The sequence below is a fragment of the Andrographis paniculata genome, unplaced genomic scaffold (genome assembly GCF_009805555.1).
Source record: "Andrographis paniculata isolate CXL003 unplaced genomic scaffold, ASM980555v1 Contig54END, whole genome shotgun sequence".
NCBI lineage: Eukaryota > Viridiplantae > Streptophyta > Magnoliopsida > Lamiales > Acanthaceae > Andrographis > Andrographis paniculata.
The window spans coordinates 2,235,301-2,307,389 of record NW_026137589.1 but is presented as its reverse complement, the minus strand read 5'-3'; the positions used below and the strand labels follow the sequence as shown (position 1 = coordinate 2,307,389).

The 72,089-nt window shown below is 30.0% G+C and overlaps 3 protein-coding genes across 4 annotated transcripts in view; 2 read left to right on the top strand and 1 right to left on the bottom strand.

Moving 5' to 3' along the window:
- Positions 1 to 43,326: 43,326 nt before the first annotated feature.
- Positions 43,327 to 49,179, top strand: LOC127255967 (protein TOPLESS-like). Of its 2 annotated transcripts, none has more exons than XM_051281774.1 (22): positions 43,327 to 43,345; positions 43,966 to 44,086; positions 44,179 to 44,358; positions 44,438 to 44,551; positions 44,625 to 44,783; positions 44,901 to 45,064; positions 45,172 to 45,239; positions 45,342 to 45,498; positions 45,586 to 45,674; positions 45,783 to 45,834; positions 45,923 to 45,999; positions 46,090 to 46,281; positions 46,350 to 46,477; positions 46,558 to 46,792; positions 46,866 to 46,997; positions 47,081 to 47,143; positions 47,236 to 47,379; positions 47,466 to 47,576; positions 47,666 to 47,839; positions 47,922 to 48,053; positions 48,395 to 48,670; positions 48,748 to 49,179. In XM_051281774.1, exons 2-22 carry the CDS (start codon positions 43,998 to 44,000, stop codon positions 49,027 to 49,029), a joined length of 3,018 nt encoding a protein of 1,005 aa, XP_051137731.1. In that variant the 5' UTR covers positions 43,327 to 43,345; positions 43,966 to 43,997; the 3' UTR covers positions 49,030 to 49,179. The 2 variants fall into 2 exon arrangements, with proteins under 2 accessions (XP_051137731.1, XP_051137730.1); XM_051281773.1 differs by lacking the exon at positions 43,327 to 43,345 and adding an exon at positions 43,605 to 43,722 and having other exon boundaries at positions 43,968 to 44,086.
- A 1,164-nt stretch (positions 49,180 to 50,343) lies between these two features.
- On the bottom strand, positions 50,344 to 54,270 carry LOC127255724 (protein PHOX1-like). The gene is made up of 3 exons (XM_051281417.1): positions 53,413 to 54,270; positions 51,140 to 53,107; positions 50,344 to 51,035 (listed from the first exon to the last, which is right to left on the bottom strand). Exons 2-3 carry the CDS (start codon positions 53,055 to 53,057, stop codon positions 50,881 to 50,883), a joined length of 2,073 nt encoding a protein of 690 aa, XP_051137374.1. The 5' UTR covers positions 53,058 to 53,107; positions 53,413 to 54,270; the 3' UTR covers positions 50,344 to 50,880.
- Positions 54,271 to 71,531: 17,261 nt separating this feature from the next.
- The window catches only part of LOC127255584 (uncharacterized), a 947-nt gene continuing 389 nt past the window's right edge, over positions 71,532 to 72,089 (top strand). Inside the window, exon 1 of the mRNA XM_051281187.1 lies at positions 71,532 to 72,089. This exon is cut by the window's right edge and continues 389 nt beyond it. Coding sequence (XP_051137144.1) covers positions 71,650 to 72,089 — 440 coding nt within the window. The 5' untranslated portion in view covers positions 71,532 to 71,649.

Genomic DNA, 72,089 nt, shown 5'->3' with positions numbered 1-72,089 from the left:
ATAATACAAATAATTATATATTATGTGTATGATAACTAATTAATTTAATTAAAACTAAAAAATTATAAATTGTAAAATATCAAATACTATTAATGTATATAAATATTTTCTGAAAAAAGAAAAGAAATTAAAAGATAAATTATGTGGTATATATATATATGGAGGAAAATATAAAATGGGGACAAAGTATATATGTGCGACAGAAAGAGTATTAATTACAACTTGCTTACTAAAATCTATTTTTATTTTTATTTAGTAAGTGAGATAATTGAGATTGCAATTAATATTCAAATTAGGTAAAATTATAATTTTACCTCCAATTAAAGAAAAAGATAACTAATTTAGGCAAAATTAGAAAATTATTTAAATGAGATATGCAATTATTATTATTATTTTTATTTTTATAACGTGAAACCCGCCACCGCTAACCGAAAGTAAGCACTCGTTAAACCTCTGACTGAATCTAATACCCTGCAATTTTGAACCTCGAACCCCACGGTCACGAATCCACCCCACACGCCGGGTCATTCCTTAGGAGACTATTATTAATTTTATTTTTATTATTATTATTAACTTTATTATTATAAAAGATAGGTAGCAGTCTAACATAATTAGCTAGGGATGTGTTTGGATATTTCAAATTTATTTATAAGCTATTTAATTTATTATTTTTTTATATTCAATATTTATTTTTTTATTTTTAATAATATATTCAACAATTATTAATAAGTAGTTGTTTTTATAATAAACATAACAATGGAAAATTTATATAGTACTAATTTTATTTTGGTTAAAAATTTTACAATATTGTTTAACATTATATATTTTTAGTTCCACAAATTAAATAAGCTAATAACTTTAAATTAATTATATTGTTATTCGAAAAACTTATGCATAAGTGCATAAATGATAAATTTACCACATCATTAAATTCATACCACAAATTTACACTTTCATTGACATATTAATTGTTTCAATTATTAAACAAAAAATTACACTTATAATCAACAAATAACTATATTACTAAATAACAAATTTACATTTTACGCCACAAATGAATTACATACATTATTCAAAGAACCAAAATATATTTTAACCGAAAATCGATTATATTATATTAAACAATGACTTTCACTAAAAGTATTAAATTCAAAAGTTAATTTTTATTATATATAAAAAATACTATGTTATAAAAAAATAACACTATTATCAAAAAAAAAAAACACTAGGATGTGCTTGGTTTATGCTTTTATTTATTATTTATATAATAATTTGATATGGCATTTTATAATATAAAATATTAAACTTTTCTGTAAACAATGTGGGAAATATATACTAATAAAATATAAAAAAATTGCTAAATAGCCATAAATGAAAAACAAACAAAACTTGGGGTGCAATATGAAGGTTGCATTCTAAAGTCGGGAAGAATGTGATACCCCGGAGTTGCCGTTGCTTGGCCAACTCCCGTGTGTGGATGAGCTCGTATTGGGTCATCCAAAGTTGATTATAGCTTAAATAAATTGAATAGACTACTCATGTCAACAACAACGTATACATTCCTTTTCGGAAGTCCTACAAAAAAGAACTAGAGTTAAACGTGCTTGTTCTAAAAAACTCGTGTTGACCCGTGGAAGGAGTTTGCTTATAACTACTTGAGTTGCTATAGCTTGTAGAGTAGATTTTGTAGTATTGTTATCATCAATCACGGTAGCACGCTAAGGATTAGAGTTTCTGATACAATGAACGAATGAAGCTTAAGCTTCAAGAACATATATAAGAGTAGCGAAAGAGGTATAGCATAGCAAAATATATTTTTCTAAGGCATTTTTTTTTCAAGAAATGATCATGTACACATATAAATATTGATTAATCAAACTACTTCAACGCATATATAAAATTGAATACACACTGGTGGTTCCTTCAATTTACAGTTGAATTCCTAACAATGCAACCAAATCAGTCTAGAAGCTTCCTTTTTGCATAAACATAGAATACATCTTCTGCTTGGTTCTTGGGCTGCCACTAATTAGCTTGTTTAGTTCAGCTATTTTTGCATCTACTTCTTCTTGATATACTTGGGTTGTTTGTTTCTTTGTTGATACTGATGACTTTATCGTTAAGGCAAGGTCCCGTGCGTAGGAACTCATTCAAGAGTTTTGGGAAGTTCATTCGAAAATGCATCTAAGGAATGTAGAGAACATGTTATGCATCCGCGGACAGCGATGCCATCTGCATGATTAATAAATTTTATTTGAAAAGTACAAAACACTCTCCCTGTTAATACACAAATCAATGAATGAAAAATTGCAATTGCTATGAATCAAATTCAACAAGCAGGTGTACCTGAAATTTTTCAAACGCAACGCACTGAGCCGATGCTTGGTGAAGCTCATTGCTGGCTGCCTCGAAAACTCAGAGATCTTTTCGAAGACTGTCGAAAGTCACATTGTTATCACGCTTATATGACATATTTGGACAAAAGAGTGAATAAATTACGAAGGCATTTCAAGGTAGCTTTATGATAGATCAACGGATCTTACCTGTCCAGGGCTTCGAGGTACTTGTACTTCCTGATCTCAAAGTAGATCTTTTTCAATAGGCCATTGTCATCGAATGAGGTGGAGCCCAAGAGATATTTACAGAAAGCAAAATCGGAAAGTGTATAAAGTGGAGTCATGGGTTGTTGTTCGCGGGTTTAGATTTTATTTATTTTTTTCTATTAATATATTATATTTTGAGTTCGGCTTCTTTAGGTATTGAGTGAGCTTATTTTTTATTTTTTAAGTAAGTAGGCTTTAGGTAATATTTCATTCGGCCAACTTCAAAGTATTTTTTTAATTATTTTTCGTATGTTCCATTAAAAAATATCTATTTTCAATTTTAGAAAAAATAATCATACATTAATATCAAAATGACTTAAATTTTACTTTAATTATAAATGTATCATTACATATAAAAAAAAAATTATACATACAAAAATATCAAAACCTCATACACACTTTCATTGACCAATTTAATATTATTATTTTTTAATATACTACAAAACCCCAAATGGCCCTTTTGAATTTGGAGTTGTATTTAAGGAGTAATTAAAGTTGGAGACTATCATTCTAGAATTTTGGAAATAAAGTAGTCATCCGGCTTTGGGCAAACTATTAATATTGTTTGATTTTTCTTATTCTTTGTTTCGTTTCTATAAGATATCCTTCACCTCATCCCACTTCCCTTGCAAAATCAGATCTTCGAAATTTTCCAACTTGAAGAAATAGCGAGTTTCGTGTTCGAGTCTGTTAATGGAAGTCAGAAAATTATAATCTCCATCAAAAAACCTCTCAAACAACTTAATCAAGCATAGGAAAAGGAAATCAAGCGTACATGTGGGCAGAGTGATTGTCAGATTCTCTTCTCTACAAAATTGGATGATTAAGAACACAAGGTCTTTGGTTAAAGCCAGTCCAGTCATTTCTCCCTCTTCAAAACCATCTAAACACCAAAACAGGTAGTATGAGAACATGATACAACACAACAGAAAGTCGATTCTAAATAAATAAATAAAAGAAAGAGAGCCACGATCAAAAACGAATATCAAGTAGCTGAAACGCCTGCATTCCCTACCCTACCTTACCCTTGGGGGGGGGGGGGGGGGGGTGCGGGGGGAGGAGTTCTTCCTCTCCATCGACTGCGTGAGTTAATTATCTGAAAATTGGTTGTGGCTGTGTTGGGCTGACGCGGGAATGTTTAAAGAGGCCAAAAAGATAATATCAGAGGGGTAGATGGCTGTATGATAAGCAACAAGTGATAAGTTCGTTTGTTTATTATCCGACTTCTTTTATCATTTTAGTTCCGTAACTGAAAGCTATTCTAAAATAGTTCATACATATAGTCATCGATACCAACGTGGCACTTGGGTCGCATTCTGGCGTACACATATAATTCAGGTCAACGTCACATGAATAATTTTTTTTATTTTAAAATAAAAAATATAAAAAATCAAATCAAATATAAAATATAAAAATGAAAAATAAAATAAATAAAATAAAAATAAAAATTATCTACATGTTGGGCGGATCAACGCCACGGGGTCTTTAATAGTTTATATATTATATTTTTTAATTTTAATATAAAAAATAAAAATTATCCATGTGTCGGCCTCATGTGCTGACCTGCGGCCACGTGGATAATTTTTTATATTTTATTTTTAATTTAATTTTTTATATTTGTAAAAATTATTTTTTAATTTTGTTTATATATTATATTTTAAAATAAAATAAAAATAAAAAATTATCCACATGGTTGGACACGGGTCCGCCATGTGGCGCTTACGTGGCATGTGTCCTCCGGCCTGCCACATAGGTGCCACATAGGCATCGAGAGCTAACTGTGCGAAACTTTTTCATTTACGAGGCTATTTTAATACAACCTCCGGTTAAACTATTTTAAGACAACCTCCGGTTAGAGACTAAAATGATGAATGAATTCAGTTACGGGCCTAAAAATACAAAGTAACAGTGTAATTAGTTTGGTAAACAAGTTGGAAAATTAATCATTTGTAAATTAATTATAAATTTAATTATTGAGTAACTGTCTTTATTATATATTTGTAAATGGTTGTTAGTGTCTTTAATATTTGTTATTTGGTAACCTTATTAATTAAATAATTTAAATAATGATTTGTGATTTTTTAAATAATAGTTTAATATGATATTTTGTAAAAAAAATATAATTTTATTAAAATATTGCATAAGAAAAATATTTAAAAATTTGTAAAAAAAAAAAACTCTTAGTTCGGCTTGTTTTCATTGCATTATTGTTATTGTTGTTGTTGTCGCCGTTAACCATTTTTGTTGTTGTTTAAGCTATGTTGATATAATGGAGAATTTCTATACTAGAGATGCCGTCTCCAAACTTTGTTACTAAAACATTTTATTTTTTTTTGTAGTACATGGGAAAATTACTATACTAGCTCTTATTTTATTACAAAATTTAGCTCATCTATTACTGAGCCCAATTTTTTTTTTTTTATACTAAAAGTCTTTATCCAACCAATTTATAATGTATTTTTATCGAATGAGCTAGCTTTAAATGAGTTCAAACAAATCAAATGCAATAAAATATATATAGGATGAGGAGATGGTTTCTTTTTGTTATTTGTGTGGTGAGAGTTGTACGACAGTGATTAATTAGTTGAATTTTTTTCTTAAAGAATTTTATGTTTTCTTTGAATGATTTCTAGATTGCAAAGTTAATAGTTGGAATCATCCTACATTTCTTTAGAAAGTCTCACAAAAAAGTAACATTAAACGGGACTGTGAATCAAATAATATGATTGTATTTTGTTTTAATTTTAAAATTCTTATTAGAACTCTTGAAAAATCTAGCATTTAATAAAGATAGTATATTCTTTTGCATCTTTTAGATTTTCATTTTCCTGTAATAATCTCATTTTGTATGCTAAGAAACTAATTTTATTTTTATAAACTTAAATACCGACAACTTAATAATAATAATAATAATAATAATAATAATAATAATAATAATAATAATAATAATAATAATACATTTTTGTAAATTATTAAATCCCAATTTTTAATATAATATGTATGTATCACTACTTTTAATTTAAAATTTTATTTAATTTCAATATTTACGTAATACTCCTGAGATATTAGAAATTTTTGGCAATTCGAGGTCTAATCCCAACGAGTTCTTCAATAAATAAAATAAGTTGGTCCACTGCTTAGCCCGGCCCACTAGATCGGCCCAAACCCTTTAACCCATTTTCAAGCCCATACTTTATCCCTAAGTCCAATCCATTTGATTACTTTTATTTTAATTTCGATTCGATTTATATTTGTTATGGGTTTTATTCAAATTTCACTTCCACTATTAATTGATTTATATTTTGTATATAAGGTATTGTTAGAATAAATCACAACGGTCTGGGCTATAAATTCACCACAGTGGTATCAGAGCCCGACAACCGATTTCAAAATTGAAAGAAAATTTTTGTTCGAGTTTTGGAAGGACTCTGAATCGTGGTAAAAGGCTAAGCCTCCATCTTTATTATTGGTATATTATTTTCTTGGTGAAATTGTGGATAAATAATATGCTAAATTTCTTGGTGTTTGTTGCCTATGCATTTATTGGTGATTATATAAAATAATCTTGGAATTGATTGTTATTTTATTGGTGAAATTTATTGGGATTATTTTTGTTCTTTAATTATATTCTTATTGTATTTTTTGGATTATGTTGATAGTTTTGTGAAATTTTTTGTTCTAGCCATTTGTTGTAGTAATGCATGATTATTTTTTGTGTGTTAGTTATGCATGTTTTAATTTTCCTAGTGAGATAGAAAATTGCATGATAAGTGCTAGTAGATTATGCCTAAAAAGAATGAATAATTGGAAGATAATCAAGAAAAAAAACTAGATTTGTTGCATTATGTGATTTCTTGGTGAAAATACATGATTCTTGATTTGGTTGTTATATGGTTGATTTAGTTATTCTTCGATAAGATCTTTTGTGATTATTAAGATGCCAAAATGTAAAAATCAATCATGCTTTTGGGAAAAATTAGTTAACTAATTGTAGAAGCATAGAAACTCATTGATGCTTGTTGTGTTTTTCTATGCGATTAGTTACTTGCATTCCTTGATTGATCTTTGTAGTGAAATTTGATTGTTTAATTGGCATTATATGGATTATCTTTATGTTGTGTTTTCTAAGTGCTCTATGTGTTTTAAATTCACATGAATCTTGGATAATAATGTGTATTACTTGGATTACGTGTTGACTTTTTTGTGGACTAGTTACTTTTATGTTATTAAAGCTTGTTATGTCCTGAATTGGTTGTTTGTTTTGTAATTGTGTTCCCATGTATTCTTCGAGATACTGTTTGGACGAACTAGGTGCTTAGTGTTTTGATTTCCTTCTAGTCGCTTAGTGTTCTTCTAGAGTTAGCATTCTTCCTAGTTGCTTAGTATTCTACTAGGATTCCTCCTAGGTTGTTTAGTTTTCTTCTAGATTAGTATGTTTCAGTGATTGAGTCTATGCAGATCTTAATGGTAGTGGTCGATCGATCCATGTGTTTAGGCCGTAGAACTTTTTGCTTAGCCTATAGAGATATGTGCTAGAGCCGTAAAGTTTAGTGCCTAAGGTATTCTTTTTGTCTAGTGCTGAGTGTTCTCTAGTTGACGTCAAATAAGGTGGAGCTCTTGTTATATGATTCTAAATTTTTTGTATTCGGCATAGGCTTGTTTTCCTTTCGTGAATATGCATGTGTTTTGCTGGATAGCATAGTAAATTCTATGCTCGCTTAGAATTTGTAGGTTAATTGTGTTGAATTTGTTAAACTTGCTTGTATTCTTGTTTTTGTAGCTTTTTTGTGTGTACCACTAGGTTGCTCTGATCTATCTAGGTGGATGTTAGGACAATGTATAATATATTTTGTCTGCATAATGTTTCATTGTTGATGTAGCGAGGGACAAAAGATGATGATAAAATCCGTTGGTGCAATGTAAGTCTATATCTAGTGAATATATATTTTGGAATTTGGTTAGATTACGGCCAAAGAAGGTGGAGTATGTTGAAATCTTGGCCGTTCGAGGCCTAATCCCAACGAGTCACTTTATAAATAATTATCATTTTTAACTACAAAATATTTTTGTAGTTAAAACGTGTCATTTAAACAAAAACTAATTCATCGCTAAAAATAAATTATGTAATACAAAATTAATTTTGTCGCTAAAATTTTTTAGCTAGAAAAGTCTATCTTCATAGCAAAAACTTTTTAGCTACAAAATTATTTTTCATAGTTGAAATCATTTGGCTAAAAAAATCATTTATATTTTGTTGCTAAAACTCTTTTGTTATGAATTTTAATTTTATAGCAAAAGAGTTTTAGCTACGAAATCATATTTTCGTAATTATATCTCTATTCTTAATTTTCATTGCATAAAACTTACTTTTGTTAAGAAAAATCATATTTGTCGCTAAAGACCTTTATTAACGCGGTATAGGTGACGAAATTTATTTCGTCGCAAAAATGTTTTTGCTATGAATTATTACCTTTTGCTACAAAATTCTTTTGTAGCTAAATTTCAACTTTTTTGTAGTGTGTGCAATTGAGAGGTGGATCAATGCAATCAATAGTATATGTCATTGCTCCTGAAGTTTGGTTGTATAAATTGTAATCGAATAATTTAATATGCCAAGTGTCGATGTTTTACTGAATGAGCTATGGGAGCCGAAGATCTCTTGCACGGAGGTGGAGATCTGATAAGTAGATTAAATTTTCAGATAAGTTACTGGGCTTATTATTTTATATTCTAACATATCCCTTTTATTTCTTGTTGTAAGCTTTTGATGCATGTGACCCATGCAGTTGAGAGGTAGATCAATGTGATCAATAATAAATGTGATAGCTCCTAAAATTCGTTGCATAGGTTGTAATCGAATAATTTAATATGCCATGTGTCGATGTTTTACTTGAGGAGCTAGGGGAGCCTAAGAAGTGGGGGCTGAAGATCTCTTGCGGGGAGGTCGACATATGATAAGTAGATTAACTTATCATATAAGTTAATGGGCTTATTATTTTATATTCTAAGATATCCATTTCATTTCTTGCTATAAGGTTTTGATGCATGCGACACGTGCAATTGGGAGGTGGATCAATGCGATCAATAACAATTCTCATAGCTCCTAAAGTTTGGTTGCATAGATCATAATTGATAATTTAATATGCCATGCGCCGATGTTATACTAGAGGAGCTAGGGGAGCCTAAGAAGTGGGGGCTGAAGATCTCTTGTGGGGAGGTGGAGATATAATAAGTAGATTAACTTTTCAGATAAGTTAGTGGGCTTATTATTTTATATTCTAACATATCCATTTCATTCTTGCTATAAACTTTTGATGCATGCGGCACATGCAATTGAGAGGTGGATCAATGTGATCAATAATAAATGTCATAGCTCCTAAAGTTTGGTTGCATAGATTGTAGTCGAATAATTTAAATATGCAATGTGTCCATGTTTTATTGGAGGAGCTAGGGTAGCCGAAAATCTCTTGCGGGGAAGTGGAGATATGATAAGTAGATTAACTTATCAGATAAGTTAGTGGGCTTATTATTTTATATTCTAACATATACTCTTCATTTCTTGCTACAAGCTTTTGATACATACGACATGTGCAATTGAGTGGTGGATCAATGCGATCAATAATAAATGTTATAGTAAAAGTTTGGTTGCATAGATTGTAATCAAATAATTTAATATGCCATGTGTCAATATTTTACTGGAGGAGCTAAGGGATCCGAAGATCTCTTACAGGGAAGTGAGATATGATATTTATATTAACTTATTAGATAAGTTAATGGGCTTATTATTTTAAATTCTAACACATCCGTTTCACTTCTTTCTACAAGATTTTGATGCATACGACACGTGCAATTGAAAAGTGGATCAATGCGATGAATAATAAATGTTTTAGCTCCCGAATTTTGGTTGCATAGATTGTAATCAAATAATTTAATAAGCCATGTCGATGTTTTATTGGAAGAGATAGGGGAGCCAAAAAAGTGGAGGCCAAAGATCTCTTGTGGGGAGGTGGAGATATGATAAGTAGATTAACTTCTCAGGTAATTTAGTTGGCTTAATATTTTATATTCTAACATAACCCTTTCATTTCTTGCTACAAGTTTTTTATGCATACGACACGGGCAATTGGGAGGTGGATCAATGCGATCAATAATAAATTTCAAAGCTCCTGAAGTTTGATTGCATAGATTGTAATAGAATAATTTAATATGTCATGTGTCAATGTTTTACTGGAAGAGCTACGGGAGCCAAAGAAGTGGGGGACGAAGATCTCTTGCGGGGAGGTGGAGGTATGATAAGTAGATTTACTTATCCGATAAGTTAGTTGGCTTATTATTTTATATTTTAACATATCCTTTTCATTTCTTGGTATAAGCTTCTGATGCATGCGAGACATGCAATTGAGAGGTGGATCAATGCAATCAATAATAAATGTCATAGCTCTTGCAGTTTTATTGCATAGATTATAATCGGATAATTTAATATGGCATGTGTCTATGTTTTACTAGAGGAGCTAGGGGAGCTGAAGAAGTAGGGGCCAAAGATCTCTTGCGGGGTGGTGGAGATATGATAAGTATTGTTAGAATATCAAACTGAAATTCTCTATTTCAATTATAAGAATGCGTACATATTTATAGTGATATATAAATCGTCTAAATAAGACAAAAATCCTATGAATCTCTTAAATAAGACAACTACCATAAATATAATATATTGCTTCTAAATATATTTTAACACCCCTCCTCAAACTTAAGATTTGATGGAACAAACTTGAGTTTGTTAGAAGTGACCGAAAAAGATATAGCCGAGATTTTCCGTGTACGAATTTGAATTCGCCAAGATTGACTGAAAGTGGTGTAGCCATCCACTAGATCAGAGTCAAAAACAGAACTCTCAACACCGTTAGAGTTGGAAACAAGACTCGCTCGCTCACAACGGAACTAGAGCAAAAAACGGGACTCGCTCACTCTATAGAGCTAGAGTCGGAAACAGGACTCGCTCGCTCACAACAGAGCTAGAGTCGGAAACAGGACCCCCTCGCTCTCAATAGAGTTAGAGTAAAAAATAGGACTCTCAACGGCGTTAGAGTCGAAAGTAGACTCTGTCAGTGGAGTAGTAGAGACATAGACAACATGAAAATAACAGCATGATTGTTGATAGAAGTAAATATATTAATAAAATATAAAAATATATACGAGATATAACGGGTTATGAAGGTACCCGGAGAAAATTTGACTCTGATACCATCTTAGAATATGAAATTGAAATTATCTGCTTCTAAATATATCATAAAAAGTATATTAACTTGTCGTATAAGTTAGTGGGTTTATTATTTTGTATTCTAACATATCCCTTTCATTTCTTGCTACATGATTTTAATGCATACGACACGTGCAATTGAGAGGTGGATCAATGCGATCAATAATAAATGTAATAGCTCCTGAAGTTTGGTTGCATAGATTGTAATCAAATCATTTAATATGCCATCTCTCGATGTTTTATTGGAGGAGCTAGGGGTGTTAATATTATGTGGTCTATGTGAAGTAGTGGCCTATACGAAAGGTCTCCACTACTCCACTATCCCCACTACTCCACTTCATTACTAAATGTTAATGTGACATAAGTGAAAGGTCTTCACTACTATCCCCACTACTCCACCCTTCATGTTAATTACTTCTTTGATGGAATGAAGTAATTGATACATGAATTTTAGACTTTTTGGTCCCCTAAGCATCACTATATAAAGCCTTATACACCATCTAGAAAAGATAGTGCAAGTGCTTAGAAGAACCAAGAAAGATGTTGAACATGTTGAAAATTGATGTTGAAAATCATTTTGAGATCGATATTCTTGCAATGTTATGTGATTAGTGTAGTTTTGATTAATCTTGAAATAGCCACAGCTTTTCTGATTAATTGAAATTATTTTTATATTTTTATAATCACATTTAGTAAATAACATAAATTGTAATTAATCATACGTGATATAATGAAATTTACCCACATAAATTTTGTTATATTTGTGTGATAAATTAGGATATTATATCAAATATATTTCTAATTTACCCACAGGAATTAGAAAAGGAACGTAGTTGATAGTTTTATCATATGATTAAATGAGTCTAATTGAATTAAAACTTTAACCCACATGCATGTTTTATGTCAATAGATTAATGTTTTTCCATGTCTGACATTGGTAAAACATGTTGTATGGTTTATTTGTGCTTCGATTTAATTACGTTGTGAGCATGTTTATTTATTTATTTTTATTGCAGCAATTCAATCTATTAATGTCTCTGATATGAAATATGATATTCCCGATCCTACTTGAGACAATTATAAAGTTTGGAATGAGAAAATTCTTCTGCATTTGGAGTGGATGGACATAGATTATGCCATCAGAAAAGATGAACGCCTCCTATTATTGAAAATAGTACTCCAGATGAGGTCGATCTTTATGAAAATGGGAGAGATCTAACCGTCTCTGCGTTATGTTCATAAAGACTCGAATATCTGCTGGAATAAGGGGTTCTGTTGAGCATTGTACTAATGTCCGTTCCTTGTTGAAAGCTATTGATGATCAATTTGTGACATATGATAAGGCATTGGCTAGTACATTGATAATGCAATTTTCATCTTTAAAACTTACCGGGTTAAGAGGTGTGCGTGATCACATCAAGTGCATGAGGGATATAGCGGCTCAATTGAAGCGACTGGAAGTTGATATGTCTGATTCCTTCCTTGTTCACTTTATTTTGTATACTCTTCCTCCGCAATAAGGTCCTTTTAAGATTTCTTACAATACACATAAGGATAAATGGTCAATAAATGAATTGATGACCATGTGTTTCAAGAAGAGGGACGTCTTGCTATGGAAGAGGGAGAGAAAGTGAGCATGGCGGTTGTGACTAAATGAAAGAATATGAAATATCAAGCCAAAAATAAAGGGAATGAAAAGATTACTCCACAAAAGGACACCAAGAAAGCCAACACATGTTTTTTCTATAAAAAGAAATGACACATAAAGAAAAATTGTCCTAAATACTTCAAGTGGCTTGAGGAAAAAGGTACTCAACTTTCATTTGTATGTTATGAATCCAATATGGTTGATGTTAATTATAATACATGGTGGATTGATTCTGGTTCTACAATCCATGCTACAAATTCCATGCAAGGATTGCAAAACCGACGGAAACCAGTGGGAAGTGAGTTGAGCATCTATTTTGGAAACAAAATGCCATCACATGTGGAAGCTATTGGGACGTGCAATCTAGCTTTAAGTAGTGGTTTTGTTTTAACTTTGGAAAAGACTTTTTACATTTCTAGTTTTGCTAGAAACTCAATTTTTGTTTCAAAACTTGTTTCATGTGGCTATTGTTTTACTTTCACCAACCTTGGTTTTTGTTTATCTTTCAAATCAAATGTCATTGGAAATGGATTTTTGAGTGATGGTCTTTTTCGACTTAATATGCAAAATATTGATTGTCCAACTACTTTACACCTTCAAGATAATATCGGTACTAAACGATGTATTATGGATGAAAATTCATCTATATTGTGGCACCGGAGATTGGGACATATCTCTATTGAGAGAATTAAAAGATTTGTAAATGAAGGAATACTTGGTACCTTGAATTTTACTGATTTTGAGACTTGTGCGGATTGCATCAAAGGTAAGTAAACCAACAAGTCTAAAAGGGGTGCAAAGAGGAGTACAAACCTATTGGAGGTTATACATACAAATATTTGTTGTCCAAACATGGACGCAAGTAGTCCAAAATACTTTATCACCTTCATTGACGATTTTTCACGTTATATGTATCTATATTTGCTTCATTCTAAGGATGAAGCTTTAGATGCCTTTAAATTTTTCAAGGCTGAAGTAGAGAAACAATGTGAAAAACATATTAAAATCATCCGATCAGATAAAGGTGGTGAATATTATGGTAGATATACGGAGAATGGACAAGCACTTGGTCCTTTTGCAAGGTTTCTTCAAGAGCATGGGATTGTTGCCCAATACACTATGCCTGGTTCTCCCGACCAAAATGGTGTTGCTGAAAGAAGAAACCGGACCTTAATGGATATGGTGAGGAGTATGCGGAGTAATGTAAAACTCCCTGAGTTCTTGTGGACTGAAGCTTTAAAGACGGCAGCGTATATATTGAATCGAGTTCCAACTAAGGCTGCCTCAAAGACACCTTTTGAGTTATTCAAAGGTTGGAGACCGAGTTTAAGGCATATACGCGTTTGGGGATGTCAGTCTGAAGTGAGAATTTACAATCCATAAGAAAAGAAACTAGACCCAAGGATCATTAGTGGATATTTCATTGGATATGCTGAAAGATCCAAGGGTTATAGATTCTATTGTCCATCTCACAGTACTAAAATTGTGGAATCAAAAAACGCGAAATTTCTTGAAAATGACTTGATCAGTGGGAGTGATCACCTTCGGAACATTGTTTCTGAAAAAAAATCATCATGAAGCTCAACGCTCTGATTCAAGTAATAGATTAGTTGTTGTTTATACCCCTCAAGTACAAACCAGTATTAGACGACCAACTATCGCAATTCCACAAGCTGCTGATACTGATCAAGTAGATCGCACTGTACACGAGGAGCAACAAGAAATTGTTGAACAACCAGTTGATATTGTTGATCAACCGGCTGAGCAACAAGTTTTTCAAGAGAATGATGATACAATATTAAGAAGATCTACTAGAATAAGGAGATCAGCTATCCATGGTGATTATGTTGTCTACCTACAAGAGTGTGACTACAATATTGGAGTCGAAAATGATCCTGAAATGTTTTCACAAGCTATGAGTTCATCAAAGTCGAACTTGTGGTATAATGCTATGAAAGAAGAGATGGATTCTATGGCATCCAATCAAGTTTGGAATCTTGTCAAGTTACCTGATGGTATAAAAGCCGTCGGATGTAAGTGGGTCTTTAAAACAAAGAGAGACTCGAAAGGTAACATCGAAAGATATAAAGCATGACTTGTTGCCAAGGTTTCACTCAAAAGGAAATAGTCGACTACACGGAGACTTTTTCTCTTGTATCAAAGAAAGATTCTCTTCGAATCATTATGGCATTAGTAGCGCACTTTGATTTTGAGTTACATCAAATGGATGTGAAAACGGCATTTCTTAATGGCACTATAGATGAAGAGGTTTATATGAAACAACCTGAAGGATTCTTCTCTAAAGACAGTGAGCATTTAGTATGCAAGCTAAATAAATCCATATATGGTTTAAAACAAGCCTCTCGTCAATGGTATTTAAAGTTCCATAATGTCATTACTTCATTTGGTTTTGAAGAAAATGTTATGGATCAATGTATACACATGAAGGTTAGTGAGAGTAGGATTTGTTTTCTTGTGTTATATGTAGATGATATTTTGCTTGCTACTAATAATAAAGATTTGCTATACGAGGTGAAATATTTTCTCTCTACAAATTTTGACATGAGAGATATGGGAGAGACATCTTATGTCATTGGCATTCAGATCTATAGGGAAAGATCTCGAGGCATTTGGGTTTGTCTCACGAGACCTATATCAATAAAATTTTAGAGAAATTTCGGATGAAAAATTGCTCACCAAATGTAGCTCCAATTGTCAAGGGCGACAAATTCAGTTTAGATCAATGCCCTAAGAATGATTTTGAATGGGATTATATGACTAACATTCCATATGCTTTAGTGGTTGGAAGCATCATGTATGCTCAGGTATGTACTAGACCTGATATAGCATATGTTGTTGGAGTGTTAGGAAGATATCAGAGTAATCCAGGTCCTGACCACTGGAGAGCTGCAAAGAAGGTATTAAGGTTAAGGTACCTTAAAGGGACAAAGGATTACTTGCTCATGTACAGACGAGCCGATCGTCTAGATATTATTGGTTACTCTGATTTCAGAGTTTGCTGGTTGTGTTGATTCTCGAAAATCAACATCTGGCTACATTTTCATGTTAGCTAATGGAGCCATATCCTGGAGAAATGCAAAACAGACATTGACAGCTACTTCTACTATGGAGGCATAATTTGTTTCGTGTTTCGAAGCTACTTGTCATGGTATATGGTTGAAAAGTTTCATATCTGGGCTTAAAATCATAGATTCTATTGCTAGGCCATTGAAGATATATTGTGACAATTCAGTTGCGGTTTTTATGGCTAAGAATAGCAAAATTGGTAGTCGATGTAAGCACATCGATATTAAGTACTTAGCCATAAGAGAACGTATTAAAGAAAATAAAGTGGTCATTGAACACGTTAGCATTGAACTGATTATTGTTGATTCCTTAACTAAAGGTATGCTACCAAAGAATTTTAAGGATCATGTGGTACGAATGGGACTTGGTTCTGTTATGTGATTTCATTTATTTGTACATCTTTGTATTAAATAAAACACTTATTCAATTGATATTTTTCTCATTTGGTTTTATGCGCATATTTGTCTTGAGAAAATTATCGTAAAGGTGAGGACCTAGAATAAACATGAGGTTTATTCATTAAGATGTTTGAGTGGTTTTAGGAATCAAACTACATTGTAATACATGAAAGATAATACTCGTTGAAGAGGGTCTATCGCCATGATTCATGTATTTTGTTTCTTATGCAGTAAATTATAGACCAAGTGGGAGAATGTTGATATTATATGGTCTATGTGAAGTAGTGGCCTATATGAAAGGTCTCCACTACTCCACTACTAAATGTTAATGTGAACTAAGTGAAAGGTCTCCACTACTATCCCCACTACTCCACTCTTCATGTTAATTCCTTATTTGATGGAATGAAGTAATTGAGAGTCTTCTACACCATCTAGAAAAGATAGTGCAAGTGCTTAGAAGAACCAAGAAAGATTGCATTCGAGTTTGACACCAATGGCCGGAGGTATCTTTTTTGGATTTATTTTAGATTCGATTCTTGAGTTTTATTCCGCATTGAATCAATTATTGTGCTTACAAGGGGAGCTGAAGAAGTAGGGGCTAAAGATCTCTTGCGGGGAGGTGGATATATGATAAGTAGATTAACTTATTAGCTAAGTTAGTGGGCTTATTATTTTATATTCTAAACTAACCCTTTCATTTTTTGCTATAATCTTTTGATGCATGCGACATGTGCAATTGTGAGGTGGATCAATGTGATGAATAATAAAGGTCATTGCTCTCTAAGTTTGGTTGCATAGATTGTAATTGAATTATTTGATAAGCCATTTGTCGATGTTGTACTGGAGGAGGTAGGGGAGCCGAAGCAGTGGGGGCCGAAGATCTCTTGCGGGGAGGTGGATATATGATAAGTAGATTAACTTATCAGATAAGTTAATGGGCATATTATTTTATATTCTAACATATCCATTTCATTTCTTGCTATAAGGTTTTGTTGCATGCGATATCTGCAATTGGGAGGTGAATCGATGCGATCAATAAAAATTGTCATAGCTCCTGAAGTTTGGTGTCATAGATCATAATCGATAATTTAATATGCCATGCGTCAATGTTTTACTAGAGAAGCTAGGGGAGTCGAAGATCTCTGGCGGGGAGGTGGAGATATAATAAGTAGATTAACTTTTCAGATAAGTTAGTGGGCTTATTATTTTATATTCTAACACATCCCTTTCATTTTTTTTTTTTCTACAAGCTTTTGATGCATACGACACGTGCAATTGAGAAGTGGATCAATGGGATCAATAATAAATGTCATAGCTCCTGAAGTTTGGTTGCATAGATTGTAATCGAATAATTTAATATGCCATGTGTGGATGTTTTACTGGAGAAGCTAGGGGAGCCGAAGAAGTGGGGCCGATGATCTCTTGTGGAGAGGTGGAGATATGATAAGTAGATTAACTGATCAGATAAATTAGTGGGCTTATTATTTTAATTCTAATATATCCTTTTCATTTCTTGCTACAATCTGTTGATGAATACGACACGTGCAATTGAGAGGTGCATCAATGCGATCAATAATAAATGTCATAGCTCCTGAAGTTTGGTTGCATAGAATGTAATCGAATAATTTAATATGCCATGTGTCAATATTTTACTGGAGGAACTAAGGGAGCCGAAGAAGTGGGGGCCTAAGATCTTTTACGGGGAGGTAGAGATATGATAAGTATATTAACTTACCAGATAAGTTAGTGGGCTTATTATTTTTTATTCTTCTTGTATTTTTTGTTTTAATTTTAATTTGAAATTTCTATTTAAAACAATCGAAAATTTGAGAATGGTATATTCTCGCATCTTGCATAGAACTCTACTATTTCTTATAATAATACAATGTGTACGTTAAAAATAGTTTTTATACATTTAAATGATGACAAAATTATTATTATTATTATTGTTGTTGATGTTGTTTTTGTTTTTGTTGTTAGTATTATTTTATATTTTCCCTTATTGTTTTTATACGACTATTCCTATATATATTGATAATTGAAGTTTAATGATATAGGGATTAAATGCAACTGAAACTATGATCAGAATTGATATTAGTCGTTGTTAAACTACGATACTATTGATAGTATAAGAATATGCATATGCGGAACGAGACCATCTCTAATTCATTACTCCATTTTTGGAACAACTATGGTAAAAATGATGTTGATCTTACTCCAATATGGTAAGGAATTGGAGTGAAATATCCCTTTCCATTCCAGCTACAAGCTATTGATGCATATGACACCTGCAATCAAGAGATGGATAAAAATCGCCATAGTTCTTGAAGTTTGGATGCATAGGTTGTAATCGAATAACTTGTTTTAAATTGTTCAGAGTTTTTAATTTGCTTCAATTGATAGATGAGTGAGCCATTTGATTGTTCATATTTCTCCTTTACTATGTCTGTAAATTCTTGGTAACGGCGACAAATATGAAGGCTTCATGTAAATCAGGAATATAATGATGGAAATAATTTTCGCAGGAAGGAGGGTTAATTTCTACCTCGACCCAATGTTCATACTCCAAAATATCATTAACTGGCCTCTTTGTTTCCTAGTTACAAAACCACTATTCATTTAGGCCACAAGAGAATTGAAAAACCTGGTGACTCTATGTAAAGAAGTTCATGCCATTAAAGGGTACATCTAATAAGGTTAAGTGTCGTTGATTAGTAATATTGAACGTAAGAACTCTAGGTACGTGTGAAAGATAGTTGATTGTTTGTAGACTGAGCCACTACACATTTCGCGGCATCAATAACTGCCTTGTGTAGTAGAATTTGAAGTGTTGTTATCATCAATGACAGTAACAAGTAAAGAAAGAGAGGTTCTAATAAGATGAACGAATGAAGCTTATATAAGCTATAAGAGGATATCAAGAGCTAAAGAGGTAGAGCATAGTAAAGCAAATTAAATTTTCTAAGGCAATGTTACTTTTTGTTTTTGTTTTTGTTTTTAGTATTTTCAAGAAATGATCATGTAGACATATAAATATTGATTAGTTTAACTACTTATATATATATATATACAATTGAATACACGTTAGAGGTTCCATTTAATTTGCAATAGAATTCCTAACAACCGAATCAATCTAGAGGCTTCCTTTTTGCATAAGCATAGAATGCATCTTCTGGGTGGTTCCCGGGCTGCCATTTGGTTCGTTTAGTTCAGCTACTTTTGCATCTACTTCTTCTTGATCTACTTGGGTTCTTTTTATCTATACCGATGACTTTATCGTTATTGCAGAAAGTAAGTCCCGTGTGTAGAGATGCCATCTGCATGATTAATATAATAGATGTTATTCGAAAAGTACAATATACGATCTGATCTAATTAATCGAGAGAATTGAACTCAAAAGATACCAGCAAATGTACAGCTTAGCTCTTCATTGTTACCTCATTAACAGGCTTTGAAGTCTTTTACTTCATGCCGTTGGGGTGATCATAAATATAGGCTAAAGAGGCAGTAAATGATTTCACTATGATTCCCCTTGTTGGCTGCCTCGAAAATTTTGAGATCTTTTTGAAGAATGTTGTAGCCATGCCTGCAACACATATTTGGACAAAAGAGTGAATAAATTACTAAGGCATTGAAAGGTAGCATTATCTACATGAAAATCAATCGATGGATCTTACCTGGCAAGGGCTTCCAGGTACTGGCCCTTCCTGATCTCAAAATAGATCTTTTTCGAATAGTCGTTGTCATCGAATGAGGTGAAGCCCGAGAGATATCCTTCTGCCTCGTCCCACTTCACTCGCAGAATCAGATCTTCGAAATAGTCTATGTCGAAGAAATAACTAGTTTCTTGTTCGAGCCTGTTAATGGAAGGAAAAAGAATGTATAAGCTCCATCGAAAACAATATAATCAAACAAGGGAAAGGGGAATCAAGCGTACATGTGAGCAGTCATTGTCAGATTCTCTTCTCTACAAAATTGGATGATTAAGAACACAAGATCAGCCAGTCCAGCCATTTCTCTCTCTGCAGAAACCATCCAAACAACAAAAACAAGCAGTATTAGACCATCATGCAGCAGTACAGAAAAGTCGATTCAATAAAAAAATTAAATAAATAAATAAAAATTAGGGTTTCCAACCAAATCTTTGGAGGAGAGCCACGATCGAAAACCGAATATCAAGAGGCTGATTGGCCTGCATTCCCTACCCTACGTTATCCTGGGGGCTGGGGGCGTCTTCTTCCTCTCTATCGACTGCGTGGTGGCTGAGTTGGGCAGAAGGGGGTGTCGACCTTTAAAGAGGCCAACAAGAAAATATCAGAGGGGTAGGTGGAAGGGGGTAGGTGGAGATATTATAAGGGGACTAACTTATCAGATAAGCTAACGAACATATATTTTGCTGATAAGGCACCATCCAAGTGCGTATCACTTGAAATGAAGGACATGTTTTTTGAGGTTTTGTTTGTTTTGATTTTAAGGCTATCTAGCAATTTTGTTCTATTTTATTATTATAGTATATAATTATTATGTTTAAAGAAAAAAATACTCTCAATTCATTTCATTTCAATAGTTTTGTTTTACTATTTCTTTTTTTCCTATTTCAAAATAATATTTTCGTTTTTCATAAATAATAATTTCACCATAAATTTATCGTTATTTTATTATTATTATACAAATTTCACTAGTTTTTACACCAGCACACCTACGAGAGCAAATTATTTTTTTTTTATCCATACATTCTACCAAAGCAACACAATATTCATATTTCTTAAATCTTGTGTCTAATACAAATAAAAATATGTTCTTGACGGAGAATGTATAATACTTTAACTTAAAAATTAAATATCAAATTAAATTATTATGCAAATACAAAATTCAAGCATGATGGATTTGCCGTATTAATTAAGTGTAAATTTTTTGTATAATTGTGTAATTAATTTGTTGATTTAAAGTGTAGATTTATGATTTAATAAAATAGTTAATTTGTGGATGGAAGTGTAAATTTGTTGTTTTCTAGTAATGTCTGTGCACCCCCGACACATGTACACACGCACCCACCTAAGATCGAATCCGGGACCCAACCCTCAAGCGAGAGATGTCCCACCGCTTGATCTACAAGGGTTTGACATCAAACTCGGCCGTGTTAACTTTGAACACGGCGTGTTTCAGACAGACACAGATATGGTGTGTTGTAAGTTCAAACATGGTTGTGTTCTTCGTAACACGGCCGTATTTGATCCGATTCAGATACCACATCAACTTCCGTTAGTCATGTCATTTCATTCCGTTGAAATTTTAACGGTGGGACAAAAATGATGATTTATATTTTGCATGGGATAGTTTTGATAACAACTTTTTAATGAGACTAAAAATGACAAAATGAATTTGATTGGGATCATTATTGATTTTTGATCTTGTTTTTATTGCTTAAGCTATGTTGATATATATAATCGAGAATTTCTATATTAGAAATATTGTCGCCAAACATTGTTACTAACATGTTTTTTTTGTAGTATTTAAGCAAATTACTATACTGGCTCTTATTTTATTACAAAATTTAGCTCATCTATTACTAAGCCCAATTTTTTTTTTTAATATATATATATATATATACTTATGGTCTATATCCAACCAATTATAATCTATTTTTTTGAATAACTTAGCTTTTAAGGAGTTCAAACGAACAAAACCAAATTAAGCTTATGAAGAATTTGTTTATTTTACAACTCTAGACATGCATGCCAAAAGAGAGATTTAACATGAGATAAAATATATATAGCATGTGGAGATTATTCGGTAGAATTTTTTGTGTCCATAAATATGATGTTTTCTTTGAATGTTTTCTCGATTGCAAAGTTTTTGTTTGATATGCCAACCAGTCCTAAAAATAGGTGAAACGAATCAGATAAGTTTGTCGACTTATATGTTCTGACGAGGCACCATATCCAAGTGCGTATCACTTTGGATTAGGTGTAAGAAAGTGCCTGTAATTTGTTGATGTTTTGTTGGCTTGGATTTTTAAGGCTATTTAGCAAAAAACAAATTTATATTTTATTCGTATCTTATTCCCACATTTTTTTTATAAAAATAATAATATTTATATTACAATATAACATATCAAATAATTATATAAATATAAAATACAAGCCCAAACCAAACAAATCCTAGTTTATTTTTTTTCTTTTTCTTTGTAATAAAAATGAAGTTTTGAATTTAATATATATTTAGAGAAAATAATATTTCAATATAGTAGAATTGCTTTGTCGGTTAAACTATATTTTTGTTTATTGAATAATGTAAATAATTTTTCGCTTAAAGTGTAAATTTATCGGTTAATAATATAATTAATTTTTCGATCAAAAACGTAAACTAATCATTTAATAATAAAATTAATTTGTTGATGAAAGTGTAAATTGTGGTTTAGTAATATAAAAAAAAAAAAAAAATTAATCAAAAGTGTGCATTGACGTTACTAGTATAATTAATTTGCTGATGAAAGTATAGATTTGTTGTTTGAGTTTTAATGATGTGGTAAATAATCAGCTAATATAAAAAATCGTGTGGTACTAACATAATTAATTTAACGGTTAAAGTATATATAATTAACTCGTTTTATTTGTTGAACTAATAATATATTACGTCGAGTAGTGTTGTAAAAATTTTAAACTAAATAAATTTAATCTTTATGCAGTTTTCATTGTCATGTTTATTATGAAAACAGAGTACTTATTAATAATTGTTAAATATATACTACCTCCATCCTATCTTATGCATCCAATTTATTATAGAGATGAAATTTAATGAAAGTATAATTAATAAATAATTAAAAAATATAAATAATTATATATTAAAATAAAGACAATTAATTAATATAAAAAATTAGTGATTATAAAATTTAAAATTTGATTAATGTATATAATCATTTTTCTAAATAGAAAGGACAAATAAGATGTGATGGAAGGAAATAGAAATAGTTGATGAATAAAGTGGAACAAATGAAGTATTATTTAAAATTAAAAAATAAATATCAAATATAAAAATAATAAATTAAATAACTTATATATATATTTGAAATATCGAAATACATCCCTAACTCAGATGTAGGCTACTGCTACCTATCCATTTCTTTTCCTTTTAGTTTGAATAACTTTTAGAAAAATAAATAAAGTGGGTAAATTAGTTATCATTTTCTTTAATAGAAAAAATTCATAATTTACCTTATCCGCACATTTATTGTCGTCTCAATTATTCACTTACTAAAGAAAAACAACAATATATTAATTAGTAATTGGTAAACTCATTGTAAATTTAATTATTGATTAAGAGCATTTATTATTTTACAACTCTATGTAAAGTAGTTTGTGCCATTAAAATGCGCGGTTAGTTGAGTCTTTGTAGGCTGAATCAACGTGTAGCGCTTCAGTAATTGCTAGAGTTGTTGCATCTTGTAATAATGTAATAAATTTGTTGTTTAATAATGTAGTAAATTTGTCGATGAAAAGTGTAAACTTGTTGTTAAATAATACAATAAATTTTTCGATGAAATTGTAAATTTGTCGTTTACTAGTATAATTAATTTGTTGATTAAAAATGTAAATTTATCGCTTAATAATACAACTAATTTGTCGATAAAAATGTAAACTTTTCATTTTTTATGATATGGTAAATTTTTCAGATAATAAAATAAGAAATTTTAATGGTTAAAGTATGTAATTAACTCGTTTAATTTGTTGAACTAATTATATATTACGTTGAACAATATTGTAAAAAATTTAGACAAAATAAAATTAATACTATATTCATATTTCATTGTTATGTTTATTATAAAAACAACTACATATTACTAATAACTGACCAATATATTATTTAAAATAAAAAAGTAAACATCAAAATATAATAAAAATAAAATAAAAATTATAAGTTGAATAACTAAATTTGAAATATCCAAACACATCTCTAACTCTTGTGTAGGCTACGCAGCTATCTAACATTTTTCTTCTTTTCATTTGAATAATTTTTTATATTTGCCTAAATTAGTTATCCTTTCCTTTAATAGGAAAAATAATCATAATTTTACCTTATTCACGAATAGAGAATGAAGTACTAGAAAGATTGTTACAATCAGCTCCTTCGAGAAGGATCATCTAATCATAGTGACTCCATAAATATAGAAAAGAATACATCTCGAATTTCCAATAAATCTATTTCAGTCTCAATTATCTCACTCACTAAAGAAAAAAAAAATATATATATATATATATATATATACTACTATATTGGTAAGCAAGCTAAAAAATTATTAATAAGTAAGCTCATTTTAAAGTTAATAATCGGTTAATTTCCCTCATTACTATTTATTAAGTAGGTACGAGAGCATTTCAGATCTTACTATTCTATGTAAAGTAATCTGTACCAATAAAAGACACAGAAAATTAGGTTAAATGTGGTTGATCACCACTACTCGAATAAAAGTTTAAGTACATAATAGATAGTTGAAACTTTGTAGATTGAATCATTAAACGTGTAGCGGTTTCTGCTAGAATTGTTATAGCTTGTACGGTGGATTTTGTAGCATTTTTATCATTATTTATGGTAGCATGTAAGATCAGAGACTCTTGTAACATGAAGAAATAAAGCTTAAGGTACAAAAACATGAGTAAAGCTAGAGACGAAGAGTAGAGCAAAACAAGATTTTTCTTCAAGGCATATTTTTTTTGTATTTTCAAAAAATGATTATGTCCGCATATAAATATTGAATAATCTAACTACTTAAAAAGTAAATAAATGTGTACACGTTAGTTGTCCTCTTTAATTTACAATAGAATTCCTAACAATCGAATCAATGTAAATGCTTCCTTTTTGCATTAGCATAGAATGCATCTTTTAGGAGGTATAAGCATAGACTCCATTTAGCTCCTTTAGACTTCAGTTCAGCTACTCGTGCATCTACTTCTTCTTGATCTACTTAGGTTACTTGTTCCTCGGCCGACAGTGATGACTTTCTCATATGTAGAACTCATTCGAGAGTTTTGGGAAGTTCATTCGAACATATATTTAATGAATGTAGAGAACATGTTCAAGTATCCACGCATGGTGATGCCATCTGCATGATTAATAGGTGTTATTCGAAAAGTACAAAATACGATCATATTAATCGAGAGAACTTGAAATATAAACCAACAAATGTACAGCTTAACTAATCATTGTTACCTCATTAACAGGCTTTGAAGTCTTTTACTTCACGCCGTCGGGGTGATCATAAATGTCGGTTGAAGATGCAATAACTGGCGGTTCATCAACAGGGCAGGAGCAGGAGTTTTATCTTCCTACAGACATTCTAGTGTTCATCTTCAGTATGTTGAGCTTAGGAGACATTAGTCAGGCTTCCGGTGTCTGCAGAAAATGGCGAGCTGCTGCAGCCACTTCTAGTGTGCCACCTGCGGACACCTTGGAGAGATTGGATTGGGAAATTTTATAGGTTAAAGACACGGAAAAACGTAGATAATTATAAATCCAATCCGAACTACCTTTGGTTGACCAATCTCTCCTACCTCTTGCCCGAGAGATATCCTTCTGCCTCTTCCTGCTTCTCTTGCAAAATCAGATCTTCGGAATAGTCTAAGTCGAAGAAATAACCAGTTTCTTGTTCAAGCCTGTTAATGGAAGGCATAAAGTTATGTAAACTCTATCAAATTCGAAAAAAATTTTATCATGCAAAACAAAAGGGAATCGAACGTACATGTGAGCAGTCATTGTCAGATTCTCTTCTCTACAAGAATGTATGTGCGTTTGGTTAAATCCAGTGCAGCCATTTCTCTTTCTAAACCATCGAAACAGCAAGACAAGCAGTATTAGAGTAAAATCTTTGAGAGCCACGATCGAGAACCAAAAATCAAGAGGCCGATTGCCTGAATTCCCTACCCTACCTTACGCTAGGGGGGGGGGGGGGGGGGTGGGGGGGGCTGTGGTGTCTTCTTCCTCTGGATCGACTACCTGAGTGAGTCCTTTATTCAAAGGTTAATTTGTTTGCAAATTCATGGTGGCTGAGTGGGAAGAAGGGGGCATATTTAAAGAGGTCAAAAATACAATCTCAGAGGGGTTGGTGGAAATTATGATAAGTAGATGTACTTATCAGAAAAGTTCTGTGACTTATATCACTTGAATTTGGTGTTGAAGGAATTACCTGTTTGTTACGGTTGTTTGTTGAATTTTCAAACTATTTAGTAAAAAATAATAATAATAATTAAAAAAATTTCTTTTTTACATATATAAAAAAAATTATATCAAAATAATTTTAATTTTAATAAAAATAATTTTTTTATTTAGGTAAGAAGAAAATAGTACAAAAAATAGTATTTTGAATTAAATTATTGAGTATTTTGCGAGTGAATAAATTATACTATATATTGTGTTAATATTAGTATATATTGAATTTTATATAATATTTACAAGAATGGTACCACCATAAAATTATTACATGAACAAACCCAAAGTTTTGAGTTTAATATTTTTATGGAAAATAATTTTTTGTATAATATAATACTATAGATTCGTTCGATAAAATATAATTGTTCATTTAATAATATAACTAATTTGTTGTTTAAAGTGCAAATTTATCTTTAAAAATCTAATTATATAATTTGTATAAAGTAATTATATGTATAATAGTATGTTTGTAATTTAAGTAAAAGTTTAAGGGTATTCTGATACTAGTGTATAATTATTTTTTTAAAATAGAAAATACATATTTTGAATGGGAAACACGAAAATACAAATAGTAAAAAACATTCTTTGAGTTGCGAGTATCATTTTATCTCATAAATATCACATTAAATTATCATGCAAATATAAAATATAAAGATGATAGATTTGTCGTTAAAATATAAATAATATAATTAATTTGTAGATCAGAAGTATAAATTTGACAATGTATTTAATTTTTTGATTAAAAGTATAAACTTTTCATTTAATAATACAATTAGTTTTTATATAAACTTTTCATTTAATAATACAATTAGTTTTTCGACAAAAATGTAAAATTTTCATTTTTAATGATGTGGTAACTTTGTCCATTAATATATAAATTTATCAGATAATGATATAATTAATATATTCGGTAAAGTATGTGATAAACTTATTTTATTTGTTGAACTAGTATTATATAATGTTAAACAATGTAGCAAATTATTAAGCAAAATAAAATATTACTATATACATTTTTCCATTATTATATTTATTTTAAACGACTTAGTAATAGTTGATGACTATATTATTTAAAATACAAAATATTGAGTATAAGTAAAAAAAAATGATAATTTGAACAATTTATAAATAAACCTACCAGTTTTCCAATTTTTTTTATGTCTAATTTGAATATATATATATATATTTTTTTTTTCTAAATCAAAGAAAAAAATTACTCCATCGGTACGGTTTTAAGGTCTCATTTAATTACCTTTTGCGTCATTGTACGTACACAAATATATGACACTAATAGAAATATTTTTTTCATTTTCCCGTAACCTGTATCATCTTTTCGTATAATAATTGATATTCAAATATTAACACGCAAAAATTGTATTAGACCCTTAGAGCCGGACGGATGGAGTCTAATTTACCTAATTCGTAGATATATGGAATCTAAATTATTTAACTTACTAAATAACAAAAAAGTAATATTATTAATTTGGTATGCAAGCCCTAAAATTAATAATGGGTAAATTAATTACAAATTTAATTAATGGTTAACGGCCTTTATTATTTGTTGGTAAGTGGTTGTTAGTGTCTTAAATATTTGCTATTTGGTAACTTTATTGATGAAATAATATAAATATATATGATTTGTGATTTTTTTTAAAATAATTGTTTAATATGATATTTTATAAAATAATATAATTTTATTAAATATATTAAATAATAAAATTATTTCAAAATTTGAAAAAAAAAAAAAAAAAAAAAAAAACTCTTATTTCTATTTGTTTTCACTGCAATATATATTATTATTGTTGTCGTCGTTTTTGTTGCTCCATTTTCATCAATGTTGTTGTTTAAGCTATGTTGATATACGTATAATCGAGAATTTCTATATTAGCTGTTATTCTATTACAAAATTTAGCTCTCTATTACATAGCGCAATTTTTTACTATTTTATTTTATAATTAAGGTCCATGTCCAACCAATTTATAATCTATTTTTATCGAACGATATAGCTTTTAACAAGTTTAAACAAACTAAACCACACTAACCTCGTGAGCTAATCGTTTATTTTACAACTCTAGACATTCATGCCAAAAGAGGGATTTAGCATTGAGATAAAATATATATAGCATGAGGAGGTTATTCAGTAGGATGTTTTTGTGTTCATAAATTTGATGTTTTCTTTGAATATTTTCTAGATTGCAAAGTTTTTGTTTGATATGCGAATAAGTCTGAAAAAGAAGTCCAACACCTTCGAATATTATAAGCAGGGGAAATATGAAACTGCTTGATGGTTAGCACAGCTTTAAATGTGATTGTCGCATGATTGAAACGGCAGTGTGTGTTCACGATTCTATGGATGAATAAGTGCAAAACAAAAACAACTAACAACACAATTTGTTAAACCAGTTCGGTATAAAAAGCATACATCTAGAGATATCAATCCAAGACTCTTTAAATAACTCAGTTTTGCATCATATAAGACACCAAACAAATCGACTCAACCTATCATCTACCATGCAAGCTCCTCTTTTTTTTTTACAAACACACACAGACTGACTATCACAATGCGATAACTAAGGTTGTCTTGATATTGGTCATCTCCTTCGATTTCGACTCTATCTACTCTTTCTTTTGGATAGCTTCAAAACTCCATTGAAGTACCTCTCAACTCTCTAAAGTGAGGAGCGAAACTTTCGAGCAAGAAGTATATGAAACTTACTTGTTTCTCTCACTATGTCACAATACAAACACACACTCTCACAGGCTCGTTTGTGTGCCACTTTTTCGGGGTCAAACAAAGCAATAATTGTCACACAGACCTCGTACCACACACATTTGTCTTCATCTATATTTTATCTATACGAGACAACTCGATTTGTCTCATTCCAACATGTGTAAAATACCCTTTAATATAACCAAAGTTAGCTACTCAGTCAACCTTTTGACTGTGCGGCATATTTCAAAATCTGTGTTAAACAACAGTTCCATCAGTAAAGCTGCAGCTTAGTCATATGTTAAAATGGAAAAAGAATTTTTGTTATTTTTCCATCAGTTTTAGTAGTTGGAATCATCCTACGATTTCTATAGAAATTCTCACAAAAAAAAATAACATTACATGTGGCTATAAATCAAATAATATGGCTGTATTCTTTCTTTTAATTTTAATTTCTGTTTAAAACTCTTAAACAATCGAGCATTTAATAAAGATAGTAAATTTTTCGCATCTTTTAGATTTTCATTTGTTCCTATAATATTTTCATTCTGTATGTTATAATTTAAATTTTTATAAACTTAAATACCTACAACCTAAGAATTATAATAATAATAATAATAATAATAATAATAATAATAATAATAATAATAATAATAATAATAATAATAATAATGTGAATTCTTAAATCACAAAATTTTAATATAATATGTATGTATAAATACTTTTAATTTAAAATTTTATTTAACTTAAAAAATCATTTATGCTATAGTATAATTTTATAAAATAGTTATCATTGTAGGTATGTTCACCTTTAAAAATATTACTTATTTTAAGTAACAAAATTTTTGGAGAGCCACAACCGAAAATCCGTAATTATAATATTTTTATTAATTCTATAGGGGTGGCTATTATTTAAATTCAAAAAAAATATTTATTAGAATAATAATAATAATAATAAAATTAGGGAGGGTCCAACACCCTTAGGCTCCTGGCTCATTAGCTACGCCACTGGTTGTACGTCATGGATGGAGGAGAAAAGGGATTCCGATGTGGCACTTTATTATTATTATCTAGAACCTTTCGGGGGCATACAGGTGAATTCACGACTCTAGACTAAAGAATATTCAAGAATCTTTTTAAAACAAGGTTAAATATTAATTGTGAAATACTTTCGAATATACTTCGAAAGACAATGGAACATTATAAATAGTTGTACATAATGCATAATTAGTTGTACATTCTTGGATGTTCTAAAACATTATCGATGGAGTCCTTGACATATAAAAAGACGTTCATCCTCATTTGTACATTCAACCAAGTTCACTAACAATACAAAGTTTCTCCCCACTTTCTCTCAGTAAAACTTCTTAAGCCTTTGTGGGTGTTTAGCTAGCTAATTTGAAAATCTTCCTTAGTAGCCATCGAATTGAGCATTATACTTTATTACAGACATGGCTGTGCTCCTCTGAGTCACAGGTTATGCAGGATCATACCTGTAAATACTGCTCAATGCCTTATGCTTGCACCTGGAGATCTCTTGATTGCCTGTGGTGGTTGAGTTGGGCAGAACAGGGTGTATTTAAAAATGTCGAAACGATAATATCAAAGGGGTAGGTGGAGATATGATAAGCAGAGTAAATTATCAGATAAGTTAGCTCACTTATATGTTGCGGACAAGGCACCAAGGACCTGTTTGTTGATGTTTTGCTTGGTTTGATTTTGAGGCTATTTAGCAATGTTGTTTTATTGTATTACTATATAATTATCACATTTTATTTACTATAAAATCATATAAATTTTAAGGCTATTTAGCAATTTTTCTATTTTATTAATTTTCCAGTCCCATATATTTTGTCAAAACTAATTAATCTAATTTTAGAAAATAGATATAGATTAAAATTTTAAATATGATTAAAAGTGTGTAATTTTTTCTCCAAAAAAAATGAAATATAAAATGTGGACGGATTGAAACCGCAACACTACAAAATAAATAAATAAAAAAAATAATTGGATTATTTTGTAATTCCGTCGGTAGTTTTGTCAGTATTACTTATGGAAATAATTTTGTCACTAATTTTCATAAGTAAAAAAATAAAAATCTTTTTTATTTTTAGTGAGTATGAATAGAAGATATGTGATGGAGGGAGTAGTATATAATTCTCACGTTTTTCTATAAAAAATATCATTTTATCTCATAAAATATCATATTCTCTCAGTCCCATAAAGAAATATTCATTTGTTTTTTCACGTAATTTTAAAAATATTAGTATTATATTGTGATATAAAAGTAATGGCATTTGTGTAATATATTGTAAGTTGTAAGGGTATTTGTAATGTTAAGTAGATAGTACAGTTCCTTAAAAAAATACTATATATATTTTTTCATTATTATATTTATTTTAAACAACTTAGTAATCGTTGTTGACTATATTATTTAAAATATAAAATATTGAATAACTATATTATAAGTCGAACAACTTATAAAATAAATTTGAAATATTTAAATCTAGCGTAGGCTATGCTAAGTGGCTACTTACCTTTTTTTTTTTTTTTTTTTTCCATAGTAAATTTATATATCTAATATGAATAACTTTTTATTTTTCTCTAAATTAAAGAAAAAATTTATAATGTACCTAATTCTTAGATATATTGCATCTAAATTATTTCACTTACTAAATAAAAAAAAAAAGTAATATAATAAATTTGGTAAGCAAGCTGTAAAATTAATAATTGGTATGTTAATTATAAATTTAATTATTGGTTAACCGCTTTTATTATCTTTTGGTAAGTGGTTGTTAATATCTTTAATATTTGTTATCTACGGGGTGTATTCAACTTAGGATTTATAGGATTTTGACATATTTTTAAAATTTATGTGTATTCAATCCAAATTTTTAAAAGTCTTTCAAAATTTGAGACATTCAATGTAAATTTTTAAAAGTCTTTTATAATATGAAGGTATTCAACAATTCATGGACTTTTAAAATATATGGATTTTATTGGATTTTAATGGAATGTTATAGAAAATTTGTATTATACAAAATCTCTCCTGATAGCAAAGATTTTGATGAATTCTTCAAAATATATTATTATTATTATTATTATTATTATTATTATTAACATATGAGTAATAAATATTATAATATTATTAAAATATATTAATAAAAATAATAATCTAAAATTAAAATATACTAGCAAATTATTATTAATTTTTTAAAAAAATATGTGTTTTTATATTATAAATATAATATTTAAAAAATACGAATATTTTATCATAATAAATATGTATTACAATTATCATCTATTTTCAATTATCAAATACATTATTATTGTGTCATTCTTCGTTAAATCGTTAATTTATATTTACTTCTTTTTTTTTAATTTTACTTTTTAATTTCAAATATTTTCTGCAAAAATCGTAAATTTGGATCTTAATTTTATATATATTTATTTTATGTCATAAATATTTAAATCATAATACCAAATATAAATTAAAATAAATTGATATACTAAATGATAATAATATAAAAACTATTAATATACAAAAATAGTATCATGTTAAAATATTTCGACTGTCATTAGTAACTTTTAAAAAAATATATTTATTAAAATAATATCAGATGAATTTTCAATCGAATATGAAGTTTAAGATTTTCCACATCTCTACAAGGAAGATGAAAATTCACAAACAACGAAAGCTAATGCATGAAAAATGAATATTGCTACTGCTATGTGGAAAATGAAACCGTAATATAATAATAATAATAATAATAATAATAATAATAATGTATTTTTTAAAATTAATATTTATTTATATTTTTATTTAATAATTTGAATAAAAAAAATTATCTACAAGTGTGTTTTATATAAATTAATAAAAAAAATATATTTTACAATTCTATCAAATTCATATAAATCCATAAGTAATCAATGAAAATCCATCTAAATCAATTAATAAAATCCATTAAACTCTGCGGACTCTGTAGTTTTAAAAAATCCACACAAATCCAAATCCATAAATTTTTTAAAATCTAATAAAATCCTATAAAATATTAAATGAATACACCCCCTAATAAATTTTATTGATTAAATAATATAAATATATTTGATTTGTGATTTTTTTTTACCTAATAGTTTGATATGATATTTTGTAAAATAATATAATTTTATTAAAAATACTGAATAAGAAAAATATTTCAAAATTGTAAGAAAAAAACTACTATTATTTATGTTTGTTTTCATCACTGCATTATTATTATTGTTGTTGTTGTTTTTGTTGTTGTTGATATATATAATCGAGAATTTCTATATTAGAAATACCGTTGCACTATTAATTATATTGAATTAAAGTAGTTTGGGCCATTAAAAAGGCACAGTTAGTTGAGTCTTTGTAGGCTGAATAAACAACGTATAGCGGCTTCAGTAATTGCTAGAGTTGTTGAAATCTAAACACTTGTCTTGAATCGACTTCCAAATCATAATTGTTCTAGTAAAGAACTCATAAAAATGGATAAATGAAATATTGTTTAATAATGTAATTAATTTGTCGATGAAAAGTGTAAACTTGTTGTTCAATAATACAAATTAATTTTTCAATGAAATTGTAAATTTGTCGTTTACTAATATAATTAATTTGTTGATTAAAAGTGTAAATTTATCGTTTAATAATACAACTAATTTGTCATTAGAAAAATATAAACTTTCCATTTTTAATGATATGGTAAATTTTTCGGATTATAATATAATTAATTTAACTGTTAAAGTATGTAATTAACTCATTATTGTTGAACTAATTATATATTACGTTGGACAATGTTGTAAACATTTTAAACAAAATAAAATTAATACTATATTCAATTTTCATTGTTATGTTTATTATAAAAGAAACTACTTATTAATAATTTCAGAATATATTATTTAAAATAATAAAAATAAACATCAAAATATAATTAAAGAAATGATAGGTTAAATAACTATATTTGTAATATCCAAACACATCTCTAACACTTGTGTAGCCTTTGCAGCTACCTAACATTTTTCTCCTTTTAATTAAAATAATTTTTTATATTTGCTTAAATTAGTTATCATTTTCTTTAATGAGAAAAAAAATCATAAGTTTACCTTATTCGCAAATAGAGATCGAAGTAATTAGAATAGAATCTCGAATTTTCAATAAACTATTGCAATCCCAATTATCTTACTTACTAAAGAAAAACAACAATATACTATTTTGATAAACAAGCTATAAAGTTAATTATTAGTTAATTGTCCTTATTACTATTTGTTAAGTAGGTACAAAGGCATTCCAAATCCTACGACTCTATGTAAAATAGTTTGTTGCAATAAAAGACACAAAAAATAAGGTTAAGTGTGGTTGATCACCGCTACTCAACCTAAGAGTTTAGTTACATAAGATAGATAATTGAAACTTTGTAGATTGAATCACTAAACGTGTTGCGATTTCAATAATTGTTAGAGCTGTTGCAGCTTATTGTGGATTTTGTAGTACTTTTATCGTTATTTGTGGTAGCATGTAAGGATTGGAGGCTCTGATACTAGGAAGAAATAAATCTTAAGCTACAAGAACATAAGTAAAGCTAGAGACGGAGAGTAGAGCAAAATAAATTTTTTCTAAAGCATACTTTTTTTGTATTTTCAAAAAATGATCATGTACACATATAAATATTGAATAATCCAACTACTTCAAAAATAAATATACGAATACACATCGGTTGTCCTCTTTAATTTACAATAGAATTCCTAACAACCGAATCAATTTAAATGCTTCCTTTTTGCATTAGCATAGAATGCATCTTTTAGTAGCCAGCGAATTGAGTTACTAAGGCGCGCACGGCACTCCCAACTCTTTGACTCTTTGCACACTCGTAACATTGATTGTGCTCCTCTAAGTCGCAAGATCTTTGGTTAAAGTCAGTCTAGCCATTTCTCAATCTGCAGAAACTATAAAAACAACAAAACAAGCAGTATTAGATCATCATACATGACTACAGAAGGCTCAATTTTCAAAGAAAAAAATTGTGTTTTCGACCAAATCTTTGGAATCGAAAATCCAAAATCAAGAGGCTGATTGGCTATACAAAATATCATATCAAACTACTATACAAATATAAACTACAAGCATAAAACACAGTAGATTTCTTTTTTTTTTTTTAATAAAAATGAAGATTTTAATTAATATTTTTAGTGAAAATAATTGTTTAATACAATATGACCGAGGTATATGTTAAAATATATTTTGTTCATTAAATTTTGAAATTAATTTGTCACTTAAAAAGTAAATTTCTCGATCAAAAGTTAAACTTGGCATTTAATAATATAATTAATTTTTCGATGAAAGTGTAAATTATTGTTTAGTAATAATTTTTCATTTTAACGATGTGGTAAATTTGTCGGCTATAATTAATTCATTCCGGATAAAGTATGTGATTAACTTGTTTTATTTGTTGAACTAATAATATATTACGTTGAACAATGTTGTAAAAAAATTAAACGAAATAAAATTAATACTATATAGATTTTTCATTGTTATATTTATTATAAAAATAACTACTTATTAATAATTTTTGAATGTGTTATTTTAAATAAAAATATTTAATATAAATTTAAAAAAAATGATAAGTTGAATCCCTTATAGATAAATTTGAAATATCTTAAGACATACATGGTGTGGGCTACCTTGCTACCAACCCCTTTTTTGTATTTGCATTTCTGATTTGAATAATTTTTTCTGATTTTGTCTAAATTAATTATCATTTTCCTTAATAGGAAATATATTATAATCTTACTTAATACGCAAGATTTATTTAGTCTTAGTTATCTCACTTGCTAAATAAAAATAAAAATATATTTTGGTAAGCAAGTTGTAAAATTGATATTTTCTATGTCTCATAACTATGTATCTATTTGTTTTTTACATGAAATTTTAGAAATATTAGTATTATATTGGGATGTAGTAGGAATAAAGTAGAAATGACTAAAATAATCTTATTAGTATTGTGTGATATAAAGGTAATGACATTTGGGTAATATATTGTAAGATGTAAAAGTATTTGTAATGTTAGGTAGATAGTACAATTATTCAAAATAAAGAAATGGACATTTTGTTATGGTACAGACTAAAATGAAAAAATGGATACTTGTTATGAAACGGAGAGAATAATTGGTAATTATTAGCCACCTTTAGAAGGTCTTTGGTACAAAGGAACACGAATAGAGAAATGAAAATATTTTTTTTTTATTTGGTTGAGATAAAGAATTGGGAGTTGAAAAATAAATGGTGTGTTCTTTTTGTGAGAAATTCCTTTATATTTTTTTAAAACAAATTAATATATTAGACATATTCATTAGTTTTATATTATCTATACAATTTTATATACCTTATATAAAAAAATATTCTTTCAAACCATTTCATAAAATTAACACACCCTTGCATTTTTCATTCTTTAGTTTCAGTTTTCTCTCATATACAGATAAATTGAGATAAATAAAATTGAGAAAGTGCAATGTGCATTTATTTTTTTTCAATTTAACTTTTACAATTTAGTCTGTATTTATTTGCTAGTTTTTTATTCTTATTACTTAATTTTTATATTATTTCAATATCATAAAATATCACATCTAAATTGTTATTAAAATAAATTATCAAACTAAAGAAATAATTAAATAAAGTCAATAGTATTTCTCTAAATCAATTTAATATTTTCTAGTGATCGATTCATTTTATCCACTCGCAGTATATTGTTCTCTCCTAATAATATCGTTTTATTTTTTTATATTTCTCAATTAAATTCTCTATTTTACCAAACAAAAAATTCAATATTCATTCTCTTTTATCTGCCATTTCATTTTCTATTATTATTTTTCTATAATTACATTTTTTGTACCAAACACACCTTTATTATTTTTTGGTAAGCAGGCTACAAGAGCATTCAAAACCTATGACTCTACGTAAAGTAGAGAATGTGGGTCGTTGTTTGGCCAACTCCTGTGTATGGATGATCCGGTATTAGGCCATTCGAAATTGATTAGAGGTTAAATTGATTGAATAGACAACTCATGTTAATAATATGCACATTCCTTTTCCAGGAGCCCTATTGAAAGAATTCTAGAGTTAAATATGTTTATCCAAGAGTAATTTAAGGATGGATGACCCTAGGAAGTCTATCAAGGTGCACGTAAGTGAGGACAGAAGCGCACTGAAATGACTTATGTTGACTTGTGGGGCCAGTCTACGATTCCGACAAGCTCAACTTTGTGTGGCTTGAGGGCTGGGGTGTCACAGTTGGTATTAGAGGCGACCTGCGACATGCCGCAGTCGCTAACCGAACTGTTGACGGGCCTAGCAGTTGAGAAATCTTTGGGGTGCAACGAGGATGTTGCATTCTAAAGTGGGGAGGATGTGATACCTCCCATAGTTTCCAGTTGCTTGGCCAACTCCCGTGTGTGAATGAGTCGGTATTAGGCTATCCGAAGATTAAAAGTTAAATGGATTTAATAGACTACTCATGTCAACAATGTGCACATTCCTTTTCGGAAGCCTTACTAAAAGAACTCTAGAGTTAAACGTACTTGCTCTACAGTAATTTGATGATGGCTGACCCATGGGAAGTCTCTCAGGATGCACGTGAGTGACGACCGAAATGACTTATATTAACTTGTGGGATTAGTCTACGATTCCGACACGCCTAGCTTTGCATGGCTTGTGGGCCGGGATGTCACACCAGTACTGAGTACGTTATAGTTCGGGGCGTTAGCATGTCTATTGATAGAGATTAATCATCTGCTCCGGAAGCGTTCACGTTCCCTTTTTTTCATTCTAGTTGTTGACTTCATAAGGAATGAACAAGATTAGAGATACAATCAACTATTAGTGGCAGATTTCTCCTCATTTTTTTTCTTTTTTTCCCTTTTTTCGAATTTTGAAAATAAGGGACGAAAGAGAAAGCATAAAAGTGAATTAAACGTATGTGAGACTTGGGTTCAAATTCGAATAAAATGATCAGTAATAATAAACTAATAGAGACATGTGGATAAAATACTGGTCTAGAGCAAGAATACAAGATCTTTAATGAAAATATTGTTCTTCAAGTTGAAATAGAGTTTTAATATCTTTTTCTTACTTATTCTTATTATTGACTATAGCTTTGCTTTGATTAATTAAAACTTTATTGATTTTTATATTTTTCAAGTTTGATTTAATATTAGTAACTTCTATTTTTTCTTCATTTCCTTTTCTTTGTTTTCGAATCAAAATAGAAGAGCTGACAAAATCAAAATACAAAAGAGTCACGAGATTCTAGACTCAGGAAGCAATGCCAGTAACAGCACAAAAATAAAATCAACTTCGATGACAAAACCAACTACACCGGTATAAATCACAAAATCAAGATTCAAATCAAGAAATCAATCGAATAATCCAACCGGTAACATTTGCAAAACGAAATCAATTCTAATGACAAAACCAACCACACCACAACATAGGGAACCAAGATAGAAGGCAACGGCCGGAAAACGACGGCGGAGGACGGCGAACAGCGGTGGGGGTGGCTAGGGTTTCGCATTTGGAAAATTAGGCTCTGATACCATGTTAGAAATTTGAAAAAAAATAATAAAATTGTATTATTGATCATTAAAATAAGAAGCTTGTATATATGCAATACAAAAACAGATTCGATAGACTCAAATCTAACTAATATTATATGGATAAGACTAAATCTAAATATAAATCTACTAAATCTAAAACTGAATATCTAAATTATTTCAACATTAGCTTTTAATAAATTCAAACAACAAAACCAAATTAAGCTCATGAATAGTTCGTTTATTTTACAACTCCAGACATGCATGCAAAAAGAGGAATTTAGAATGAGATAAAATATATATAGCATGAGGAGATTATTCGATAGAATTTTTTGTGCTCATAAATTTGATGTTTTCTTTCAATATTTTCTAGATTGCAAAAGTTTTTGTTTCATATGCGGATCAGTCTTAAAAAGTGGTCCGAATCAGATAAGTTCGTGGACTTATATATTCTGACGTGGCACCGTATCCAAGTGCGCATCACTTTGGATTAGGTGTAAGAAGGTGCCCGTAATTTGTTGATGTTTTCTTGGTTTTTATTTTTACGGCTATTCAGCGGATTTTTTTTTATAGTTTATTAGAATCTTATTCCCACATTTTTTATAAAAATAATGATCATTTGAAATGGGCCGAACAGATTTTGTAATAGATTAAGAATTAATAATATTTTATTAGTTATTGGAAATATATAAGATATTTTAATATTTTTATTCTTTGATTTTATGTAAACAATAATTGTATGTGCAATGATGTAAATAAAAGTTAAGGGTATTTTGGTATTAGTTTATGATTACTTTTTCTAAATAAAAAGATACTTTGAAATAGAAGGAACCAAAATGATAAAAATAATACTTTGAATTGGGAGGATGAAGTAATAGTCGATAATTACTTTTTCTAAATAAAAGGATACTTTGAAATAGAACGAACTAAAATGATAAAAAGTTAAGAGTATTTTAGTATTAGTGTATAATTACATTTTAAAATAAAATGATATTTTAAAATAGAACGAACCAAAATTATAATAATAATACTTTGAATTGGGAGGAGGAAGTAATATTTATAATAAAAAATACCATATTAAATTATTATATAAATATAAAATACAAGTGTAAACCAAACACATCCTAGTTTTTTTGTTTTCTTTTTATTTGTAATAAAAATAAACTTTTGAAATTAATATATATTTAGAGAAAATAATAGTTTAATATAGTAGAATTTCTTTGTCGGTTAAACTATATTTTTGTTCATCGAATAATGTAAATAATTTTTCGCTTAAAATGTAAATTTATCGGTTAGTAATGTAATTAAATTTTCGATTAAAAGTGTAAATTAATCATTTAATAATAAAATTAATGTGTTGATGAAAGTGTAAATTGTGGTTTACTAATATAGTTAATTTTTTGATCAAAAGTGTTAGTTGTTTACTAGTATAATTAATTTGCCGAAGAAAGTATACATTTGCCGTTTGAGTTTTAATGATGTGGTAAACAATCAGCTAATGTAAAAATTTGTGCGATACTAATATAATTAATTTAATGGTTAAAGTATGTAATTAACTCGTTTTATTTGTTGAACTAATAACATATTACGTCGAGCACTGTTGTAAAAATTTAATGCTATGTACATTTTTCATTGTTATGTTTATTATACATATAAAAAAGTGTACTTACTAATAATTTTTAAATATATACTGCGTCTGTCCCACCTTAAACGTTAGAGTTTATTATAGATATAGAAATTTAGGTAAAGTATAACTAGTATAAATAATTATTATATAATATAAATAATTACATATTAAAATTAAAACAATTAATTAATTAATTAATATTTAAAAATTGGTGATTGTAAAATTTAAAAGGTGATTAAAGTATAGAATCATTTTTTTTTCTAAATAGACAAGACAAAAAAGATGAGATGGACGAAAATAGAAATAATTGACAAAAAAATGTGAGGCCGATGGAGTGTTAGTAAATATTAAAAAATAAATATCAAATATAAAAATGATAAATTAAATAACTTATGTATAAACTTGTAATATAGAAATACATCCGTAACTTAGGTGTAGGGCGTGTTTGGCAATTAGTTGTTAGCTGATTCAATTACCTGGTTTGACTAGCTGATTCGATTAGTTGTTTGTATTAAAATGTTTGGTAAAACAACTGTTTGATATTAGCTGTTTATACGTAAAATGATAATTGAGGACATTTCTATTTTATTCTTGTTTCTAATATATTCAATTATGTTTTTTTGAGTTTAGAATGTTTAAATTTTTTTGTTATTAGTTATTAAAATTGTAAAAGTGTTATAAAATTATTTATTTTTATTACAGTTAGATTTAAAAAATAATAAGTATATTTTTATTAAAATATATAAATAATTTTTTTTTATTGAAAATAATGTAAAATATAAAATAATAAATTTTTCGTGTATATATTTATTATGTTAGTTATCGATTAGTTTATTATATTTATAATTTTTAATAAATTTAATTTATTTAATTTATTTTTAGTATAAAATTTATATAATGTAATTTTAATAAAAAAATAAATTATTAATATTTATATTTTTTATTTTATGTTGATTTTAATAAATTTATATATTTTACAATTAAAATAATTTTTATATAAAAATTAATTATTTTAAATTTATAAAAATAAAACTATAATATAATAAAATATTATAATATAATTATTAAATAATCAAAATAAATTTATTTGTGGAAAATATATAATAAATTTCTAAGGGCATATAAGGAATAAAAAAAATTTTACAGAAAAAGCTATTTTAAAATGCTGGTAAGTTAGCTTTTCAAAAATTAGTTTTTTTGGTCCAAAAAGCTAATTTACCAAACACCTAAATTAACTTTTTGACTGGTCAAACAGCTAAAAATTGTTCAATAAGTTAAAAGCTCTTAAAAAAACTATTTGTCAAACACGCCCGTAGTCTACGCGGCTACCTATCCTTTTTTTTTTCTTTTTATTTATTTAAACAACTTTTTTTAAAAAAAGTAAATTGGCTAAATTAGTTATCATTTTCTTTAATAGGAAAATTTTCATAATTTACCTTATTTGTACATTTATTGTCGTCCCAATTATTTCACTTACTAAAAAAACAACAATATATTATTTTGGTAAGCAAGCTGTAAATTAATAATTGGTAAGCTCATTGTAAAAACAATTATTGGTTAAAAGCTTTTATTATTACTGTTAGAGTAAATTATATAACACATTCTTGTATTTTACCAAAAATGCATAAAACACATGTGTTTTATTTATTGCTTGAAACCCCCATATGTTAATGGAAAGTTTGCATGAAACACACTCCTTGTCCGAAACTGATATTTGGTTCGAAATAAAAACCTAAATTACGTAAGTTTTATACAAATAAAAAACGTAAAATATCTTAAATAATTTTTTTGAATAAAATAAATAAATAAATAATCGATCAATCATTTATTTTTATAATTTTTATAAAAATCAGACAACAATTTATTTCCAAAAACTATAAAATGAAGGATTAATAAATTATTTATTTATCTATTTAATGCAAAAAAAAATATTTAAAATATTTTGCACTTTTTATTTGTATAAAACTTGCGTAATTTAGGTATTTATTTAGCACTAAATATAAGTTTTGGAAAAAAAAAATATTTCGTGCAAACTTTATATTAACACGAGGACGTTCCACGCAATAAATAAAATACAGAATATTTTGTGTATTTTTACTAAAATACATGGGGTGTTATATAATTTACCCTTATTGTTAAGTGGGCTACAAGAACATTCCAAATCTAACGGCTCTATGTAAAGTAGTTTGTGCCATTAAAAGGCATGGTTAGTTGAATCTTAGTGGACTGAATAAACGTGTAGAGACTTTAGTAATTGCTAGACTTGTTGCATCTTATAATAACGTAATAAATTTTTTGTTTACTAATATAATTAATTGGTCGATGAAAAGTAAACTTGTTGTTAGATATGATTTTTCAATGAAAAATTTGTCGTTTACTAATATAATTAATTCGTTGGTTAAAAATGTAAATTTATTGTTTAATAATACAATTCATTTGTCGATAAAAATGTAAACTTCCCATTTGTAATGATATGGTAAATTTGCCGGATTATAATATAATTAATTAACTCATTTTATTTGAACTAATTATATATTACATTGAACAATATTGTAAACATTTTAAACAAAATAAAATTAATACTATATTCAATTTTATTGTTATGTTAATTATAAAAACAACTGCTTAGTTAATAATTTCAGAATATATTATTTTAAAATATATATATATATATATAATCAAATATAATTAAAAAGACGGTGATGTTGATGTAAAAACCAAAATATAATAAAAATCAAAATATAGTAAAATTTTAAATTTGAATAGTTGTATGATGTGATATAAATAGGTGTTGATGTGATGTTTTGAATATAAAATTAATTTTAGTATAATATAAAAAATGAAAAATAGATATTTAATTTGATATTTTTTGAAAAAAAAATTTAGATAAATAGTGAAATTAAAATCCAATGCCCGAACAAACACACCCTAACTAAATTTGAAATATTTCCACAGCAAAGGAAAAATAATAAAAAAATAATCTCACCGCGAGTCCAAGTGATACGCTCTTGAATGGTGTATCATCACCGACGTATAATTCAACGAACTTATCTGATAAGTAAATGCGCTTATCAATAGCTCCACCTACCACCCTCCCTCCCCCCTCCCTCTCATACCTCTTTAAATAAACCCCCTTCCTGCCCAACTCAGCCACCCCCAATTTGCAGGATACCCTTTGGAGGAGGAAGAAGAAGAAGGCACCATACAATTCCCAGGTAGGCTAGGGTAGGGTAGGGTTTGGGTAGGGTAGGGTAGGGTAGAGGAGGTAGGGTATATGCAGCCAGCAGGCCAAGAAGCCTCTTCCTCTACCGTCTCTACTAATTTCTGTTTTTATTTTCTGTAATGGCAAAAAAGTGAGCATCTTTCTCGATGTTCCCCAACCCCTTTTGCCTAGCCTTTCTTTTTTCTTTTCTTACTTTTTCATGTTTCTTTCATGTCTGTAGACCCTCTTTAAACCCTCCCCCCCCCCCCCCCCCCAAAAAAAAATAAATAAATAAATATTACAAATAAAAAACATGGGAAAGGAAGAGGCCCCGGATCTTATGTGAAGAACTACGAATCCTGATTTTGGGTTTTCGATCTTGGCTCTAGGGTTTGTTATCTGTCTTCCCCCTTCCAAGTTATTTGATCGAAACCCCTTTTTAAATCTGTTGTTTAATTTTTTGATCGATTTTGCTGTAGGATCGTGTTTGATTTGATTGTTATCTCCGTTGCAGAGATCGAATGAACTAATCCTGCTTGTTTTGCTGTTTCGATTCAATCTGCTGCTCTTTTGATTTTCTGAATGTCGATTTCTGATATATATATATATATATATCTGTAAAATTGTTTCTGTAGAGAGAGAGAGAAAGATTAAGAGAGAGAGAAATGGCTACTGCAATGGCTCTGCGCAAAGACCTTGTGTTCTTAATCATGCAATACTGCGAAGAAGAGAATCTCACAATGACTGCCCACATGTATGTTCGATTCCATCTCTGTTTTTGTTTGATTAAACTGTTTTCGAATGTTTTTTTGATTAAGCTTATAACTTTGTGCCTTCCATTAACAGGCTGGAGCAAGAAACTGGTTATTTCTTCGACATCGATTATTTCGAAGAGCTAATGCTGCAGGGGAAGTGGGACGATGTAGAAGGATATATCTCAGGCTTCACCTTAGTCGACGACAACGATTATTCGAGAAAGATTTATTTCGAGATAAGGAAGCACAAGTACATTGAAGCTCTTGACAGGTAAGATCAATCAATCAATCCATCGATCATATCGTGTCGATCTTTTTTTCCGATCAATCATATCTTTGTCGTGTTGTAGGGGCGAGTACGATGTGGCATTGGGCATTCTCCGGAACGATCTCAAAGTTTTCGCGGCTGCAAACAAGGAACTTCACAAAGAGATGGCTCAGCTCTTGGCCCTCGACGATTTTAGGTCCGCAGATTATATAATTCGATAGAATTTCATTTCGCAAATTTGATTCATTGATGTGTGAATTAACTAACAGAGAGCACGAATCGCTCGCGTCCTTCGGAGACGCGGAGTCCGCAAGAAAAATAATGGCTAAAGAGCTCAGACGGATCGCCAAGGCGAATCCCCTGTTGCAGGGGACGACGACCTTTCCGAAATTCGACAAGTCGAGGTTGAAAAGGTTGATCAACCAGAGGTAATTTCGCCTAGATTTTGTCGATTTTGTTGATTTTGTCGATCTTTTCGAAGTTTTAGTTCTTCACCTAACATTTACTGCTGACAATTTATTATCCGAATATGATTCGCGTCGCAGTTTGAATTGGCAGCACATGTCCTGCGCTAATCCGCATCCCGAGCCGCATGTCGACACCCTTTTTACGGATCACGTTTGTCCGGGCTCGGATGGCGCGTCAAAGCCAGAAAAGTCGACTTCTAGTTCTTCTGTGGTAACCGAATCTGAAGTTACCGCCAAACAAAGTAATGTCGTCATCTTGTTAGTAGTTGTAACCGTAATCTTCCACGTGTCGTTCGTATTAGTTCATCGAACTTCACATTAACAACGACGTTTTTTTCATTTATTGCAGCTTCATCCGATGACATTAATGATCGCCCGAACTCCCCCAACTTGAAGACTTCAAAGCCTGTTAATGAGGTAAGAATGACGAGCCAGCTGCACAGTTTCTGGTTACATTTAAAGTTCTCTCGGTGATATCGAAATTTCTTACATTTCGAACGTCGTCTATCAATTTTGCAGATGGCATCGCCGTCGGCGGAGGCGTCATCGTGTTGTCAGCATTCCTTAAGTGCGCTTCCGAATGAATTCCCCCAAACTCTCGAACGAGTTCTCGACATGGGATCTTCTGCCTTAATTACTATGGACTTTCATCCTGTTTACGAGCCTCTGTTATTAGGTATTTCGAGTTCGTCGTATTTAGATTTCGTATAATTTCGATTACGTAACGATGCTTTAGCTTACGACTTCGGGTTTGTTCTTACAGTCGGGAAAAGTGGCGGCGAGGTAGAGATTTGGGATGTTTATTCTTCGGAGAAGCTGTTCGGGACTGCATTTGAGTTGCGAGAGCGACCGGTAAATTCAAATCTGATCTTGATTCGATACAATCGAGGATGTAATATTCATTGTATTTTCCGATACAATCGAGGATGTAATATTAATTGTATTTTCCGTGATCATCAGCTCGCGACTTCTGTGAACTGTGTGTGTTGGAGCCCCAATGGAAACTTTTTCGGTAAATCGAAATCTTTACAAACTTCCTCTGTTCTCGCACCTCGATCCGTTCGTTTTGTTTAGCTAATGTTGTCTTGTGTCGACGACAGGGGCTGCAACATCGAATGGCGTTATACGGACATACTTCTTGCCTGCAAAAAACAATGACTGCGAGAAGCGGTTGGAGGTAGACACTAGACTCGATTTGTTTCGCTTCATTTATCCATACGCTTGTTTATTATTTTTTTTTCACTAAGTGATCGGTTTCTTTGTCCAGATTGTTGCGCACATCGGCAATGTGAACGATCTAGAATTTTCTAACCCCGACGGAAACCTTGTTGTAATAAGCTGTGGCGACGACAAGCTGATTAAGGTTTGGGATGCTACGACGGGCGAGAAACTGTACATATTCGAGGGGCATGAGGCTCCTGTTTACTCGGTGTGCTCTCATATGCGAGAAAATGTCGATGTAAGAATTCAAATTCAAGTTCAAATTTGATGTTATAAATGCTCTTACTCTGTCCAATTTCATTGCAGTTTCTGTTTTCGACGTCGACGAGCGGCGAGATCAAAGCGTGGTTGTTCGATAACATGGGAGCGAGGGTTACGTTCAATTCTCCGGGCTTGTGCTGTATGAAAATGGCGTATAGCAACGACCGTGAAAGGTCGTCTTGCCGAACATTTTTTAGCTTCGGGAAATTTGTCGTTTCTCTGTGTTTTGCTGAATTTCGTTCGACATTCGCAGGCTATTCTCGTGCGGGACGAACAAGAACGGAGAATCGATTATGGTCGAATGGAATGAGATGGAAGGCGTCGTCGTTAGAAAATACAAAGGACTCAGCAAATACTCTTCTTCGGCTGTTCGTTTCGCGACAATCCACAATCGGTTTTTGGCTGCCGGTGACGATCATTCGATCAAGGTTTGGGATATGGACAATGCCGAAGTTTTAGCTGTTCTCGACGCTGGGGGAGGCTTACAGGTAAGTTTCATACAGTCGAGTTCTATTACATGCCCGCGAATTTGAACTAATTCGAATCTTCGTTTTTGTCAAGGCTTCTTCGAATGTTTGCTTTAGCACAGCGGGGAATCTTCTTGCTGTTACTGCTGATGGGAATCGAATCAAAGTTCTGGCGAATGATCTCGGCCATGAACTGATGAGTACCCCAGAGGAATTCTTCCGGAAGGTCGGTATATATATATATATGTCTGATACAAATTTCGATTTATATGCAGGAAACATGTATACTTATGTTGTCCATTTGTGCAGTGTTTCGAAAATCCGGAACGTGTTGTTCAGGAAGGTGTTGCTGCAGGAGACAGCGTCGCTACAGTAAGTTGTCTGAGAAAACTACATGTATAATCTCGAGAGGAATCATCGAGACATTGTCTTGTGTAATAAATAATTTGTGAGCTCTGTTGTAGGCTGCTGCGGAGGATGTGTCCGAAGGAGGAATTCCGAAAGAAGAGGCCGAAACTGTCGAAGCGAAGATGCCGAGCCTTTCGAAGATTGTTCAAGTGTCTAACTGTCAGTACTTGCTGCTCACTTCCCCGGTGAAGAATAATCCGGTGAGATTAAGACAGGCCGAATCTTATTGCATTCGATTGATGTTTGAGGAAAACTATGAGGTAATTAATGTATTCAATGGCTGCAGATTCGGAGACTCGTCTACACTCATTCTGGGAATGGTATTCTTGCTTTAGACGAAGATGGAACTCATCTGCTATGGCGATGGGCGAAAACCGACGCCAATTTACATGGATTGGTGTGTTTTTTTTTGTTTTTGTCGATTTTTTTAGGTGAAATGGTTATTTAACATGATTTGATTCACGAATGCTGTTCTAAATCTTGCAGGCAAATGCGAAGTTTCCAGCGCAGCTATTGCAGCCGAAGAGCGGTTTGCAAATGAGGAACGATCTTCCTTCGAACGTCGTTGTTCGACCTTGCTTTGCACTGTCCAAGAATGATTCTTACATTATCTCGTCGTCCGGAGGGTCGATTTCTTTGTACAACATGCAGTTGTTCAAGGTAGTATTTCTGACATCTTTAGTTTGCTGTCTCTATTAATGTTGTCGTCGATCTTTACTAATGTCATGTTGTTCTAAACTAGAAAATAAAAACCGTAATGGCCTCGCCGCCTGCCGCCGCAACGTGCATCGTGTTTTATCCTCCCGACAACAACATAGTCGCTATAGGCATGGACAACTCGAGGATCGTCATCTACAACGTTCGCATCGATGAGGTACATATAATCTAATCCACTACAAAAAAAAAAAAAAAATAGTATATTTGTAACAGAATTTTATCCTAAAGTTCACGTAGCTAACGTAATTCCATTTCTCATTCCATCTCTAATGTCATCAGTAACGGAAAAAGTGGATTTAAGAATGAGCTAAAAAATGATATTTTTTTGTAATCCTGTTTTAAGTTTTTTAGTGAAAATATCTGACTTAACTGCCCAAAAATAAGATCATTCTGATTGAACTGATTGAACTGGTCATCAGATTATTGTGTTCTTGCGTGCATATTTCTTGATTTTCCTAATACAATAGAATTGAATCGAAAAATTTGTTTCGTTTTTAGGTAATAAGGGAGCTCGAAGTGCACTCTAGCGCAATTAGCGGTCTGGCTTTCGCGCCGACGTTGGGAAAGCTCGTATCGTGCGGGACCGATGCCGAGATTGTTCTTTGGGACTCAATTCTATGGGCGAAAATCAAAAGCACGTCGATGCAGATTTCGTCGTCCGCGGCGACATCGGAAGTGACCATCGAGCTCGGCAGCGGAGAAAAGAACTTTCTGGCAGTGCACGAGACGCAGCTGGCGATATACGAAACCGAGACACTCGAGCTTCTCAAGCAGGTATGTTCGACGACGCTTGCTTAATACATTAATAACGTTCTCTGATTAATAATTTTTTTGGCGATACGATCGACCAGTGGACCATTGCGAAATTCTGCGCGCGGATTGCGCACGCGGCGTACTCTTGCGACGGGCAGCTCGTGTACGCCGCCATGAGAGATGGAATAGTGCTGATTCTGAGCTCTGCGGAGCTGACGCCGACGCATGAGATCGATCCGTCAGCGTACCTCCCGCCGCGTCTGAGGGTGGATCTGAGTCCGACGGTGGTGGCAGCGCATCCTGGGAAGGCAGGCCAGCTTGCGGTGGGGCTGTCGAACGGCGCCGTGGCAGTGATCGAGCCGGGGCAGGTGGTGAAGTAAGAGTGGGCATGAGATAGCCGTTGGTTTTTTGAATATTTTCTTTGGATTGTGCTAAACTATGTATGATTTGATTTCGTTGGGCTGTTTATGGGATATTTTTAAGATTATGTTTATATATCCAAATTTACTCAGTTTTTTTGTGTTACATTTATCTCGTTAGTAATTTTGTCAAAGTAAAAAATTCAATAGTTAACTATTGTTCTCCGAGCATTTCCAACATAATGCGTAAATGCAAATGAGTTTGACAAAAATGGAGACTTGGCCTTCAACCCAATCCCAAATCTCCTATTTTCTAAGTTAGCTAAAGTTGTATAAGAAATTATAAAAAGGGAATATACATATAGGGTTTGATCGTTTATAGGATTTAGACAAAATTTTACTATTTATCCAAAATTTTCCCCTAAAAAAACATAAAATCAAACACCTATTTTTTATTTTTTATATTATATTAAAAATCAATTTTACATTCAAAACATCACATCAACACCTGTTTATATCACATCGTACAACTATTCAAATTTAAAATTTTTATTATTCAAATTCCAACTCAAAATCCAAACTTCCAAACAAACATACGCTAGAGGCCTCTTTCTCAAGTTAGGTTTGGGCAAAACAACAGTGCAAACAGGGCCGGCTCCCCAAGCAGCGATAATTGTTGCACCTTGCAACAAAAGCTGCAATATTTTTTTTTGGTAGGTAATAAAATTTTTTATAATATAAATAAATAAAAATTTAAATATATATATTGAGTACAATATAAATTCATAATCAAATCATACAATATAAATTTTATCAATTAAATTTAATACACAATTATATTATTTTACTCAAATTTACCGAAACCCCCTAAAAGAAACACACCCTTAATTATTGGTCAATCGCCTTTCCCATTTGTTTACTTTGTCAGATTTGATTTTCGATTTTACTATCTCAATTTTTTTTTTCTATAAAAACATCAAATCAATCATATATTTTTTATTTATTATATGAACCCATGACCTCATGGTCACAGATCCAAACCCTACACCGCCAAATACTGTTGCCTATGCTTCACATTGTGCAATTATGTGATTAATTTATAGTTCAAACAACAACCAGACGACAATAAACACAATAAATTTTAAGAGTTTGTATTTTATTCTGCTGCACGTATCTTTATTGTTTAAAATTGGATTTCAAAGTGGTAAAATACATTATTATGAGCCTGTCATTACACAGTTATAAAAAAAAAATATATAAATAAACAGAGGGTTTAAGGTTTGGTTCCTTAAGATTTTCTAAATAGCAGAAAATGAAAAAGAAGACAAAATAGCATTGAAATGAAATGCCAAGATTGTGATTTAACAGAAAGATACATACAAAACACACAAATTGTGACAAATCCCACAAATTTGTCACAATTCCAAATCCAATGAACACTTCCATTCTGTGTATCTGTATTTGTATCTCTATCCATCATTCAATAAATCCTCTTGACTTGAATGACCAAAAAAACAAACACAAGAATCAATCCCAAATCTTGTCGACAATAATAACCAGTCCCAATCCTACCCTACTCACTAGTCTTCATATCCCAAATCATAAAATCAAGAAAACTCAAATCTTCCATTGCTTTCCATGAAATTTTTTTTTAAAAAAAAAAAAAAAAAAAAAAAAAAAAAACAACTCACTAAAATAACAACAAATCCAAGAAAACTGACCTGCAATCGACACCAGATTTGGCAAATGTCCTAAGTGATACCAACACACTTCGGACAAAAGAATCATCATCGGTTTGGTCCGATGCTGTACTGTTTCATACCACAAAAACCATTCTCTCCCGGAGAATTACGATTCGATTCCGAAGCTTCTTCAAAGATCCGAGATCGTCCGCTCGAGAAGAGCATGAAGTTTCGGAGTTCTCCTTCTGAACAGAGGCTCCAGCCGGAAAGTCGCCACCCCGGCTCGCCATTTATCCGCATCATACATCTCGTTCCAAGCCTGCACTATCTCGTCGACTTTGAAACCTACAAGTCGAATTCAAAAACCTTCAGTAATCCATAAAAAAAAAAAGAAAAAATTACGAAAAAATCAAGATCATTCGCAAAGTTACTGGCGTCCGTCCTCTTACCCTGTAATGCAGTAGCGTTCGAGCAATGGTTCTTGATCATAAACGTAATGTCCGTCTGCGAAGCTCCCGCGAGCTCGAATTTCTCCACGGCAACCTCCAGACATTCCTCCCACGTCGGGAGGCTCAGCTTGTATTCGACAACGGATCGCTCGTATAACATTGTGCCCCACAAGAGGTAAATCTGCGCCCTCATATTCGTCGCCTTGTCAGCAGCATCATCACCGGATATATCTTCGTACAGCCCATCGAGCCCGAATTTTCGTAACTCCGTTTTATCTTTTTCGCGCTTCGAAATTCCATTTAGACGTTCTTCCTCCATCTCTTCCCAAATCTGCATCCCTTTCTCCATGCAATCTTCCGCGCGATTGTAGAGCTCCAACACGTGCGAAGATGGCCCGATTTCTAACTTGGACTTGCTCGCGATCATGTAATACCACGACAGCTTCGCTTGCTCGAATTTCTGCAGCCCGAGCGCGAGATGCCCTTCGTAGAAATTCGGCTTGAATTTTAGACATTCTTCGAATTTGGTAGCTGCCTTGTTGTATTCATTTTCGGCCCAATCGAACGCGGACTTAATCTGCGACTCGGGAGAATTATCGTCGTTTAGGATCACCTTTTTCCTCGCCTTCGACAAATGAGCATTCCCCCAATTAAATAGCGCTAAAGCCGTCATTTCTTGGAATGTCGCGGCAGCAATGTCGAACAGCCCTTGCGCATCGTCGCCCGTCACGCTATCTTCCATTGCTTCCGAGTACATCTTCATCCCTATTTCGTGAAGATCCAAATACGAATCGGAGTCGAGCCCGACGTGATTCTTGAACACTCTTGCGAACTCGACGATCCAATCCTCGACAGGCGCCGCTTTGTCGTCATTGCTCTTGTTTATTACTTCCTCCTCGACATCCATTTCATCGTAAATTGGTTCTTTCTCAGGACTAACTTCGGCAATGTACAGTCGCAACACGCTTTGTCGATCCGCCAATCCCTCGGCTATTCTCAGCTCGTCCGTCGTCGTGATAGTAACCAAATCGCCGTCTGCATCTTTATATTTGACGAGCACGCCCTTCAAATTTGAAAACCTTTCCACAGCCAAATTCCTCACGCGACGAAGGCCACAATTCGCCGGATACTGCGCCCATCTAATATCCTCACCGTGAACGAGCTTCACCGATTTCATCGTCGCCGTTTTTTCGTCGTTCACACTTCTCTTCTCTTCTACAATAACGTTACTATCGATCTTCTTCTCCTCTACTACGTCGACATTCTTCTCCTGAGGCTCGTCGGCGCTTTTCCTCTTCAACTTCGTACCCTTCTTCTTCTTCCCCTTCTCTTTCACAACCTTGCGAGCGACAGGCGGCGCATAAGCCGGTTCAACATAATCCGAGGGCAAAACAATCTCCTTATCATCGACCTGCACGCCGGATTCATCGATTTTTTTCCTCAAAACATCAGAGATCTCCAATGCATTCGTGTTATTCGGCTCCATGGTCAGAACTGTATTAACATCTCTTAGAGCAAGGTTGAGGCGATTGAGAGCTTCGTAGCATCTCGCTCGCCTCAACAATGCTTTGCTGTATTTCGGAGCTACTTGCAGCGCCAGATTGCATTCGTTCAACGCTCTCGGGTACTCTCCTATCCCCATTTGCATGTAGCAAGCCGCCATGTTCGTCCGGAGGTTCGCGATGTCGATGTGGTTCGGAGGCAGCAGCTTGAGCGCCTTCTCGTAGGTCAGCATAGCTCCTTCGTGATCGTGTTTCTGAAACAATTTGTTGCCTTCTTCCTTTAGTTCCTGAGACATGTTGATGAACACAGCAGTGTCTTCATCAAACGCCTTGTGCTTTGCTGCTGCAATGGTTCCTTCGCTGGATTTCGATTTCAATCCTGTCGGAGCCTTCTTCTTCGCGCTAGGTTTCCCCATGTTTCGAATTGCAGAGAGGATCGATCGAATCTTCAGCCAAAAAACTTGTCCTGAATCATGAAACGAAACTGAATTACAGTCGCTGTAATCATTCAATCAATGAATCAATCTGTTTGTATAAGGCGCAGATGAAATTAAGCTATGGAAATGAAACAATCTCTGAAAAACAGCAGAGGAAAACGACGATTTCCACAAACCAAATCAACTTTTGATTCACCAAACAGCGTTGAACAGAAAAGGTCAGTCAGTCTTAAAGAGAAAGAAACGCGAAGAAAAACACACAACTGGAATGGAAAGGAAGAAGAAGACAATCTCCAGTCAACCATGAAATTACCGACGGAAGAACATCGCATACCTTCGAATTCGGGAGAGACCTTGAAAAGCCTGAAAATTAGAGCAGCAGAAAGAGGATTCCCGGAGAGACGGAAATGGGGGATGTCCTGTCTGCGAAAAACCTAAACCAAAAAAAATTCTCTAGGGTTCCTAAACTTCCACATTCGCTGGGCCTTACTGGTCAATATTAAATTCCCAAATTTTGAGACACCAGCCATCGGAGACGCGTTAGGGTTGGGCCCCATGGAAGGTGGAGTAAATTCTCCTCGGGGTTACTGTAATTCCTTCGACCATACAAATAGAGTTGGAGAAAAATCAAATACTCAAACCAGTAAACAGTAAGTAATTCTACAAATGGTAACCATGGCGTAGATTTCAGAAATTTCTTCAATTTTCAATGGTGGGTCAACACCAACTCCAGTCGTCACAGGGCGGCGCGTGTCGGCGGAGGACTGGAGAAGACAGCGAATGTAAAGAAGATCAATGATTAACTATAAAGAGAGCATATTCCAGGTAGATACCCGCCTGGCAAGCCCTAATTCGGCGACCAAATTCCTTCCATTACCATACATGATCTCTAATTTTGCTTTAATAAACAAATCAGAAGCCATTATTAGGTAATATGCAGATATGCTACTCTGCTGCAATTCGATTAGAATTCACAGCCCTGCCAAATCCGATACAGCACAGTAATGGTTATAAATTAGTAACAATAAAGACAGAGGAGTGTAAATGGTTCACATGAAGATGGAGGTTATCCGTGATCAGTGACAGTGACCAGGGTAGGGCAGAAAGAAGATGCCATTAATTTTTATTACAGACGCCATGGATATCAACTGTGAAGATATAAAGAAATTAATGGCAGAAAGCATTAACTAGGCGAGACAGGACAGAACACAAAAACACAAATCCTTATACAAATAGAGCTGTTAGGATCCGAGCCGAGTTCGCGAACAAGGCTTATGTTCGTTCGTTAAGCTTTCGAGTTCATTCGTAGTGTTCGAACTCGGCTTGTTAAGAATTTTTCTTGTTTAAGTTCGTGTTCGTGTTCGGCTCGTTTAGATTCGATTAAGCTTGTTCAAGTTCGTTAGAGCTCTTTTGTTTTATTTTTTAAATTTATATATAGATTATAAAGTAAATTTAAAATTATTTTATTTATATATTTTAAATTAATATTTTATTTATTTATAAATTATAATTTTATATGCATATATAATATTTATAATAAATAGATTATTTAAAGGAATGTTCGCGAACTTGTTTATATTGTTCGACTCGATTCGTTAATATTTGCGAATGAGCTTTAACCGAATCGAGATTACGAACGGCTCAGTTCGTTTAACAGCAAATTAGAGGCAGAGGAGTAAAGAAAATGAGCATTACTTTCTGGCTTTCTTGATCAAGTTAGGAAAAACATTAGTCCATAAGCCCATCCCTACCCAAAAATCCACCCTGGTTTCTTTTCTTGATCAAGGTCACGAAGAACTTCGATTATATTTTATAATCACATAAAAATTATTTTTTTCTCTATTTTTCAGATCATTAAATATTTTTCAAAGAACTAGAATGCTAAAAAATGTCTGCTACATACTGAAATTTATGAAGAATTTCATATTTGTAGAAATTTTAGAATCCAAAGCCACAAGTCAAAATTACGTTACATTTGTGACAATTAAATTGCTATTTATCTAACAAAGAATTAAAAGTGTGTTTCTCCCGCTCAATTTACCGTATTCCAGCCCAAAACTGGGCTGGAGGGAGGGGTTTGGGGGGAGACCCATATGCCCTATTGCCTTTTTTTTTGTTTTCAAATTATAAATATAAATATATATATATATATGTATAATAATTATAATTTAATATATATATGTATTTTGTAGATGATAATATTTTAATAATACAAATAAATAAAAATTTAGAAATATATATGTAAATATAATATAAATTTATAATCAAATTATACAAATTAATACATATTTATATTATTATATTCATTACCATCAAATCTATACACATCAAAACTCTCCAAATTCAAAACAAATCTAAACAAAAAAATAAAAACACATAAATTCAAATTCACCTCGATAAATAAAAACCAATTTCAAACCTAAATTTCCCTAAAACCCACTGAACAAACACAATTTATTACTTCCTCCGTCCCACATAATTTGTCCATATTTTCTATTTTCGTCCGTCCCACATAATTTGTCCTTTTTTTTTTGGAAAATTGATTATACACTTTAATCATATTTTAAAATTTTAATTTTAATTTTTTTAAATTTTAATTAAACTATTTAGTCATATTAATCTTAATTCATAATTATTTTTAGTATATAATAATTACTTTTACTAATACACTTGTTAATTATTTACTAATTATACTTTACTTAAATTCTCATAATAGCCCGTATTATCCAGACACAGGGAGTACAATAGAACAAGGCATAACGATGTGTGATACATTTGGTATTGAGAATTAATTGAATAAGGTGAAGTTAAAATACAAAAGATAAAAAATACTACCAGTCTCATACATATATTGACAAATATGTAACAAAGAGTCAGGTTTCAATGTTGTTTGAACTTAATTATTTTGAAAATTGGAGCTTAAAAACACATTTGAAGATGATTCTTTTTTTTTTTTTTTTTTTTTATGACGTGGAAACTCGCAGTCGCTATCGATAGTGTGTATTAGGTAAATCCCCGGCCGAACCTAATACTCTGCAAATCAGGCCCGACGAGAAAGTCACACTAGGCGAACCATGTGCAACAGGTGACCTAATTGTATACATTGTTTTTATTAATTATATTTATATTAAATCGTATAAGAGCATCCGTTATAGTCACCTTTTTAATTGCCTTTGTGATTACCTTTTTGATTTTTACTATAACAATATTCATTACCTTTAATAAAAAAAATGCAGTTATTTTAAATTTATTACATTTGTCAAGAACTGGTTATCTTCGACAAAAATAATAAAAACTAGTCAAGTATTATCTTTTTTTTTTTTTTTGAAATCTTAAATTTTCAAATTTTTTTTAAATTCAATAAAAATTATCTATAAATATATTTAAAACTCATTAATCAATTATAACATTTTATCTATCATATTTTAATTTTAATTTTTTTTTTGTCTCTAATTTTTCCTATTTAAAATTTAAAATAGTAAATTATATGTTTCAGATTATTAAAATATAATATTATATAAAAATATTGTTAGACAATAAAAATATAGGATTATGTATAAATAAATAAATTATTTTTATTATACTACTACATAATAAAACTATATAGAAATAAATAAATTATTGTAGGTATTTAAATATGTTATATAATTGTATATATTATTGATATATCTAGGGTGCGATTGATCGAGAAATTTTGCCAAAAATTTACTATTTATTCAAAAAAAAAAATCACAAAAATATCACATTAAATATATATTTTTATTTTTTATATTATTTTAAAAATTAATTTTACGTTCAAAACATCACATCAACATCTATTTATATTCTATCATACAACTATTTCAATTAAAAAAATTTATTATTCCAATCAAAATCTAAATCAAAATCCGAACATCCAAACAAACACAACCCTAATTTGTCTCTCGAACAAAGAAGGGTGTAATCCATAGGTGCATGCACAAAATCTCCATTTATTTCAAACTTTTCAAAGTCTTGAGGTCTAAAGAAATTAGAACTAAAGTTATGGTTAACGTGGCAAGGCGAGTTTTATTATTATTATTATTATTATTATTATTATTATTCAGGGTATGTTTCTCCAGGTTTGGTCCTATTTTACTGAGTAATTACTGTGTACAGAAAAGGGGCGCCAAATCTGTTCTTTTTTTTTTTCTCTTTTTTTAAATTAAAATTTTATTTAATATTTATTATAATTAATGAAAAATATATATACAATATATATATGTCAGAATAAAATTTTCTATAATACAAATAAATAAAAATTTATATATATGGTGGATATAATATAAATTTATAATCAAATCATACAATATAAATTTTATCGATTAAATTTAATACACATTTATATTATTTTATTCATTATCCATCAAATCAATACACATCAAAATTCTCCAAACTCCAACCAAACCCAAACACAAAAGAAACAAGAAAATTTAAACTCATCTCAAAATTCAAATAAAAATCAAACACAAACTCAACTTTCCCCAAACTCCCCTAAAGAAACACACCCCAAATAAGACTAAATATAAGTTCAAGTTCATTATATATAATACTCCCCTCCTCGGCTCCTGCATCCGAAAAAATACTCCCTCCATCCTAAAACGTATAGTCTTGTTGTATTGGATACGAGATTTAAGAAATATTGATATTATATTGGTAGTGGTAAAAAGTAAGAATAAACGACTTTTTTGCCCTTGTGAGTATATTAGTGTAAAATTTGTGGCAATTGTGTAATAATAATGAAAAAGTAGGGATAGTTTTATGGTGATATGATTATTTATGGAAATGACACTATTGTCTTGAGACGGACAAAAATGGTAAATAAGACTATTATATTGGGACGGAGGGAGTACAAAAATTTAAGATAAGTATAATTATTAGATAATTAAAAATATATTAGGGTGTGTTTGTTTGGGGGTTTGAATTTTAAGTTGGGATTTGAATATGTTGTGTTTTATATATATAATCTGTCAAACAAAAACAACATCAACTAGAATGTGCCCAACAAAATTGAAATAAAACTAATATACTTTCTGAAAATCAATTTAAGAACACAATCAAACTATGCAAAAAATCAGGATTCAAGATTAGACAAGGCAGAACATGAACTTCCCTCTTTCGACAGTCTTCCGGCGAACACACCCAGTCACGCGCTGCAGCTCCGGCAACTTCCTCTTCCGGCGATTTTCAAGCGACTCGACAAAGGATAGGGGAAACTATTCTTACGGCTCGGTCTACAACCTAATGACTCACATTTAGGGACTAACCCAACCGCCTCCAAACAAAACCCCAAACCAACAGACTCGATCGACCCTAAACTCTAATCGACCGATTTTCCCCAAAACCTCACAAAAACACCCAGATGAACAACTTACCGAGGGAATCGAACAAGAACGACGGCGATTTCGGCGAAGAAGAGAACCCCAAACTTACCGAGAAGAACTCGAAGAAGATGAACCATAGGGAGAGGAAAAACAAACTCCAAATCGCGCAATACACTATCTAATGAGAAGGGGGGTGGTTTGGGGGAGTTATAAGGTGTGGGTCGGGTCGGGTTAAAGGGTTTTGGATTGCGGGTTGGACTTGGTATTGAGTTGGGCCAAAATATATATAACAAAATAGTAAAAATTTTGAATTTGAATAGTTGTATGATGTGATATAAATAGGTATTAATGTGATGTTTTGAATGTAAAATTGATTTTTAATATAATATAAAAAAATAAAAAATAGGTGTTTGATTTGATGTTTTTTTGAGGAAAAATGAATAGTGGATTGGAAATTCAATCCCCCAAACAAACACACCCTTAGTTAAAATAATTATTCCTCTAATATAAATAATTATAAATTAAAATTAAAATAACTAATTAATTTGATTAAATTAAAAATTTTTAAATGAGATTAAGGTGTTTAATCATTTTCTGAAAAAAAAAAAAAAATTACCATTAAATATGGTATAGACACAAGCACAATATAGACATGATATTCTATGTAATTTGTTAGTTTCACTTCATAAATGAAGTTTGTTACAATGTAAGCTCACTTAATTTTTGGAGTTTAATATTTTATGTAATTTCTTAGTTTTTAAGTCTGTCGGATACTAAATGACCGTCTCACCTAAAAATTCACTTAATTTTTGGAGTTTAATATTTTATGTAATTTCTTAGTTTTTAAGTCTGTCGGATGCTAAATGACCGTCTCACCTAAAAATTCAAATTATTAGGGAAACGCAGTCATTAATCATATATCCGTAAATGGAGTCCCAACAAAGTGTATTGTGTAATTTTTTCTTTTGAAAGATGATATATGATTTTATATTTTGGAAAAATGATATATAATTTTATCTTTTAAAAAATATTTTGTAATTTTTTTCTAAATAATACAAAATTTTATTTTTTTGACAAATGATACATGTAATAAAATTATTGAAGTAAAGAAAATTAAGACACAAAAACACATTGCATAAAAAACTAAATTACATAAAATATTATATTGATAAAATACAAATTACATAAAAAAACACATTGCATGAAAAACAAATTACATTGATAAAATAAAATTTATATAAAATATTAAATTATACTAATTTAATAGAAAAGAATATCACCATTTCTATCTCCATCAATATCATTTTGATATTTAGAAAACACATTCGAAAAATACAGTGAATTTAATTCATGAAATCCTAGTGTTCTTTTATGTAATTTTTTTCTTTTTGTCTCGAGCTGATAATAAACACGTTAAGCAGGATTACAAATAGTATTCAAATTCATATTTATAATTTTTTCCTCACATGTTGTTTTCTTATATACTAATTTTTTTCATTCGAATTTTCTTGTTTGTTGAAAGATGATGGGTGTGTTCACTTTTTTATCTTTGGATAAATATGTTTTCATATTATGTATAAAATATCGTGTCAGTAATATAAAAAATATTATTTTATATTGAATTGTTAATTTTAATTTTATTTTTTTAATGAACAGAGTATATATTATATTTCTTTATAATATTTATAGAGAATCATGCCATTCAAAAATATGTTGGATGAACAAACTCTATTTTGTAGCATTTCGTAAATTATTGAATTTTGTTCTTTAACTTCAATAACATGGATGACTTCTTTGTCTTCATTTTTCTTTTTCTACTTTGATTTTTTTACCCCATGAAAAGTTCATATAAAGACCCGTTAACATTATAATTTAAATTTAATCTACTCTCATCATCGTCTAAATTAAGAGAAAATGATGAATTTTCAAAAAATTCAAGAGCTGTGTTATCCGACATGGTGATAGATGAGTTAAATTATTTTTTTGAGATATTTTATACAGATTTCTAGCTTCATTGCGATTATTAAGAAGGTGTTTGGGAAATAGCATTTGAAAAGCTTTTAGCTTATTGAACAGCTTTCAGTTGTTTAACCAGTCAGAAAGCTAATTTAGGTGTTTGGTAAATTAGCTTTTTGGACCCAAAAAGCTAATTTCTAAAAAGTTCATTTATCCAGCGTTTTAAAAGAACTTTTTCATTTTAATTTTGATTATTCTTTATTTACCCTTAAAACTTAATTATTTATTTTATACATATAAATATATTTTTATAACAATATTTATTAATTATTTTTAATATATTTAATTTATTAAATTATATTTTTATTTTTTTAAATTTAAAATAATTACTATTATTAATTATTACATATAAATTATTTTATTTCTAAAATATATAAATTTTTAAAACTAAATCAAATAAAAAAAAACAAAGTTTATTAATTTATTTATATATATTAACATAATAAAAATATATATACGAAAGATTTATTATTTTATTTTACATAATTTTAATAAAAAATTATTATTTTTTAGTAAAAATAATTTTCTCAGATCTAAATAATAAAAATAAAAATAAATATTTTATAATATTTTTATAATTTTCAATAATTAATAACAAAAATTCTCATAAATTTCAAACCAAAATGAACAAAATTAAATATTTTAAAAAATAACATATCAATGTCCTTAATAGTCATTTTATGTATAAACGGCTAATGTCAAACAATTATTTTACTAAACACTTTAATATAAACCGCTAATTGAATTAGCTGGTCAAACCAGCTAATTGAATAAGCTAGCAGCTAACAGCTAATTGAATAAGCTAATAGCTAAAAGCTATCAGCTAATTGCCAAATGCACCCTAAATCTTTCAAAATATTTTAACAAGTTTCAAACATGGTCAAATTTAAAACCTTTTTTTTTTAAGCTTGCATCTTCCTGCATTAGTATCTTATTTGTTTGATTTAACAGCAAATAATATTTTGGGTTACAAATTGAACTTTATATATAAATATATATATATTAACAATAAATTTAATAAAAAAATTACAATATCTATCTTCAAAGCTCTATTGAGTTTCAATGTTTTTATTTTCTTGATGCAAGCAAGTAATTTTTGAACACCTTTTTTCATGGCTTAGATCTGATTTTGTACGCATCTTGTACTACGTATCTCTTAATCAGGATTTTTATTTTTAATATATGCATCAATGATTCAATTCTAAAATTGATCAATTGATTGTTGCCTTCCAGTGATTAGATCTCGTGTGATATCCAAATATTGTTGGTATAGCAACACATCTTTATCACGACTATAACCACCACCTCGGATGAACATTTCGAAAATTTTTTTAATAAAATTGTATTATATTATGATGAGAAGTGAGATATTTTCATACAATTACTAAAAAATAAAAATTACATTTAGAGACAAACATTTTGGATAGATTTCATATCCTATCCATTAAAAAGTTTAATCCAAAGAGTTGATTTCAATTTCACAATTCCTAGACATTGAATCGGACTGAAACATTATCAACACTTTTTTGACCAATTTTAATTATTTATTTTATATTTGACTATATCTAAAAAATTCTAATCAATCAATTTTTGTCATGAATGTAGTAATTCATCTTTAACTAATTCGAACGGTTTGTTTGGATTTTATTTTTATTTCATCCGTTAAATAGATATTTATATTATCCAAATAACTAACCGATGGATTAGATTTTATCTTCATTTCATTTGTTGGACAATAGCTGCTACCCGCAAGTGCGCACTGGGTAAACCCCCGTCCGAATCTAACCGACGGAAAAGTCACACTAGGCGAACTATGTGTGGCAGGTAACCTGAGCGTCGGGGTTTGAACCCATGACCTCACGGTCACAAGTCCAACCCCTATACCACCATGCCATCCCTTACGGGACTAATTTTTTTTATTCTATAAATTAGTGTTCATCTAACCAAGTTTTATTCATCAAAGATATATTTATCTATCAAAACAATATTATTTCTTCAATATGAGTAACTCATCATCATCAGATGATAAAGAAGTTAGCAAAATTTTCATGGAGTCCATTCAAGATGATAAAGTAGCAATCTTCATATTGATACAAAACAATGCTTATCTGGAACGGTTACTCAATCTCTATCAATCAAATCATCGAAACTCTATCTCAGGCCATCAAGTACTAATCATGATTGTGAAAGTTCCGACCATAACTTATATTATAATTATTTTTTAAATAGTCTTTTATATAATGAACAAATGTTTCATCGAAGATTTCAAATGTCTCGAAGTCCGTTTATTTGTATTGTTAATGCGATTAAAGATCACGATATGTATTTTCAACAACGAAGAGATGACCTTGGTAGACTTGGTTGTCAACCTTACAAAATATAATTGTTGTTTTTCGGGTGTTAGCATATAGTGTAATTGTATATTCAACTTACGAGCACATTAAAGTTTATTAAATGACAATTGAAAGTGTTAAGAGATTTTATTGTGCTGCCGTTGAAGTTTTTTCAACTTACTAACTTCGACATCCTATATAGGCCGGAGGCAGACCTACGTCAAGATAACCACACCCTTGAAACACTTTGGTAGTGCTCTCTCATATAATGAAAATGCTATATGACAAGATTGCTTCATATGGAAGAATCTCGTGGTTTTCCATGTATGTTGGGCAATTTAGATTGTATACATTGGAAATGCAAAAACTGTCCTAGGGCTTTAACAAGTCAATATGCATGTTGCAGTGGATCATCAATTATTATTCTTGAAGTTGTGGTTGATTATGATATTTAAATATGACATGCATATTGTGGTATGCCAAATGTCAATAATAACATTAATATTTTAGAATTCTCGCACTTTTTTCTAAATCTTGCTCTATGAATTGTTTATCCTGGGAAATATAAAATATGATATATTATTTAACCGGTGATATTTATCCTAAGTGGTTTACTATTGTGCAAACTATTCACGATTCATGAGGTCTAGAGAAAAGACTTTGTGCACATAAACAAAAGTCTTGTTAGAAAAGATATTGATCTACATTTAGAGTTCTCCAATCACGTTGACATATAAATTGTTGGAGTTGTTCGATTTTGGAAATAAAAAATGTTCTGCATGATCTTATCACAGCTTGCATTGTTATACATTATATGATAATAGGAGATGAACTCGGTCTAAGTGCACCTATAAGAGAAGTTTTAGAAACACTACCTCCGTCAGTTGAAATGACAACAAATGAAACCATCCAACTTCAACAATTTTTTACTTGAAATAGACAAATTATAGACAAAGATGTCCGTTTCGCACTCCGTAATAATTTAATTGAGCATATATGAGAATAATATAGTAACTCCACTGAATAAGTATGTCGGAGTTTTATTAAATTATAAATGTAATGCATGTTTCGTAAAGAATTTGTAATGAACTATTAATATTATGTTATCTTTGTTTAATAATTATATCATATTTAGGTTGATAGCATTTGATTATTTATTTAAAATTATTTATAGATACTAATTTTAATATATGTACTTTTAAAATAAAATAAAAATTATATATATATATATTGGTGATAATGTACAAACAAATTAAAGTTTGGTGTAATTTCTAAATATAAAAAGTTGAATAAAATATTGCTCCCTCCGTCCAGCCAAAAACTATACATATTTTTATTTTGAGTTGTCAAATTACAAAGTAATTATTTCATTAAATACCCCAATTTTTCCACTAATACTCATCGTATCATTATTTTTACACCAAAAACAATAGTGAAATTATTTTGACACTTTTTTAAACCACCAATTACAATTAAAATACTATTATTGCTTAAATTTTGTGTCAAAAGTAAATGTATATCTATTAGTCGGACGGAAGGAGTATATAAGATGAATATATATATAATATACTTTTTAGAGTAAAAATTGAAATTTATGATTGAAGTAAAATTATTATAAATCAACAGTATTTTTACTATAGTTGTTGCGAAAATAGAGTAATGAGTTGGAAATAGCCTAAGAATCGATACTATACAAGCGTTGGATGTTTCACAAATAGGATATTTGTTGTACGTTTGATTGTTAGTAATGAATGTTTTCTCATTATTTGCTCTTATTTATGTGGATTTGGGGATTTGAGGACCAACGAGTCGGCAATTTTGGAGATTAATTGTAGAGTATTGAAGGCAAACATTGGCTTTGAATTGACGATCTATTTTGGGCGTGTTTGTTTGGGGGTTCGGATTTTGAATTGAGATTTGAATAGTAAAAATTTTAAATTTGAATAGTTGTATGATGTTATATAAATAGGTGTTGATGTGATGTTTTGAATGTAAAATTGATTTTTAGTATAATATAAAAAATAAAAAATAGATGTTTGATTTGATATTTTTGGAGGAAAAATTGGATGAAGAGTGTAAATCCAATCCAATCCTCCAAATAATTCGCTGAAAGTTGGGAGAGGATTAGGGGTGGTGACAATAGTGTAAAGAGAAATGGAAGGTGAAGACGAAGGAGAAGAATAGAAAGAGAAAAAAGAAAAAGGTGAATTTTGTTCTAGCCTTTAGTTAATTTTGACTTTTGGTATGGATGGACAAAAAAATTGAACTCAATCATCGAATCGTTGAATCGAATCGAATTTTCGGTTAACCGAACAAGTTCGGTTTGAATACAAATACTACATATTTGATATTTGTTCGGTTCGGTTCGATTTCAGTTTTTGATATTTTTTCGGTTCGGTTAACCGAACCGAATATATTTATATTATTATATTTTAAAATTTATATTAATAATTATATTCGGTTCGATTTCAGTTCGGTTTCGATTCAGATATTTGAAATATTTGCAAATATTTTGATTTAATTAAAATTTTAATTATTTTTTAATATATTATTTTTTTTATTTTGGTTCGATTCAAATTATTTGCAAATATTAGGAGATGTATAATTAGTAAATAATTTAAAATATATTAGTAAAAATAATTATCTTATAATAAAAATAATTTTAAATTAAAATTAAGGTTAATCAATTTATAAAAAATTTATAAATTAAAAAATTTAATATACGACTAAAGTGTACAATTTTTTTCCAAAAAAAGAAAGTGACAGCAAAAGTGTTACAAACATAAATGGAAAGATGAACACGGTAAATGGCACAGAAGGAGTAATATAATAAAGAGTAAAACTTATTTTTGGTCTCATTGTATATCACAATTATCGATTTTGGTCCAATTGATTTATTATTATTATTATTATTATTTATCAATTTTGGTTATATTTAAATTAACATTTATCAATTTTAATTTATGGTAGCTGTTAGGGACGGAATACGGCCGTGTTGGATGATTCAAAAAAGTGACTGAGCAACCCAAACAGCCAACACGGCCGTGTTGGATTCAACACAGTCGTGTTCATCACCCTGCACTGAACATAGTTGTGTTAATAGATCCACGGTCATGTTCTAAGTACGACCGTGTTCATATCCGTGTTGTCAACACAATAATGTTTATGTCTATGTTCACGACCTTGAGTCATATTATTCTTCATGTTCACAATTATGTTCTCAATATAGCCATGTTCTAAACCATGTTCATGACCTGTTTTGAATATGGTCAATTTTCTAGGTCATAGTCATTATTATTTTTACTTTTTTTATTCAAATTATTTGATATACTCCCTCCGGTCTATTTCAAATAGATCCTTTGGAAATTTGTTTAAATTAAGAAATAAAAATAATTTATTGGTAGGTGGAAGTGTGTAAGTATTTGGATTTTTTCTCTTTGAATTTATGTATAAAGTAATTGTATGTGTAAAAGTATCTTTGTAATTTAAGTAAAAGTTAATGATATTTTAGTATTAATACATAATTACTTTTTCTAAAATAGGAAATGAATACTTTAAAATTGGAGGATGAGAGTATATACTTATATTTTAACAAAATATTTTTTACAATTTTTTAAAAATATAAAAATATATATTTTAATATTTTAAAAAAATAAAATGAAAAAAAATTGTAAAAATAATAAAATAATACTTTATATCTTTCTAATAATCATAATTATATATGTACTTTTTAAATATAGTAAAATCTTTAAAATGATTTAAATTTAATTTTTTTTAAAAAAAATATAAATATTATTTAAAATCATTTTTATACTAATTAAAAAATTTATAATTATTCAGTAATTAAATAATTTTTTTATGTAATTTTTCCAGTTAAATTATTATAATAGTTTAAATAATATTATACTTTTTTTATTTAAAATTATTAATTAAATTATTATAAAAATTTATTATCAATTCTGAATACACATATAATTATGATTATTAAATATATATTAATATATTATTTTTATATTTTTTTGCAATTAGTTTTTAAAATATTAAAATATAATATTTTTATATTTTAAATAATTGTAAAAAATATTTTTGTTAAAATATAAATATATATCAAATAATTTGAATAAAAAAAGTGAAAACAATAAGAAATATTACTTAAAATATGACCATATTAAAAAATGGCCGTGAATATGGACATAAACATAATTGTGTTGAGAAGAAAGTCGTAAACATAGACAGGAACTCAAACGTGTACATGACCGTGAATAGGGGCATAAACACGGTCATGTTCAGTGCATGGCAGTGAATACGTCATGTTGAATCTAACACGGCTGTGTGAGTTGCCCTCCTGAATCATTTAATACAGCCGTTTCAGTCCTTATCAGCTACCATGAAACTAACATTGATAAATTTTAGTTTGAATAAGACGAAAATTGATAACGAAAAAAGAAAAAAAATTCAACATGACGAAATTGGTAATTGTAGTATACAATGATACCAAAAATAATTTTTAGTTTATAATAAATTACTAATTGGAAAGGGATTGGATGTTGAAATAAATTTTGCAGCAGTGCTGATTAGTTCAAAAATTAACTATCTTAATTATATTAATAATATAATTAAATGAGATAAATTAATATACTCCCTCAGTCCCATTGAAAGGTTACAATTTTCTATTTTTGTCCCTTCCAAAACAAGTTATCATTTCCTAATTTAATAATTGTACTACATATCTAATATAATAAATACCCTTTCAATTTACAATATATTACACAAATGACATTACTTTTATATTACACCATACTAATACGGGTATTTTTGTCTTTTTTACTACAATTCAATATAATATTAATATTAAAAAATCTACTTGTAAAAAATAAATGACACCCTTCTAATGGAACGAAGAGAATAAATTTTTTTAAAACATTCAGCTTGGATGCTGAATTAAATGTATCAGCACTTGATCCATTACTTTACTAATTTCTACTACCTAAATAATTGTGATCTAAACAATGGATTATATATTTTGGAACGGGTAAGTATATATTTTATCATCTACAAAAAAAAAAAAAAAAAAAAAAAAAAAAAAAAAAAAAGTAACTTTCAATATAAAATATGGGTTTGTTCACATTGTGTTTTTAGGTGAGGCAATTTCTTAGATTTATTATTAAAAATACAATATATATACACATGAACACATGATATATTTATTTTATCTCAATTCAAAGTACTCATTTTTATCATTTTTGTTTATCTAACTCAAAAATGCTTATTTCTTTTTTGTTTTAGTAAAAGTAATTATACGCTAACATCAGCGTATTCTTAAATTTTATTTAAATTACAAACACCGTTACATATACAATTACTTTATACAAAAAATAAAATGACAAAAATGTCAAAACTTCTTACATATTTTCACTGATCAATAAAAATATTATTATTTCTTAATTTACTATAAAATCCGAAAAAAAAAAGCTCATTTCAAATGTGATGGAGGGCATCTGATATATGTACTTTATTTACTTATAAAAAGTCAATTTTTTAACATAATATTATTTACTATTATTACCGACACAATTCATCATTACTAACATAAAAAATAAAATAAAATAACCATAAAAAAATACAAAATGAACAACTTTTAATATTAACATCACCATTTTAGGTGCCTCATATAAAAAATACTCCCTCCATAGTACCACAATTGGAACTATTTCTATTTTTATATGTTCTATAACAATTGACATTTTTCTATTTTAGATACAATTTACTAAATCAAAATATGCTTAACAAATATAAATAAACTTAATTAACTATATAACATATAACATTATAAATAGATATGATTCACTCAAAATCCTTTTATTTCTATATCTCTCCTTAAAAAAAAATATTTTTATCTATATTTAAAATTCTACATCTTTTATAAAATTAATTTTTATTAATTATAAATAAATAAAAGTATTTTTTGTTTACTTGTATTATAGAAAATTTTATTCTCTACAAAATGATATCCATATTGCATATATTTTTTTTTATTGCTACATAATTTTTAAAATATTTAAATATATATATTTTAATTTTTTAAATTGTATCTATTAAATTTACTTTAAAACTATCAATATTATTAATTATTTTAATAATAAAATAATACCATAATTCATTATTAACTAATTAAACATTCTTACCTTAAATACGGTATCCCTAATCAAATGGTTCAATTTTCATGGAACAAAGTGAGTATCTAAAAATAAAATACTAAACCAACAAACTCTTAATTTAATATTTCTTTCGTTTCAACTTAAAGTATCATTGTTATATTTTTTTTTTTATGTTTTACTTAAAAGTATTAATTTTCTATTATAGTAAAAATAATCATATACTAATACTAAAATACCCTTTAATTTTTCATTAAATTACAATATACTATTTCCTCCATCCGTCTCTAAATGTCACATTTATTTTTTGCGTTATTGTACTTAACATTAAAAATATTTTTATATTTGTATAATTTTTTTGTACAAATATCATTTCATTAGTATTATAAGACATTAATGAAAGTATTTTTACAATTTTTTTATTTGTACTATATTTTAATATAATAATTAATATTAAATGTCACGTGCTAAAAATAAATATTACTATCTATGTCTCAAAAAAGAGCACCATTTGTTTTGATGGATTTATTAATATTAATATTTTATTGGTTTATAGTTAAAAAGAAAAAATACTAATATAAAAGTAATAACATTTATATAATATATTAAAAGTTATAGGGATATTAATTATGTTATGGGTAGTACAGTTACTAAATTATAAAATAATATTCTTATTTTAAGATGAACAAAAATATAAAATTATATCATTCTCATGACATGAAGGGAGTATTATTTTTTAATATATATAAAATTAAAAAAAAAAAAAAAAACACACACACACATTCGAATGAAACAAATAAAATACTCCCTCCGTCCACCTCTAAGGGCTATATTTATCTTTTGCGTCATTATACTTAACATTAAAAATATTCTTATATTTGCATTATTATTTTTTTTTACAAATATTCTTCTATTAGGTTATTTTCAACTGGACAACTCCATTTGTGCATTTATAACCCTAAAAATGCAGTTGCTATAGTACTTTAACTCTAACCCACAACTATATTTTCAACTCCAAAAAGAACATTCTCTAAATATTTTATTATATATATTATTTTAGACAATTTTTTATATTAAAAAAAATACAAATATATACAATTAAAAAATATATACAACTATAAAAATTTATAAAAAATTAATAAAAAAAATATCATAATTGGCGTTGTTGGTGTTGTACTTAAGCAAACACAAAAAATGATGTTGGAAATAACGTTGCGTTGGAGAGGCAAATCTCCAAATATGGAACTGCAACGTCATTTTTGACATTGCGTTGGAGATGATCTTAGTATTATAAAACACTAATGAAAGTACTTTTATAATTTTTTATTTTGTATTATATTTTTATATAATAATTAATATTAAAAAATTAACACTTAAAAAAAGTAAATGAAACCTTTAGAGTTTGACGGAGATAATATATATTTTAAAAGATATGTATTCCCTCCGTCCCCAACACCCTGCAATATTTTATTTTTGGTATATCCCAAACACGCTGCAACATTTCCAAAATAAGAAATAATTAATTATACTTAATATCTACCGCAAACTTTATTCCATTATATCATCCAAATAAAAAAAAAATAAAATATATATTTCTCTCTCCATCGCATCATTCAATTTCTAAATTATCCTACTTAATACTATCTACCTAAAAACTCGTGTCAAAAATAAATATTGCACCTTATTTAGAATAGAAGGAGTATATGAAAAAAAAAAAAAGAAAAAAAAAAATCATTCTTGAACCCAGACAAACACACCTCATCTTCAACTTGAAATCCAACTGTAACCAAACAAACACAGATTGGACTTTCAACCGAAACCATCTCCGTAACCCCTAAACTACAATATTTAATTTATTTATTTTTTCTTAAAGAGGGGAAAAAGTCAGAAAACAGGGAAAAGATAACGTGTGGGGTTGGCCCAGATGTCAAGCTTCCTTTTCTTACCCAAACCCGACTTTCTTGCATATATATTTCAACTCTTTTCTTGGCCTTACATAACGTCCAAAGGCTGTTGTCTCTCTCCATTGGACCATAATTATAATAATAATACTCTTTCTATCCTTATATAAATATATATATACACAAAAATTTAAATAAAATATAATTAAAAAATATATTAATAAAAATAATTATAAATTTATATTAAAATAATTATATAATTTAATTAAAATTAAAAATTTATAATTTATAATATTTAAAATATAATTAAAGCGTGTAATAATTAATTAATTACTTCTATGACCAGCTGTCCGTCACCCCCACCAGATGTCAGTCACTCACAGTCAGTCATCCTACCAATCCCCCCACACCATATCTACATATAACTGCATTCTTTTATTACAATTTACATTATTATTATTTATTCTTACCACCAAACAGCTTGAGCATTGTGTAATGTGTAGGTCAACCGTTGCTGCCGCACCTCATCACCTAATTAATATTCTCGAATACTACGCAGCCCCATCTCAGCCGTCCGATCAGATCCCATCAATCTCCGTGGACCCCACGCTCCCGATTTACCCTCCACTCCCCACTTATTTACACAATTGCCATTCCCATTTCCCACCTATAAATCAAGCCTCTTACACCGGCTATGTTTGCCCAAATGAAGAGCCTTAGGGCCCTTTACAAAAATTAAAAAAAAAAATTAAAATTCAATATTCTTACCCTCTCTCTCTCTCTCTCTCTCTTCCTTTCTCTCTCTGCGAATCTCTTTTACTGAAATGGCTGCTTCTTCTAGAAGGTCCGCCGTCGCCGTCGTTCCGGCCTCCCGCCGCTCCGCCGCTCCGATCTGTAATCCTTTTTCCGATGCGTCGGCGCCTTTTACAACGACGTCGTCTTCTTCTTCCTTTGCGTCTTCTACCGCCTATTATTCCTCCTCACCGACTTTCCTAAACCAACGCCGTTCAACCTCTCCCACGCGCGTCAGCCTCCACGCGCTCTCACCGCCGCCTCCGACGCCGTCCGTGCGCTTCTCCATCGACAGATCTATATCCCCTCGCCGGTCGATAGCCGCACCGCCGCGTCGGAGTCATGTAATTCAGAGGAGCGGCGCTCAGAAGAGGACGTGCCTCTGCTCTCCGACCACGCATCCAGGTTCGTTTCGTTGCGCCTTGCATAAGAACACCTTCGGCGGAAGCCAGCACTCCATTTCCTACTCGCC

Coding starts and splice junctions, on each gene's coding strand:
- LOC127255724 (XM_051281417.1), bottom strand. CDS start 53,057: ATGGGGAAACCTAGCGCGAAGAAGAAGGCTCCGACAGGATTGAAATCG. Junction 51,036..51,139: donor GAACGCTACTGCATTACAGG/GTAAGAGGACGG, acceptor TTCGACTTGTAG/GTTTCAAAGTCGACGAGATA.
- LOC127255967 (XM_051281774.1), top strand. CDS start 43,998: ATGGCTACTGCAATGGCTCTGCGCAAAGACCTTGTGTTCTTAATCATG. Junction 45,675..45,782: donor TTGAGTTGCGAGAGCGACCG/GTAAATTCAAAT, acceptor CGTGATCATCAG/CTCGCGACTTCTGTGAACTG. Junction 46,998..47,080: donor CAGAGGAATTCTTCCGGAAG/GTCGGTATATAT, acceptor CCATTTGTGCAG/TGTTTCGAAAATCCGGAACG.